Here is a 60,948-nt window from a genome sequence, read left to right as displayed (position 1 = left end):
GACAAGTAGAGGATTGCCATATATCCATGTGTGTTAGCTTCCTTTGGGGGTGCCTTGAGGCAGCAGTAATAGGTGAGCAGTTCTATAACTTGAGATGCAGAGGAACCCTAGCACTAGACTGAACAAATCAAATGCAGGATGCCAATAGCTTGATTCATTTCAACACTAGCAATACTTGGAAACAGATTTCTCAAGCCACTAACCAAAAAAAAAAATTTAGAATTGCACTCAAGAGAGAAGTCATTTTCCTCCTCCCAATCTGTCTGTATCAGCAAATCCCTTCAATTTCATCAATGTTCTCGCTATAACAAAACAAAAACACAAATGGCAGTGATAATCACATCAGAGATTCTATTTGCGAGAACTTCATTTGCAAATTATTGCAAAAGGTATGTTCTTGGCAACCGTAGATAAAAGATGCATATGTGCACATGTAGGCTGCTGCTTGGAACAATCTCAAAGGAGCCTTTGAGATAACATCTAATGATATATATAACTATAGCCAAGCTCAGAAGGATCCTAAAACAACTTTAACAGCATTACCAACTCTACAAGGCTTTCAGCACAACACATCCTCACATGTCTGCACAATTTAGATATCTCTTAATTTCTACAAGTTAAATATGTACGCAAAATAGAGCTTGACAGGTGGATTTTCAGCCATGTGAACCCAAGTCGACAATCGTCAAGGCCTTCGAAACCTATTGCCGATATCTGAAGGTATCTTGTTGCTCATGCTGGTCTGATAGCCGGACAAATTGGTTACATGTTGCACTAAAGGTGTCCTTTGAATGGAATGATCAAATCCAGCAGCTGATCTCGTATGAACTGGTGCAGTGGGATTGTGGTTGAGGGGAGAAGAACCTTGTCTTCCATGCAGGTAACCACGAGGAAGACTGTGGATTCCTGTGGGGCATGAAGATGTTGAGAGCGGAGAGATGAAGGAACGCCGCCTTGCAAATTCCAAGTCCCAATTATGCACAGGGGATGACAGATTGACAGCAGTGGTTGCTTGGGTTCGGTCAACATGTTCTAGATCTGGGGGACACCACTCAGGCATATCATCATCATCATCATCATCCCAGCAATACTTTCTTAGAGAACTGCTACTATATCTTGGGTCAATTGAACCCTGATCAGCATCTAAAGATGGTTGATCACATGACAGTGAAGTCCTGACTACAACCTTGTTATCTACAATGGGCTTCTGAAATTTTGTTCGTTTGGGATTCTCTTGATAGTAGTTTGTTGCCTCTCCCGGAAAATATGAAAACTGATGTCTTTGACTAGCTTCTATAGGCTGCATAGTAGTTGATCCATGAGTTGTTAAATTATGGCCCATATCACTTGGGAGTTGCTTATTGAATGGATGAACTTCTGAGATAGGATAACTGGACCAAGGATATTTGTTTCCTGGGGATTCTATAAATTTGGACGTTGAACTGAAGTCGAATTCTGGTAAATCATCCACATCGACAGGGCTTGGACAGACACTCAAAGATTGTGGCAGCGACAAAGGTGGTCCAGGAAGAACAGGACTTGGCCCAATAACCATGGAAAATTTCTTTGGTTCAGAAACATGCCCAACAGGGATTTCAACCATGACAACACCTTTATTAGTTTCCTGCAAAAGAGAGTTAAGGAGAGCTAAGGAGAAGCTCAAGTGTGTACTTTTAGATGTACACAATCCATGAATAAAAGAGAGGCTGGATGCGAGGCAGCAATCCAAGAATAAAAGAGAGTTAAGGAAAAAGCTTAAGTGTGTACTTTTAGATGTACTAACCTTAGCCACAGCAGCTGCTCTAGCTTGAATGATTCGCTTGAGAACTTCTGGTGGCAAAGGAGGTGGTCCAGGAAGAGTGGTTTGGCTTGGTTCAGAACTTGTTGCAGGAGCTTCTGATTTTTTGAAGTGCATTATATAATTTCCATCCTTTGAAACACTTGATGTAGGGTCCTCTTGAGAACTTGAGAAAGGTTTTTGTGTTGTTTGTAGTCGAACAGGAATAGAACCAGACGGCATTGAAGGAGCTGACTGCATAAGAGTATCAGGATAACTACTAGGATAAGTTGAACTTTCACTGCATGTAATGTTCCTCCGATGACTTTCTGGGAGCATATGAGATGATTGCAAGAGAAGTGATCTTGCTGGTTCTGAACCAAGGACAGTTTGTCTTCCTTCGACAGCACACAATAGAGGATTCTTTAAGCATTCCTTCGACCTCAATTCCTGCTTTTGTGGAGGAGAAATTTGAACTGGAGCAATAGGAGAGTTATAAGGTAGTGAAGAGGCAACATGCAGAACACTAACTGATTTTGAACTACAATCAACAGATGAACTTTCTCTTGACTTGATTTCAGTTCTCATATGACTTGCATTGTCAGCATTATTGGACCTAGTTTCATGTAAGTGTTGGCACTGCATACCATCATGTTGTCTTGTGCCTAGGAGAGTTTGTTTACTATGCTCATCCTGCTTTTTTAGTACTGGAGAATTTGTTTCTAGAATCTCCTCAGATGAGCTAAGTGCCTTCTCTACTAAAGAATTTATTTTATTATCTGATGCTTTTGAAGCAGAATCCAAAGACTGACAGCCTCTACGCCATACAACGCAACCAATTAGAGAATTCTGATCTTCTTCAACTGCTGCCATGCCCTTGAAGAACCCAAATTTTGCAAGTATTGTTATTATGGTCTCACTTCGAGGGCAGACATAAAGATCAATGCCAGGACAGATCTGTGCAAACCCTACCCTCTCACTCTCTTGGTAAACTTTAGCAACCTGTAATCAGATAAAATTTTGCAGTACCAACATTTTAATATGGTCAAAATTGCTAGTGAAAAACTAAATTCCTGACAAAGGTTTTTGGCATTACCTCCTTCATACCTGTCAGGCCAGATATGGATGACCCAGCTTTCCAACATAGGGAAATCACCTGAAGCACATGACATATTGAAGAATGCAGACTGATATCAGCATTCACCAGATAGAATAATTAATTAGAGCAATTTAAAAATTCTTGATTAGACACAAAATCATCATCGCTGACAAGACTTTTAAGTTTTCACTGGCTTATTCTTTCCAAGCATGGCTTGATGGTGGTAATATCGTAACCTTGAGAATCAAATAGCAAATAGGTCTTAGAAATATGCAAATTAGATAATTGATCTATAAATTTTCAACACACACTTACAAATACAATAGTATGTTTAAGGAACTTTATGTTTAAGGAACTTGATTTTCTTGATCAATCACTTAAATGAAAGATTTCTTTACCAGGCATACTCATTTTAAATCCCATGCATTAGCTACATGATCTATAAATCAGACTATTCACAAAACCAAGAAACTCCTACATAAATGCATGTATATACAATGCATGAATATAGTCATTATGGAGCTTATAACAAAATGTTTCTTATTTCCAAATTAGTAACTTGCGCAAAATTTATCACAGGCACACTAAATTTAGCAAATTAGGTAGATTCTACAGATCATTTTGCAAGCCAGCTCTTGTCATTTACTGATTATTCAAAAAAAATCCCACCATTAAAGCACGTGTTCGAGAGCGAGGAAGCTCCTGAATAAATTTTTCAAATGCCTGCAGTCTCACTTTTCCTTTAACTTCCAAAAGGTCGCACCATCTTATATCTTGAGCCTTCTCACCACTACAAAAAAGGAGCAGTGAGAAGAAATAACATGGAAAAGTACATGGAACACTTTTCTTCACAAAATATTCAAGGTGAAAAAAGTGGACTGAATGCTCCACTGAGATTTTCACTGAATTTGTGCAATACTGAGCATGAAGAGGACAACAAAGATCAACTGTTACAATCCAATAACGGTCAGTGGTCCTTGGCCAGCATGGCATATGCTGTTATGCAGCACATGTACACTCCGCACAGCCTCCATGCCATGCACTTGCAGAGGCATTAGTCTTATAAAGTAAACCACCTTGACATACTCTTTTCACATTTAATTTATATGGAGATATAACTTCTTTGAAAGTTCTTCATACTGATTAGTTCGGTGTGTAAAGGAAGTTCTTGAATAATTTTCTGAGTTTTAGTTTTCGAGCTTAAGAGTACCCTGAAAAGCTTGTGAGTGACTAAAGATCAAAACATGAGGATAACAGTGATTAACAACTCAATTGATTCGACTTTTATATACCTTTCTATACATGTTACTAGACTTCTGGGTCTCAACCATATTTTGTATTTACCTATCACAAAAATTGCACATAGCATGGTTTAGTACCAAGAAGCATATAAAACTTCTGAGAAGCTAATAGCTAATATCTACAACCAATTATGATCATCACAACTATTGCAAGGATTTTGCCTTTAAGGTTCTTTGGGTGTAACACTGATGCAACTTGCGTTCCTAGGTCCGATAAATAGTCAATTTTGATCAAATTAGTAGCTTATCATGTTCTTGTATAACCATTTTCGGTTGATATTATTTATTTGCTAGATAACGACTTACAGATGCTTTGTGCATTGCATATTTGACAAATAATGAACAGAACTTTCAGCACAATTTTTTTTTTAATCAACCACAAAGGTTCAATCATGCAAGATAGCATAGGAGAACCAGCAACTAGTGGCTACAGAGGAGGTAGCCAGGTGGTAATTGTTGAGGTCGAGGAGGACGGACAGCATTGCTGAAGATGGTGCATGCATGTGAGGTGGGAAAGCAATGGAAATGAAGTTGAAGTGATACTGATAATGAAGCAAGTCACATGAGGCAGCAATGGAAACAATGGAGGAAGAGGAGATGGAAGAAATGAAGATGATTAGAATATTATAATTAACTGTCATAAATTTTAAAAAGATATAACAGAAGCAAATAACTATTCACAAAATTTTGACAGTTTCTCGTTGAAGGTAGCGGATTAACAGTAGCAGATTGCAATTGCAATTGCAAAGTCTTTTTCTAGATTTCATGAGAAATCAATGTTTCAAATTGCAAATAAAGCAAAGGAAAGAGATTTTTATAATCAAAGAGAGAAAAATAGGGATTATATGTAAAAGGTCATTAATTTGAAAAAAAACTCAAAGCAAAAAGGAACTTAAGATTCTTCTAGGGACAATTAGGGAATGATTTCAGCCGCCATGTAAAAGTTCTGTTTTGTGGATATCTTTTTCTCCATCTAAAATTGTCTGGTATAACAAAGGCCTCTCTCTTGCACTATCCTGTGTGAACACACATTTTGGTTACAATTCACTGATCATAATTCCTTTTAGTTGCTGCATAGAACTCTGAAATAAGTTAAAATTTAATGCCCGCCAATGACAATGATCCACTCCATCTTCAAACTATTTGCATTGGTGACTTTAAGATTCACATGGCTTACTCTTATGGATTTAGAAAAGTAATATACTAGATGAAAGATAACATATATCCCAAAAAGCTTAAAAGTAACCTGCATGGACCATCGAGAAGTAGGCACCAAGAACAACTTGATTCCAATAGAATTTGTTGACTCTTGACAGTACCTTTATGGGGTTAAATGAAGGGAGATGATTGGTGATTTATACCACATAACTATAGTTCGAAAAACACACTGAGTTGCTCTTCTCCTTTTTTTTTAGAACATGCATATGAACAATACATTTAAAGGAGCACATACTTCTCGATGTTTATAATATGCCTGTAACTGTCTCTTTGAGGCAAATATACTATCATGGGGCATTAAAGTTGATAATTTCTCTTTGTATATATTCATAGATTTTTTTAAAAAAATAAAATGGTTCTCAGATTTCTGACTTATCTAATTAATTGGCATGGCCCTTGATATCATGTTTCAATGTTAAGCAAAAATTGATTTTCATGGTGGTATTTCTGATCCTTTAAGGGAGCCTGAAGGCTGCATAAAGCATTAAGATCTATAAGATTTTCATTACTCATAAGTTAGCTCATTTGGTTTTCACAAAGAGTGAGACTAGTTGACTTTAGTGCAGTTACAACTGCAGAATAACAGCTCATCATAAATGTTGGGCGTGAGTGAAATTATTTTTGAAAAATTGATATCAATCTGCAAAACCTATCAATTTTTATTTCTTAATCATCTTTGATTTAAATATTTGTTAACCCTTCAATATGGCAAAAGTGAAGTTCAAAATTTAAGTTGCACATGTTCACCAAATATTGACAGAGTTACTTGACCCATAATATCCAGCAACCTTTAAAAGACAAGAAGTAATCAATCAGGTAAATAATGTAATGGTTGTTTTTTTACCAATTTGATCAGATCTCCAGTTCCTATGAAAGGAATCAAAGGTAATTGCATGATGTTGAATTTTAATGACTCTAGAGAATTGAAGAAGAATTTAAATTGACAGATTTTTTTGATAAACTTGCAAAACTTGGGCAGATCTTTGGAGCAATGCTCAAGTAACTCAGATGATTCAAAGAATTTTTTGATCAGTTTGTTTCTGGCCAACTTCTTAAGTAGTAATTTTAACTAAAGGTTGGGAACGTTCAAGTATGAATGCCGGGATGCAGATATGTAAACTTTCATATTTAAAAAATTAAATGTACGAGAATCTTTGAATTAATTCCTTTAATAATTGAGAGGGCCTAAATATCAAGTTTATCATTCCAACACAATTCTGTGTTACAATGGCCCTTTAAATAATTTCCAAGTGGCAAGTTAACAAATTGCCCTGGCCAACCAGCAGACTGTGTAGAATACAAGGGATCTAACATAAGGAACAAAATAAATTGTAAAAGTATCATAATTAAAAGTATCATATTGGTTATTTTGTGGAACCTAATGTAAAGTTCTAATTTCTAACTAGATTAACTTGGACCAAAGCAGCTGATAAATAAACCCACTTCTTCCTATATTGCTTGAGAGGAGTGTCATGCCAAAACGTAATGATCTAAAATGGTCATTAGGCACCATGACAATTTGTGTCATGGATGCCAACAAATGGTAGACTAACTTTTAGCTTGTACTGACCGGTACAAGGGTGTGTTGATTGAAGATATGAAATTGTACCATGCCAAAGAAGTATTAGCACGCTCCCATGCCATTATATAGCAATCCTTAATTCAAACCAATTCCTGAGCACCTAAACTTAGGCACAATAATCCAATTAAATGTTGTGTATAAAACTATGATGTTTACACAACCTCCAGAACAAATTTGATTAACTTTTGAGTGCATTAAGTTTGTTATTAAACTTGAAATTTTTAATTTGATGGTTGACGGCTATTGATCTCAAATTAGTCTTCAGATCTTATACTTTTCAGTTTCTTGAACCTTTGGAGAGATTCTATCCTATTTCCAGAGTGGATTTAAGCAACTGGAACTAATTTAAAATGAAGAAAAATTGTTTTAAAGCATTGAATTCTATTGAAAATATGATCTATAAACAATTTGCCTCTGGTAGCAACTAGTTCTTTATAACACGAGCAGTTAAGTAACCAGTCCTTAAAGCTAAAACTACATTGTTTGTATAACTCAGCCAAACTATTTTAAATATTCTGCTCCAAATAAAGATGTCTAAATATCCTGAAAAATAAACCTTATTTTGTTATTCAAATTGGATTAAATATATAAATGACTCATCAGAATTCCCATAAAAAAAATTTTAAAAATGTTTCATTTTTCATTGAATTTAATCTTCATTGGACCTTTCTAGATCTTCTAAAACTGATTTGATTGATTGAATTTGAATATGAGGCAACACAATCACCCATATGTTTGTATACTCAGAGCTATTAAAAAATTAAAATGTTTTCTAAAATTTTGAACTTAGTCAGTTGGCACGTTAATTGATTAAAGATTTAGAATCATAAGGTTGTGCTGATTAGATGAACTGCCTAAAGAACAAAGAGCTATCATTTCAATAAGCTGGTAGAATACTAGATTTCCCTAGGCCTACCAACTGTTGGTAAGTCGAGAGCCTGAAGATAATGCAGAATCTTTCAGTTCATTCCATGATAAGTAATTTGATAAAAGTAGACAATAGCATCTTATTACTTCAAATTTTAGTCATTTCAAATTATTCTAATGGTGGAACCATGCCTTCAAATATGCTCTGACTTCACCAGAACTCATTATTTGGAAGTCAAACCTATGTTATCTTAAGTCTAACATACAAATCCAATTAATTTGTAAGGTGAGTTCTTGAACCTTAATCTTATATAAAATATGTTTAAATCCTTCAAAAATATAGGCCACAAGATACTGAATCTCCAAACACATTTGAACACGACCAGCAATTATGAAACTATAGTCAGAGACTCTATCAGTCCCAAATATACCTCCACCAAAGAGCAAATTTTGTAAAACAAATAAAAAATAATACACAATGATCTAAAAATCACTGCATATTTAAACTACTAAGACCACAATCACTTATTAATTTAACTCTTGTTTTGATGTGCCTTTACTTTAAACTCTCCTAATTTTGGTAGGCTCTGATTTATACATGAAAAACCAAGTCTCTGAAGTCGGTTCGGATTAATCATTGGTAGCGAAACATATACGCAAAGTCGTAAACCTACACAGTTAACTGCCACATTCCCTTCTTAAGTTCATTATTGAAGAGTGTACTACAGAAATTTTAACAGGGATTTCAAAACATGATAATTTAATCTTTGAAATTGGCAATGATGCTGTAAAACAACTGAATTCTTTGAGTCCTGGCTTTACCAAAGTTTGAATGACTTTGTTTTCAAAGCAACTTAGTTTTATTCGTAGTTGAAATGAAGCAAGGCTACTCTCCAAACTAGAGTAAAAAGAGTCAGAGGAAGAAGTTATGTTATTCAATTTGAATATTTGAGAACAATTAACCTTCATAATTCATCTCACTGATAGCATTCATGTTACTCAATGGTTTGCTTTCCTGAATTGTGCTTGTTTTAATAACTAAGATTGCCTTCAGCAATGATTATAATTAAACCTATATGATACTTTGAGAGCCACACCCACATTCACCTTTCTTAATTGTTCTTGGACATGCATATGGCTTAAGGGAATCTAATCACTTAAGAGCTACAAGCCTCCACGGATATCTTTTAGTTCCATGATTCCATCAATCAACTTTGTGCAAATAAGAGCATAAAAGAAACTCTACTGAGACAAGTTAGTAAATCAATAAAATATTTGAGGTCTAGATAGTAAACCAACATAAAAAACAAATTCCATGTTAAGTTTTATCATAAAGTACCTATAATATGACCTCTTCTAACACAAGCCTTCACTCCCTTAAGACCTGAATTCAGTATACATCTGATTGCAGAATGAAAGATAGTGTACGTGATGAATTATAGTTTTACTCCTGTTAGATGGGAGTGCTTATCTCTGAGGTTCGAGGTCTTTATTTAATATGGTGAATCGAAACTTATTTCTACTTTATTACTTAACCATCAAGTTACTGATATGAATGGTCACTAAAGTTTAATGTTCCTCTTCCTTTAGCAGAACTGGAACACTTTTATGGCAGCAGACTGCCAGCAACCATTGTGCATATTAAGATGATCGTGAGGTCAACATTAACAATGCTACTCTTCATGTACCTGCAGATTCTTGTGCTGCTTCCTTGGTTATTCATTAGTTCTGTTTTTGTGGCCTGATGTGGTGTCAGAAGCATAACTTAGGTTTTTTTTTTTTTTTTCTTTATTAGACACCATTATCATATATTTGAAAGTTTAGTGGTTATGGAACATATGAGGCTGCAAACCTTCATATCCTTCTTAGTTAACCTTTCTTTGCCTATTAAAGGTATCAATGCAACAAACTTCCATGCGCAATATAATAGGCAATTTTTTTCATTTGTTTAGGCTGTGTACAATCCAAGACATCAGATTGGTTGCCGCTACATGGTTACAGCAATCTAGAGATTAGCCAATTTACCTCCCCTCATCATTCACAACAAGGTTTTTTTACTAATCTTTTGTTGAACTTTGAGCAGACTTTCTATTGACTACTTGTATACTAGAATTACATGGTATGTATGACATCCTTTGTAGATGACTACATATAAACTTTTTTCTTCTTGTGGTGCTTGGATAATTAGCATTCACATGAATTTGTCTCCTCAAAATAAGATTGTCATTTCCTACTGCACTCTTCCCGGATTCTGGTAATTCTATATGATTTTTTCCTTTGTTGCATTATATTTTATTGTAACCAACATGATGAAATCCTTCAAGCCATCAACTAGTATTTTGGGTTCCCATGCAGATCTCTCACCAGCTTAGGCTTCTCTTCCTAGTGTTATAGGACCAATTTCATAGGTAGCCATCTGATAGCCATCAATGTATTTTGACAAATCCTCCCAAAAGCGATCTTGATTAGCAGAATTGCTCCATAGCCAACCCATGGAATGCATGTGTTTGGCCATTGCAATTCATGCTATCCAGCACATTCCTTACTGACATGGTACCAAAATGAACTCAGACTAACATAGGGCCAGCATGGCTCATAGTCCATACCAGCTCAAATGCAACTCTTGCGGACCCATGCCAATCATAAATATTTCATCTCTTCCATAAGATGAAACTAAAACCCTCAGCCAACTCCGAACTGACAAAGAAATGTCCTGAGTGGTGATATGGGTCACATGTAGTGTTTTCAAAAGGCACTCGGGCGAGGCAAGGTCCAAGCAATTTGCAAAACCTCCAGGCGAGGCATTTCAATGGTGTTTCTTGGGCACTCACTTAAGCCTAGGCATTGGGCGACTCGGGCGAGCACCCAAGTGACGTTGAGTCTGGGTTCAAGCTTGGCTTGATTGAAAGAACAAGTTAGTTCAATTGAACAAACTAATGTATCACAACACAAAACCCACGTCCGACCTAGTGAGACAAACCCGAAGTGAAACCATATGTCCGTCATCGGTGCGTCGCTACATTCATCCACAACTTCATCCGCAGCCCTCTCCTTCCCCCATCTTCCTCCACAACCACCGGATGCTCCTCTTCTCAGTTCCCTCTTTAGAACAGTTTAGCATTGGTTAGAACTGTTAAGCACCATATTGATCCACTCTTTAGAATTGTTTAGCACCGATTAGAACCGTTAACATTGGCTAGAAACCTGTTTAGCCGTATATATCACATTGATATGAAAACATTACATAGATGTGTCATTGTTTATATGATTTCAATTTGATATGTCAATTTTCTTTTTATGATAATATTTATCAATCATAATATATATTATTTAAAATTTAATATTCCGGTGTGTCTCGCTTTACTCGAGTGGGTGCCTAGCGTCTCAAACATTTCAGGACCTTAGCGCCTGGCGCTTTTAAAAACACTAGTCGCAAGAGCCTATAAACTAACATCATAACAACTAGTGCATACCCTCTCTGATGACTCTTTGCATTTCAAGTGAGTATATCACTCCAAAATTTACCACATCAACCAAAACTAGTTGTTAAACTCAGTACAAACTCTACGAAAAACTTCGGTCTCTAGAGAAAGACTATGCTAGCATAAACAAATGAGTTGAATAGACATGACAATCCATGGAAGAGAATCAAATCGTTGAACGTATATGTAAATATATTCATATGCCACAGTAAGATAAGATTCAAGTAAATTAAGGAACCTCTTAAAGAAGGCAACTGTAGACACAGTTGTGGAAGTGTTTAGCTGAAGTGACCCATCCCACAGCTTTTCAGTATGAACTGAAGAATTCTTTTCAGCAACAGACTTGATCTGTTCATCTGAATTATGAGAAGGCAGATCATCAGAAAACTCAACTACTGAAATTTGGCTCTCTAGGGAATAATTTTTATTCTTGCGTTTTGAATCATCAGTATCTTTCAAAACTATTGTTTCAGAAACTATTAGAAATAATTGTTTCAAAACTGAACCATTAGAACTATTGTTTCAAAACTATTCATAAACCACAGAAATATGTTTTTAATCACCATCTTATAAATGTTTTTTTTTTCACGATTCGAAGAATCTACAGGAACAGATGTGTGATTCATGACTTTCTGGGTCTGCTCTTTATTGCTAAAATTTAGGTGGTTAAGATGATTACTTTGTGTTATGTAGGTCCTAGGATTCTGGTGAGAACCACGATCCTCTTTTCCCTTGTTGACTGAATATGATTCTGCAGAATTTGGAGTGTCTTTTGTGGTGCTACTATCATCAGCAATATCTGTATACTGACAACAGCAGTTTGTTCTAGTTATTTCACTTTCTTTGAAATCCTTAACAAGGCTTTCCCCATCCAAGTCAGAACACTTATTAAACAGCTTCATTTTGGATGGTTCAACAGATTGTAAACATGGAGAAGGCATAGAGCATGAAAGTGGTTTACTTGTAAAATCACGGTTCTCATATCCTAAGTTCATGCCAGTATATGATCCCTGAGCAGTCAGATATGCCTCCGTGCAACTTATGTTTTGATTAATATGGCCCAGATTCATCCCAACGTATGACTGCAGATTACTTAATTCTGCTTGCCTGCCAATACCATCAGTGGAACTTCTTGCATCAGTTGAAACAGAAACTTGTGGAGCAGTTACATTTGCCATAACAAATTGTTCATTTTGTTGGAGTGCAAAGGAATCAGAACTATTATTTGCAGATTCCATAAAAGTTGCGCCTTTCATATATATGCTTCCTAATGTACTAGTCATACTACAAACTGGGTGGTCACCAAAGTGAGATTGTGCATTGGTAGGTCTTGAAGAAATAAACTCATTCTCATAAGGAAATCCTTGAGTTCTGGACTGAGAAGCCCCTAATGAAGGTGCAAGTCCAGGAAGTGGCAATGTTGAATCTGTAGGTGGCAGGTGCTCTATGTGCCGACTCAGATTTCCTGGATGGAACACGATATTGCATATCTCATTATCAGGAAGTGAATCCATATCTTTTCTTTTTCTAGATACTTCAGACATGAATTGTAGTTCTGAATCATTTCTGGAAGCCAATAGTATCAACTTCCTGAGAGGGACATCAGGACCAAGATGATTGTTGTTCATGCTTTTAACCAGAAAATATCAAATCCTGTTTTGTGAACTCTTATATACAGGATCATTCACCAGCAAAGAAGTCCATCCTACTGTATGCTACCAAACTAAAATAAACCTTGCAACTGTTCCTGCATTCACAAAAATTAAAAGAAACCAAAATTAAGTCACTTCAAGAAATTAATTAGTAACAATAACTCCACAATAGAAACTAATATTCATGCAGCTCTACAATGTTAATGAAATGGTGGAAGTGTTGTTAACAGGACAAAGAAACTGTCAAAGGAGCATTGCATCAGCTTCCTTAAAGAAGTGAGATCCCAATAATGAGCACAATAACCTTTGTTCTAGCATTATATTCTTAAAAATACTACAAAGTTTATAATCTCCCTACTGGTTTTGATCTCATTTCCTTTAAAAAAGAGATTAAAAGAGGTCTATGCCTTTGTTTCATTAACCAAAGAAACTAATGCCATCATATGGAAATGATGGGATCTCAACTGGGTAAAAAGTAGCAATATATCCTCCATCTTAAATTCAGTCAAAAAATTTGAAGTATAACGGATGCACTTAGGAGTTAGGTCTATTTGATTTACAGAACTTGGCAGCACCTTCATAGTGGGTAAAGGAGAAAATTGACTCTTTGAATCTTAGGAAAGCTGGCACAGACTTTTTTGGGCATTGCTAACAAGAGGTTCTTCTATCATTAGAACAATATAGTGGTTACGTTTATTACTAAAATTGTTAAATAAATGATAAATAAAACCAACGTTGATTATTTTTATCAATGGTTGAATCAATCAACCGACAAATAGTTACACTTGAAAAGAAGTTTGTACAGAAACCTACTTCTCAAGTGTCCACTATGAAAGAAAGTTAATAATGAAAAAAGATGAAAACATATGATTGTACTAAAAGGCTAGATGTTGTTATGCTGCTTCAATTGACAAATTAGAGAGACTGCAAATGTAAATTGGAAAGGGCTAATGACAGTCAAACAAGCTCTTTTGACTACAGCTTCCAATTTGAGATTTTTTTTAGACTACTAAATGACAGGAATTTCCCGGAGGTAAATTAGAAAAAGTTCTACGAAAGTTGTCAGTAGCCTAACACAAACCTCACCCTTTATTCAGGCATAGAACCTGTTATTCAGAATCACATGCAAAGTTGTATACAGCACCGTAAAGGATTTAAGATGGAATTTTACCAGAGAAAAAAGGCATAATCATTTTTAGGCCAATTGGCAGTTCTATCCTTTAACTACATCTCTAATCTGTATGTGACTCATGGTATCAACCTTCACTTAATATCTTGCTTTCCTCCCTAAAATAACTATCAGCTATATGCAGAATTTCACATCTTTATCATCTGCCATTCTGGAATCACAGAAATGGAAAACATAGAGAGATTTCATCACAATGCTTCGTCTTTCAACCTACAAGATCTTGATCTGCATAACTTGGTAATTAGAAAAGCATATTCAGTTCACTATGAAGTTCCTCTTCCTCTTGAAACAAATATATCAGTCGTTTGTCCATTATAAACGTGTTCTGAATCTAGATTCTACATCTGAACATACAAGCAACGGTTGATGCAATATACGACCTAGTAAAGAGCGAGAGGCACCTAGAGTTGTTCTAGTTCAGTTTTAGACATCTTCGTTGCACTTCTGGACTCACTAGTTGGGTAAGGATGGAAAAACCCTAACCAAGGCTCGCAAAACACCACAACTTGGGCCAAATTCTGGGTTACATTACAAAAAATCGGTCAATCCCGATCGGGATCCACCGTATCCAGCCAATTTTCAGAAATCCATCCCCGTAACGAAGAATAGGAGGATGAACAAGAAGTAGAACAGCAAGAACCCGAAAGAAAAGAGACAGAGAAGGAGATGTAGGCAAGGTCAGTAGCAATCACGACTGTCACGGACGATAGCTGCCACTGTAAGCCGCTATGGTAGGTGGAGAAGGAGAAGAGGAGGAGAAGACATACCGCCAGTTTCGCCGCAGCGAGGTGCCACCTCGAGACGCAAGAGTGGGAGAAGCGACGAACTCCGTCCGCTAGGGCAAAGTAATCGAAGGCAAAAAAAAACATGATTTAATGGTTACTCAATTGGCTTTTTTTATTTTTTATAAATAAGTTTTTATAGGTCAAATTTGACTTAATTTCATCTCGATTGTATTTCAACTCAATTTTTTATAATTCAACAAAAAGAATAATATAATTATTCAATTAAACTATATTTAAATCCAAATTAACATAAGATGAATCAAATCAGTTCATCTTAACTTTTAAACTATGAGTTCTGTCAAGCGATTTAGGGGATAAAGTATCCCTTTATTATTTTTGTTTTAGTTTGTTGTACGTCATATAAAAAATTAGATTTCTATATCATATCTTCCTGTTCTCGTTATTTGGGTTTTCCCTTTACCTTTGTGTTATTTGTCATTTCAAAGCTTAGAAATAATATAGTAATATGATATTTACAACAGGACAACATATCATTCTCCGAAATGATGTTTCATATTTAATAGATCTCACGTTTGAGTTTGAGATCATTTCCGTCCAAATATTATTATTATTATTTTTCAGTTAGATAAACTAAAGTCAACTAATACTGACTATGATTATCGATCGTTATTTTAAAAAATAAAACTAAAGCTGATATGTATAAGAGATGGTTGAAGGGATGATTTAAATGCTCATTATGGGTTAATAAATTTGGGTGGGCACTCTAGGCTTGGATTAGGTGACTTGTTCTATAACATGATTAGCTCTACATCGAAAGTGGATAAGATTAAGATTGACTTATAAGGATTTGATGAGTGTATTACTATCAATTTCAGGTTAAAGCATTTTGATCATTGGTTTAAACCAAATGAAGTGGATAGACCAGTTAACCCATCAGACTCAAGTCATGACATCCTCGACTTGATCTCTCTAATACTTAAATTAATTTTAATTCAGATAAAATAAAATAAATAAAAATAGTTAACTTTGGTTAATACTAAGGATATATATAGTTTTGCTCGGATCAGATAGATTGCTCATAAATTCAATAAAACTGATATTGAATCTAAATAAATAAATAATATACATAAAATAATATAAAAAATATATATTGTTTTGTCTGGCTAAGTAAATCATGCATGCTTTAATGTAATTTTATATCTTGATTACGTTTTAAATTGAATTAGAAAACAGTTAATCATGATTACAAAATTTGGTTAATTGGTATTTGATTTGCCAACCCGGTCCAAACGAACCCAGCCCAATTCGGCCCGATTGAAATCCAAAGGGGGTTCAAGTTCAAACCAAGTACAAGTTGCAGGCCTCGGACAACGAAGGCTGACCCAACTCCACCACCCGTCTCGGCTGCCGTTTCCCCGGGTCGGCCAAACCCAACCTACTCGCGGTCTCGTCTCAGTTCTCTGCAGGCGAACGATGGAGACTGGCGATCGCCTCCCGATCCGTGGCGGAGAGACGCTGGCGAGCGCCATGAAGCAGGAGCGGCGTTGGAGATCGCACCACCCCAAATCCTCCTCGTCTTCATCCGCTTCGCAATCGAGCAGAGCCCCCCTCGTCATGGGCTTCTTGTCTTGCCTCGCCTGGCTCTACGTCGCCGGCCGGTCCGTTCTTGTCTTCTCCGCAGCAGCTATTCGGCTTCCTTTTTCTTCGATCCAGTTGATCCGACGTGTTTTGGATTTCTTCTTCTTCTTCGTTTGAATTCAGATTGTGGCAAGACGCGGAGAACCGGTTGCTGTTGTCAGATCTGCTTCAGAAGAATTCCGGCCATGTATGCGTCGGTTGGTTTTCCGTCCTTGAGATCTGAGTAATTATGAACATAGAACAGAGATTTGATCTTCATCTTGATCTAAATATATTCCAGCTGCCGAAGGTCCTTACCGTCGAAGATAAACTGCTGAATCTTGGATGCAAGTAATTGATTCACCGATTTGATCTTTCAGTATTCTTCGTTTTCTTCTTCTTTTGAATGACTCTATTGTTGTGAAGCTAAATTTTTGAAATGTTCTGTCAATGTACAGAGAAATTGGGCGGAAGACAGTGGAGGCCGAGATGGACTTGACGTTGGCGAAGAGTCAGGGATATTTGAGGGGGAATGTGACTTCTTCCGAGAAGAAGCTTCTCGCAGTTGTTGGAGTTTATACAGGATTTGGGAGCCGCATCAAAAGGAACATATTCCGGGGTTCTTGGATGCCTAGAGGTTTGTTGTTGGAGTATTTCCATGAACTATTAGTATAGTTTTGCTTTTCTTCGATGTAATCGACAACTAAATCATTAGTGCCTTAAAGCCTTTTTAATGGATGGTTTCAATTGGATGCACTAACTGACAGGTTATTTAGTGTCTTTTACAACGTCGCGAAGCTTGTGACTGCTACTAGCATAAATAAGATAAAAAGCTATACATTCCATCATGGCTTGACATCCATATGCACTATTTATTTAATGAGCTCCACGTATCATGGTTTTAGGCGTTAAAGTTCCAATTGTTTTTTGGTGAAAGTATCTTTAAGGGTTGAAGCTTACTTTTCAATGCATACTATCTTGTAAGGACATGGATCTTGATGCTCACACAGCAGTGGCTAATATGAATTTTACAATTTAGTTTTCCGGTGTATATTTTAGTGAAGTACTATTTCATGCCTTTGCAGGCGATGCCTTGAGGAAGCTTGAGGAAAAGGGTGTTGTCATCCGATTTGTAATTGGTCGAAGGTCTTTTCCAAAGTTCTTAAGTTATAGATTTCCTTGATATGTTGATTGTTCTTCTGATTCTGATTTACAACCTTATGATTTTCTCTGGCAAGATGCTTAGGCTGTGAGTGATACTCGAGGTGCTCCTGTGTGTGTGTAGTCATGTTGTTCTGAAGATTTTGCTATATATCTTATTTTGCAACACAAACTTTCTATTTGCAGTGCTAATCGAGGTGATAGCTTAGACCGTAATATTGATGATGAAAATCGCCAGACAAAGGATTTCTTGATTCTTGTAAGTTATGATCTTTTGTTATGCTCATGAATGGATAATTTTGTAAAGGATACTTATGCAGGTTGATGTCGGAAACTGAAGTTCTTTCTTTTTGATAACGCTAATGCTCATGAATGAAGTATTTGAATATCTTCTCTAATTTAACAAATAACCTGTCTTCAGTTTCCATATATTCCTCTGTGTTATACTACCTTATATTCTTAACAACTCTTGACTAGAAAAGATTCTGTCATTATCACCTTTTGCTTTTTTATTAAGTTTGGCATGCATAATAATCTGTGTTTGAGAACAAAAAATTCAAAAATAACTTTTGTTGGTTTGGTGGTCAGTTATCAATCCGAATTATGGAACAATCTCACCTGGACCGCCTTGAATTATCCTGCACTTTGAGAATCGATTTGGTGGCAGGAATCTCGAGGGTCAGGTTCTTGCGCCTTTCCTGCAAATGGTTTGAGGTGGAACCTTAAGGGGTAGGAGAAGAAGAAGAAGAATATTATCTGTGGAACCTCTCTGTACCTTGTGGAACCCCTGTTTATAGATTGGGAAACATTATCTTAGTCATCCTTGATTCATAGAATATTTTTTGTTCTAATTTTTGGTGATGTGGCGAGATTGGCTGGATTGTTTTATCATTTTCTGACAGCTTGGTGCCTATGCGTCAACTCTCACCCAACAATTGGGTGGTGAACATTGATCATATCAACTTCAGTGACATATCTATGTGCTCTTATGCTTAATGTTGCAAAATGGTTTTGCTAAGATCATTTGTAGACTTGAGTAGTTACTATTACTAAAAATAAATTCATCTGCAGATTGGTTAACATAAACTTGAGTTTCTTATAAACTGGTTTATGCTTATCACAATAGTTGTTGTCTGACACGCATCAGTAACATTTGTAGCATAAATGGAATCGTTTTTTTTTTCAAAGGAATCTGGTTTGTGAATTATCCTACCAGATCTTTCTTTTCTGCTTCATAGACTACTATATTCACAACTAAATTACCGATGAATATAGAAAATCTACTATGTGAACTTCTGATAATTTATATATGGTAGTAATCTGACTACATTTTAGTGCATTACTCTCATTTTAGTTTTCTTAATTTACAATTGTCATTACTCTTATATCCATAAGGATATTTCATTTGTCTTTTAGGAAAGTCATGAGGAAGCTGCAGAAGAGTTGCCTAGAAAAGCTAAATTCTTCTTCAGCTCAGCAGTTGAATCATGGGATGCCGAGTTCTATGTTAAGGTTGATGATAATATTAATCTTGATCTAGGTAAGATATTATACTCCAATTTTATTTGATGATTAAAAATTCATATTTTTTTGCAATTAGTTTAAATGAACATTTTAATATTTGCTCCTGTTTGTGTCTATCAGATGGATTAATAGAGATTCTTGAAAAACGTCGTGGAGGCCATGGCTTGTACATGGGCTGCATGAAGTCTGGTGGTGTCATAAGTGAAGAGTATATTCTTCAACTTTTGAACAATATTATTGATGATATCTGTAAACTCTTCATATACTGCAAAAATTATGCTCCCCTTCAGTTTTAATGGACAATAACATATTTTGATGGCATTGTTAAATTGTTAACCTTATTGGTTTACTTTAGTGATCCAATATTTATTTTCTTTTATGATATTCCAGAATCCAGAAGACTGTAGCTTTATAGCTTCTTCTAATTACTAGAAAATTGGTTTTGGAAAGGCGTTGTGTGCATCAAGGACAGATAATTAATTATTAATAATATCTATAACACCATTGACACGGTTTTTTCAATCTGTAATATTTCCCTAATGACTTTTTTTTCTTTAGTTTGTAACCTAAGTAATTATTTTAATGCGAGAACAAGTGTATTACACAGACTGCTTGTTTAAAATTTTGTTTAATTTCATTAGGTGGTGAAACTCAACAAATCAATGTCCTTTTCAGTGATGACAACTCAGACTGAGAATATACATAAAAGATTAGATGTAATTCAAATTCCTTGAAATTTGTGTCAGGTACTATGTACCTACACTACTTCTTTGATTCATGCCAGATATCAAATATTTTTAGGACAACTCATGGACACTGTTTGGGAGCAGTTTATTTTTTTCATGAATGTTGATTTTTTTAGATACAATGAGGTGAATCTATAATTATACATTGTTTCGTGTTGTTGGTATTAAGCATCAGATCATGAGTTATGATCTTAGTTCATTCGTTATTATTAATTTTTATCTTCTGTACATTCTTGAAGTACTTCATAGCTTTAATTGTTTTATGTGCAAAGTACATGTAGTCAAAATGTATACCAAGGAAAAGAACTACAGAAATAAAGTTGTGTATATTGACTCAATCTCTATATGTCATGTCAATATCCAGTATCTGTATGCATTTTTCATAGCCTTAATCATTTGAGTTGCAAATTACATGTAGTCAGAGTGTTTAACAAGGAAAATAATTTAAAAAAAGTTATACATATCAGCATATTCCGTATGTGCTATTATTAATGTATCATTATTTTTATCCATGCTTTATAGCTTTAATTGTCTAATTTGTCAAGTACATGTGGTTAAAACTTGGCAAGGGTATGATCATGCTGTAATTGGTCTTGTTTCTGCCTAAGAATATATTAACTATTTTCAGTTGATGCTTAAAAATTTGTGTTCAATGTTTACTACAATCTTCATTTCAAAGGGAATTGAAATATGAAGCATGATCAATTCAAAATCAGAAACCCGTTGATCTGCAAGGCTACCTAAATCGCCTACTTCTTGTGTTCTAGTCAAAATCAGAATTCAGTTTTATGTTCATAATTGCAAAATAATAGTTCATCATTCAGATAAAAATCCTAGCAAGGCGAGCACTTGTAATCATAATTCAGAGTTGCAAAACCTTATGGACAGGGTACATTATTTGAATTAGCAAATTGACATGATTTACATTTGAGGATGTGTGATAAAATCCTCATTCATAATTTCGTAGTTGTAATTAGTAGTACATTTTCTCATGGTGACCTCATAATAACAAGGATTATGTAAATTCAAAAATTCAAGAGTAAAAGCTCTTATAATATGTTTGTATTTTGTAATGTAACTATATCTGTAGAACATGAGGTACCAGGGAATAATTGATGCTGTTAACATGATTGACCTATAGAATTGCATTTTTGGAAAGTGTTCAGGGACACTAGACTGGAGGAGAGGGAAAAGGATAAAGAGAGAATTAATAAATCTCAGTGGCAGAAAGAGGAAATCTTTAAAAAGAAAATGACAAAAGAAAGCATCTATCAATATGTTACTTATTTTGTGATAAATTCTGAAATTCTCCAATACTGTAATGCTATCAGTGCACTTGCTCTCATTTGACATTATCTTCCAGAATAACCACTAGCGAATATGTCAGTTGTTTAATTGAATTCATTATATATGAACATTTTTCCAACTCAATCATGCTAGAAGTTGAGTATTTGCAATATTGATTAACTTGTGCACATTGGCTTTTGTGCCATTGCATTCTTCTTAGTTTAGTTTTCATGTGCAATTCTCATGACAACTTGTGGATCATTCTTTACAAATCTCACTTCCTAAAGACTGTTAATGCAACAAATTTAGGCTACGTATATCTTTTTTTACTCACAAGCCTCTGTTAGAGTATGTCCGATAGAACTAAATTTGCATTTATTAGGGTAAATCAATCTCATCTTGAGCATGTAAAATTTCAATATATTTTTAACATTTGTCCATCTTTCTATATTCAGGGGAAGACAGTGGTATGAACCTGAGTGGTGGAAATTTGGAGAAGCAAAGTCGTAAGTGCATTTGTTATATCATTCTATTGCTATTTCAGCAAAACTTGGTTACATTCAAAGTTATTGCCTTTGTACTAAAAAATAATGTTTCAAAGTAATGATTTAATTATTGTTTTGATACTAGACTAGTATGATATTAATATTCTGGATGGCATGTTGGCTTATGTTGCCCAGTATCATTGGGGAAAAATAATTAAAAATAAATATCAATTTGGTAGTTTTTTATCAGCCCTTGATTGAAACAGTAAACATGGTTGATACGAATAGGAGTGACTGATATTGAAGCCTTGCTTTGAAGCGGGGAATCCAATTTCACTTTGACTGGTCCTTGTCGACTCATATACTGGTTCGAGCATGAACCTAGACCTTAGACCACCCATTTCCAGCATTTTGTTTCCTTTTTCTTAAAACAGCAGGGTTGTGTTTTTTAAAGACAGCAGGTGTTTTGTCTTAGTCCTCATGACTCACCATGAGCCTGTGTCGTCTTCATGCCATCGCCCTACCTCTGCTCAACTTGATGCGTGTCCGTGCATCACCTGCAGCCCACTACACCTTCATCTTCAGTAATTATCCTTCTCCTCTTTTATTTCTCTTCTTCCTTCCTCTTTATTCTTCTTCTTTCTTTCTTCCCCCTGCATTTTCCCTCCTCTAGCGGAATGGCACTGTGGTCCAATATGTTTCGGTATGCCTGCGTGTTTTGGACCTGTTCTGTCCAGATAATCGACCGATACACATTTGGTATCCAAAATTTCATTTTTTGCTTTGAAGTACTAAAATTTATAGCACATCCTATCTGTTCTGTCCAGATAATCGACTGATACACATTTGGTATCCAAAATTTCATTTTTTGCTTTGAAGTACTAAAATTTATAGTACATCCTATCCATTTGTATATATGAAATTTGAATTTATCAATGGATTTATGTTGAAGATGAAAGAAAGGTCTGGTTACCAAACTAAAGAAATTGAATTATTGTAGTTGGTTCGCAGAAAACATGGACATGCTCTTGCCATGGACATCATAATACAAGCTTTAGTCATAAACAACACCTTGTCATCAAATTGCAAATATTATTTGAAGCTTCAATCAGGTAAAAGGGTATATCTATATCTAGTGCATGAGGTTCCTGCCAATTGGAGAAAGAAGAAAGGGGGGGGGAGTGGGGGGGTGGGGGGGGTGTGTGGGTGGGAGGGGAGAGAGGGGTTGGTGTTTGTGGTTTAAGGCTAGCAAAATATCTGGTTAAACTAGCAAATTGTGGAATTTGTTTGCAGTGACATTCAAGGCCCTCTCTTCAGAATGTGGCTAATATAATATGATTACCTCAAGTCCTATACAGGCCTGAAAGCTTTTCGTTGAGGATTGGAACGATTAAAATAATATTTTTAATGAAGCCATGTGCTTAAACAACATAATAATTATTAAGTGTGTATTTTTCTCAGCAAGCACTCCTTGGTCTTTATGCTGTCTTCTCCTTTTTTCCATTCTACCCGTACACTCTTCCTTTTTTCTTTTCGAACTTTTGTGGGTGTTAGATGGGTCCAAATTAGCCAAGTTCAGTTGAGTTTGATTGATTTTAAGTTGATCCTCACTGATTTCTGTCTATAAGACGCAGAAATTCGGCAAATACCGGATTGGTCAGTGATGATACTGATATAGATCAAAGTATTGTTCAAGAGTCTAATTTCTGTAAAAAATCCAACAGGAAGTCAAGTCAAATTAGATAATCTATGAACTTCAAATAAATTGGTTGTACAATTTCCTCTTCGACGAAGAATCAGTTTTGTCCTTATCTTGGAACAAAAAAGTAACACAGTCTGTTTTCTTCTTCATTTCAACTTTCAAGTACTTCCTATCCTAATAGCTGAGTACCTTTATACTGTTTGCATTTTTTGCTTTTAACTCTTTGTTTATGCTATTGCTAATATATGCCAAATTTCTACCTGAAATAGTGAATAACTACTAATTCATTGAGTCAAATATTGTGGATAAGTCAACCACAGAACGTAAATATACAATTATGGCCTTTGCATGCTATTTCTTTTAGATTCACTAGGCAAAAAATTGAAGTTGTATTTTATGCAGCAATACAATTTCTTATCATAGTGCTTCTTTTATGGTATTAGCTTTCTATATGAATGCTTTTTGCTGCTCAGGTATTTCCGTCATGCTGCTGGTTCTCTTATTATATTATCAAATAATTTAGCTCGTTACATCAACATAAACAGGTGAGTTCATGGAATCAGTGACCTTTTCTTTTTCACTAGCTTAAATATTATTATTTTGTTCACTTGATATTACTTGGTGGACATCCTAGTTTCTTTGAAGCAATTCCTTTTATCTATAAGAACTTAAATTTCTAATTAAGGGAAAAATAGAGAATTGTACTTTTTATACTTGTATTGGCATATCTTCAGTTGCAGGAAGTTGTCTTATTATGTTCTTCTGTATGTTGAAAGCCTATATCTGCTTATTTAAGTGATCACAAGATTCATGTTGCAAGTGGAGAAGCTGCAGATTTAACAATGTATGTAAATTTGTTCACTAAAACTGATCATGTGTGGATCCCTAAATTTTGTTGGTATTTTATTGAAATTGTTGCTATGATTGTGCAAACTAGAAGTCATCATGCTTCATATTTTATCCATGTGTCATCATAAGCTGATCTTCAATTTATCGGTCGTGAGCTGGTTTAGAATGTTTCATTATTCAATGAATTATGTCAGTTGTATAAGACTTGGAGATAAGGTCGGCTGCCTTCTGGCTTCTGCTTTTCTGCTTGCACAATCACAATCAGAAGCTACCTCCATGTTGACGTTAGTCAGACTTTGATATTCTTGGTTTGTTCTTTGCATTAATTCTTACTCAGATTTGTTCTTTACATTGATCCTCCCTAGACTTGCATTGGCAGGAGCCTTGTGCATTGGTTGCGTCATTTTTCATTTTTGTTCTTTACATTTGTTGAAGTATGGATCTTATATAGGCAGTCACAAGTAGAATGAACTATAGGTCCACAATAGTGGAAGGACAAATGCTAATTTCTGCGAGTGTTTCATAATCCATGCAGACATCCCACATTGAACCTGTCCTGAAGTAGGATAAAAGCATTTATTTGAATGTAAAGTTGACTTTTAATCTCACCATCTTGCAGTGCATCTCTCCAGACATATGCTCATGATGATACATCAGTAGGTTCCTGGATAATTGGTCTTGACGCAACATATGTGGACGATGATCATCTTTGTAGTAGGATAAAAGCATTTATTTGAATGTAAAGTTGACTTTTAATCTCACCATCTTGCAGTGCATCTCTCCAGACATATGCTCATGATGATACATCAGTAGGTTCCTGGATAATTGGTCTTGACGCAACATATGTGGACGATGATCATCTTTGTTGTAGCAGTTCTAGACAAGGTAACTAATCTCAAGTCACATTTCAGCCCATTGTCTACAAAATGCTTAATGTTCTTAAGCTTGTTTGTTCATCATCTTGAACTCTTTACCAGAAAAAGTATGTTCCATGGCTTGAGGAGCAATGGAATCTCAGGTGTTGCAACCCAGCTTCGTGACTCTATACTTTCCTGGTTGTTTGTCGTGACACTATAGGAAGATCATTTTGACAATGGACTTTCTTAAAGCTCTCCCAATTCAGAAAGACTCGACATCGAGAAGCCCCGATTAAAGTGACCAATTGTCCCATCTTACAATGTACCACGACATCCATCACAAACTTTTCCTTTCACAGAAGCCTATCTATCCAAAGTTTCAGGAGCAGATGCAAGCTAAGGATCGAGCGAACTAATGCTTGTGATAGTTGCTGGTCTATTACATATGCTTCTTTACATGATTAGGCATTCCTAATTTTTGCTGTAGAGATTCGAGTGATATCATTGTTTGGTACTCTGTTATTGAATGATAAGAAAAAACATATGAAGTCTTGTGCCGTTCTTTTGTTTTGATTGGTGCACTTTATAGAAATAAAAGTATAAATTACTTGTAGACTGAGTGGACCTGAATGAAGTTTGATCCTTTCAATGTTGCTTGCTTCTCAACACTTTTGTCGAGCACATTTGTCAACATAACATGCATGATTAAGCTTCACATTTGTCAACATAACATGTACGATTAAGTTTCTTTCAGCTGGTCTTTGTAGAGCACAGGGGTCAGGATTAACTTCATCCTGTAAAGGTCAAACTATTAATTTATTGTTTCTTCATAGTGAAGAAGAAGACAGCATCAAGTCAAAGGCAGGATGGTGGATTTTGATAGTATCTTGTGTTTGATGGCATTTCAAATACTCAAAAGTATTACAACAACGAAATACCAGTAGAGGATCATATTGACAAGTGCCAAATAATATTTAATTTATCATTGTATTGAATTTCTTGGTGACATTTGGTCAGTATTAAATCCTCCCTTATCAAACAAAGGATAATGTTAATAATTATGTGAGTTGCCAAACAAGAAACTAATCTTCCTGTATCGAAACATCTGTGCCCATCACACAGGCAATTGGATTACAACAAGATGGAATTTACGTTTCTCTTCCATCTTTGCCGAAGAAGGCTCCAGGAAAGTGCTTGCGAACAAGCTGGGTTGGATCACAAAACCTCACTAAGACATCTGAACTTTGGTTGATGCAATCATCCGAAGGCATGATTTCCAACAGCAATCTCATTGACTAAAAGACTTATCAACAATTACTGTCATCAACAGAAATTTGCACATAAAATTGCCAGCAAAATATCCATGCCAATTTTATGTGCAATGAGTCCAACTCATTACATAATTGACAGCAGTCTGACGACATTAACAAATTTATGTGCAATGAGTTAAGGAACTAAGAAAAATAACAAATTTATGTGCAAATCATATATTCTATTTAAGGAAATCTAAGGAACATCAAAAGGGATCAAGAAATCTAGTCTCCTCGATTCCGATGACAACCTTACACATTATCGACATGACACAATATGCAACACACACACGAGAGGAAGGAATCGTGTCTATCCAAATATTTCTTCCCCATTAATAAAGTCAGTCGCTCTGACCACTGCATCCCCCTTGTGTTCACGGGTCTGCTTTTAACCAAATAGTTGTGACAAGGAGCAGTGCCTTCTGCAGTGCAGCCAGCATGATAAGAGCCCCATGATGCCTGTTGAGCTAGGCTCGCGAATATCAGTTTCTCGTCGTTGCACGGCTCTTAAGAACTCCTCCGAGCTTAAGCTCCCATCGCGATTTGTGTCAAAGATGTGGAAGATGATCTCAACCACGTTTTCAGTCAAAGAGACACCACAAACCTATCACCACGCAGGCAGCTGCTTTAATTTCATATTTGACAAGTCTCATCCAATATAAAGAAAAAAATATCCAATTGATACCATATTCTAAATGAGCTCATTCATCAGCACTCAGGAAAACCAGAAGCATATATCGTAACAACCAAAAACTTATTGCTGGTCATATGTAATGAGTCCAAGAAAAGATATAGATAGTTCAGGCAAACAGTCAAAAAAATAAATGGAGGAATGGATTGTTGATAGACTAAGAATTAGTTAAATAGACTAATATCCATATCCCAACTTTATCAACAAGTGGACACAAAAGGGAATCCTGATATTACAAATAGCAAGATTTGCTCTGAACAAAAGGCCATGTTTCAGTTGCACAAGACTTTGTTTAAAGACAGCAAGCATATCTACAAGTAATATCCATGTATTCTTATTTTGTATAACATATAGATAAATCATATCATCAGATATGCATAGTGAATACACAGATGATTCACAATAAAAATGCAAATCGTAATAGTTCCGGTAATACATTTAAAGATTAGACTAAAATAGAAATACAAAAGTTATGTCAGATGAACAAAATTCACATAGAAGGGCACCAACATTTTGAAAGCCACCAGTGTCATATACATTACCTGTACAATGATCCAATGTATTTTGTTTTTACCCGAAACATAATTCATATAGAATGGCATCACATTTACCACAAGGCTCACACTTTTCCTACCGGCTGAAAAACCAGCTAATAATCTTCAACAATTAGAAACTAAAAGAAGTACACAAAGATAAAAGAGTTGATCTTACATGGGATGCTGCTCGTATAAAGTCCTGCTTTGTCAACAAGCCATTCACTTCCCCGTAACTAAAGATAGCTAGAGTCAAGGGTTTCAATCTTTTACGTAGTTCTGCAAAAGCCTTGAATTCCTGGACATTGAGAAATTTTGAGGTTAACAAGAAGATCAAGAGGCTAAGATCTGAAGGAGTACAAGAATAGTCTTACCTCAAAGGTAATACGAATATCTCTCACAGAAGGGTTATTATCCAATTCATCCACTTGATCTAGTAACTTGTTTATATGGTTCATGTCTGCTGAAGCAACCATTGATAGTGCAAAATCCTTAGCTGAAATAGTTCCCCTTGACTTGAAGTCATAATGTGCAAATTCCAAATGCACAATCTGAACAGCGTAAATTTTATAAGAAGCAAAAGGCAGTAGCCGACAATTATAATTAATCTTTATAAATTTGTAAAGTGAATGATAAATGATATTCAAGTTCAGAAACCAGTTAACCATTTACAAAAGAAAGTAAAATGTTTGTGATATGTATCCAAATGCTATGTACAGGCAACTTTTTTTGGAAGTATCATTAAAGCCCTTCATGAGCCATGTAGATGAATCCAAACCTAGAATATTGATAAAATCATTATGTACCAATGGTTGTGATGATACTTCAAGCTACAATACTAAAATATTAGACCAAAAACTAAAAAAACTAACAGTGAGTACATAATAAATATGCAAGCAGATGTAACAACGAGCCTGGACACGTATCTTAATAACTGACATCAAAATTTCTAGAATTAACAATATTGAATTTAAATAATTTTATACTCTTCAAGATTTAGATTCTAAAATTTTAAACTAATATAACGACCTAAACAGGTTATGGCTCTTCATAAAACATAGCCAAAACACTTTCAGTATTAAAAATCCTGGTAACAAAAGAAAAGTGAGAATGAGACTAGACCTTCAAACTTCCAAACCCATCCACACCTCTTTCTATCCTAGGCAAATCTTGGAAGACTAGTCCATCACTAAAACGAGACAACAAGGCTCAGGACCTAGAATATCTCAGAAACCAACAGTTTAATCATTTATTATGTTGCACACATATTGAATACTTTAACAAGAACTAGTGATAGCAAAACACAGAAGCTAAGAAAATATTATGAATATGGATTTATAAAAGATGTAAATCTTGATTTATTAATTCCAAAAAGTGCTGGTATACTGAAACCCTCAAGAGATCAAAGATCAGGTAGAATCTGTGGAACAAGCCGGGGGAAGGGGGTGAACGACTTCAATTGTAATCAGACAGGAATCTGTTCAGGCCTTGATCCAGATATCCAGCATAATTCCAATCCCAAATTCTGATTCCAAGCCTAAACCCATGATAAGTTTTGAATCGTAATCGATAGCAGTAACTTTTAGGAGTTGGCTTTTGCAAATTAATCCAAGTAATATGTTCAAAATAAGTATCCAAAAGATCCAATTCTTTATGAATTGCCTTGTCACACATGCCAATCTGCAATGACAAGCACTTGCATGCCTGAAGGCACGAACATAAGGCTTGAGTTGAATGAAGTCTCCATAGTCCATACTATACCATCCGAGTTGAATAGGAGACTACATGACATTGGATCACATTGCAAGAAGCAGTAAGTAGAAAGAAGCCATATTGAATAGAGAAGACGGTTCCTTCTGTTAGAAGCTCAAGCAAAAATTCTTGTGAATCTGTCGTAGAATGATCATTATGAGAAATGTCTTAACTTCTATGAAACTGTCTCCTGATTTAGATTCTTGACTTAAGTTCTCAATATGACCCTTTGGTGCAAAAAGTTCTGGTTGGACCGTTCTAGAAGGCTCAGCCAAAGGGTGAGATTGTCCAAGGCGAGTTTCTCCTGACTCGGACACTGATGCAAAATCCTGATTAGTAATGACATTATGCAGCCAGCTGTCTAAACTAGATCTACTACCACTCTAAATGTGAGATTAAATGGTTGAATTAATTTCATAAGAAAGCAGTTAATCCAATCAATCTTGCTTTCACTTCCTACTTTTAGCCATACAAGAAACAACAGCCACAAAAATAACCTAAGACAGAGTTTGAAATTAATATTCTACTATGATGGTTCTCTCTTTGTTGCTACCCCATTAACCTCCACACTCATTCGGCTAATGAGCTTATCTACTAACATTTTATGCATTAAAAGCATCTGGTCAAATGATAGCTTGAGATAATAGGACAACCATTTACTAAAATATAAGGATTAGTATTACAATTTTAGGTAGCTATATGTATAAGACACTCAAATGGAAGAGAAAACCACAGAAAGGTCATAATTATGAATTCAGATCAATGAGTGGCATGAAGTACCTCATCATGTAAGTCCCTAAGAAATTGAACAAATGTATCATGTTGGAGGCAGCCTGTCCCATCCTTGCCAAAGAAAGATTGCAGCAGACCACCATTCTCAATAAAGCCACCAACTTTTAGACCAAAGCGAAGGCCATTACTATGAGAAACCCCTTGTCTATTATAAGAATGCATAAATCCTATCACTTTCATAAACTCTTCTCTTTTTATCTCTCTGGAAAAAAAGATATAAAAAGCCATTAGCATCCATGTACAAGCACCAAGAAACTTAATTAAATTGTTCATACCCTTCTTGTAACAACAACTAGATCATTAGCAGCAATTGCACAGCTCAGAAAGAGCAGCGTTATTTGGATGCAAATGAATTTAAACACATGCAATTGATCCAAATATAAACATGGTAATAAAAAATATATAGATAAATAATACAGCAAAAGAATTGCAAATGGAGTACTATCAAATGTGATTAAATAATAAGACTCAGTATCAGAATAAGAAAATAATATGAATCCAGATAGAAAGATGATAATGTTTCCATAAGTTAAGACTGTTTGCAAGCTAAAACAATTTATCTGACCGATGAAGATATTTTTCCCTTGAGAATAACAAGAAACAGTCACAAAATCATTATAACAGAGAATGTGGCATAGTGTATGAGGCTCTTGCCAGTGAGGATAAGGGATGGTCAACATAAGAAGCATTAACTCCCCAAGTAGGTCTTAACTCTATGGGTTAGGGAGACTTTGGTGACTCAACCCCTAGTCACACGTGGCAAAGCGCAATCTAAACAATATTATCAAGCCATGTACCCTACAACGATCACCTAAAATTGATATGAAGGATTTTTTATCAGAAATTTTAAAAAGTAGGACAAGCTACTAAATTGCCAACTAATGAAATACTTCAGATCTATCTTTGTTTCATCATTTAACCACAAGGAAATGCTGAGGTTGCAGAATTTTCTACTGACCATTCAATTCAGATTGGCCAGTGAAGTCAGAATAAGGCTTCCTCTCAGTATGAAGCAAAGCTTAAAAGTGTACAAAAACTTCGAAGTAGTCAATGGATTACCTTAATTTTTATGTAGTCAACGTTTCAAAGGCTTAAAAACAGGCCCTTTCCTGCTATAAAAAAAATAACAATAGCTTTCTGAATCTGATGTGAATTACAGTTATTGTAAAATTTTTTAAAATTACCTAGTAAATCAAGCACATAAAAGGTTACAGCTATATATGAAACTTTACTCTTTTCTAAATTGAGAATACATTCCAAAACATCGGTTTCTACCATGGTTTTTAATACTGTACCATACGGCTCGGTATGGGTGGTATATACTGGTCCGATAAAGGATTGGTATGGGTGGTACATCAATACACCTTAGTGTCCCGTGTGTCGATACACTCGGTATAACTCGGTACATATCGTACCGACAGCTGATCGGTACATTGGTATAGTATGGTATTCAGAACTTTGGTTTCTATGCCATATGCCAACAACGGACTCGCTCTAGGATGGCAAGGACACATCACAACACTTTTAGCTCTAAACACAAAGATCATAGTCAGGCAAATATATATATATATATATATATATATATATATATATATATATATATATATATCAAGGTTCACAATTTCGTATCATACCAACATATCAAGTTTTGCTCGGTACAGTACGATATGAGCGTATCGAGCAGTACGCTAGGTTGTACAGCTTGGTACGTGTATATATATAATATAAAAAATATAAAAATCAATATATAAAAAATAAAAAAATAAAAAAGGAGGCGTATGTTGCCTCGACGACGTCACCTCCTTTTCTTCTCGTCGCATCAGACAAGGAGAAGAACATGACCTTCTCCTCATATGCGGCATTCGGCGAAGACGTCGAAGGCTGCAGACATCTCCGACCTTTGGCGAAGAATGCGACGAAGAAGCCGAGTCGTCGCCTCTCCGTTACCTCCTGGATCTGGATCATCGAGGGAGGGCGGCACCGGATCAGGAAGCGTCAAGGTTCTCCCGATTCTCCCTCTTCTTCTCCCTCTTCTCCCTCAAGGTTTCTTCTTCCCTTGTCGCAACCAGGTAGATACCGCTCGGTAGTGCGTGGCAACGGTCGAAATCAATCGTTATCGACCTATTTCAGGCGGTAATGATGGAATGAAACCAAAATCCTTTATCGGGGATTACCACCCGATACAGCCCCATATCGTTCGATACAAGGATAGATCAACGATACTGCCCGGTACGGGTGGTTTCATTCGAAACTAAAATCCTTTATCGGGGATTTTGACTCCCTCAAGGTTTCTTCTTCCCTTGTCGCAACCAGGTAGATACCGCTCGGTAGTCCGTGGCAACGGTCGAAATCAATCGTTATCGACCTATTTCAGGCGGTAACGATAGAATGAAACCAAAATCCTTTATCGGGGATTACCACCCGATACAGCCCCATATCGTTCGATACAAGGATAGATCAACGATACTGCCCGGTACGGGTGGTTTCATTCGAAACTAAAATCCTTTATCGGGGATTTTGACTCCCTCAAGGTTTCTTCTTCCCTTGTCGCAACCAGGTAGATACCGCTCGGTAGTGCGTGGCAACGGTCGAAATCAATCGTTATCGACCTATTTCAGGCGGTAACGATAGAATGAAACCAAAATCCTTTATCGGGGATTACCACCCGATACAGCCCCATATCGTTCGATACAAGGATAGATCAACGATACTGCCCGGTACGGGTGGTTTCATTCGAAACTAAAATCCTTTATCGGGGATTTTGACATATGTGTGTGTGTGTGTGTGTGTGTGTGACCTCATTAAATGCTGGCTCAATGGCAGGGTCATTCGTCGAAGATAAGAGTACATCAAACCCATATGAATTCTTACCATGAGCATATTCTATCCATTGGGCAAATATAGGATATAAGTTTGATCAAGATTTTTTCTCTACAGTACCAAAAGCAAGCATGGCATTGTTATGAATATAAAGGCCCAAGGTATATATTCAGCACAACATGTTCCAGCTTGGCTATGCTTGTTTCAAAGTCTTTGTTTTTCTTGAGGAACCACAGGAAAGAGTTTCATTAATGATGCAAATAAAATGGTTAACAAGCAAGGGGGAACAATTTCTGCAAAAGAAAGGAACAAAACTTCATGCACGAGGAACAAAACCTACCCATTATTGTCAAGATCAAACATTTTGAAAGCCACACTGAAGCTTGATTCAGGAATGCTAAGCAAGGTCACAAAGAATATGTACCTGGTAACAAGGCAAAATGTAGGTTGAGAAACAACAAAACTGCCCTGTGCTAAAAACGAGCTTGAAGAAATAAATGGATAAAAAGGAAAAAAAAAAAAAACACAGACGTCTTTGACTTACTCTGGGAAGGATATTAGTCCATCACTATCAGTATCAAAAAGCATAAAAAAGGAAGATGGCGCGCAATGCAATTCCCCAGGAACACGCTCCCCTCTCAAATATCCTTCTCTAACAATATTGGATTCTGATGGAGGAAAAACAGTAACAACTGCTCGCATAAAATCTGCAGGTGTCATACATATTTCTCCTTTTGTGTTCTTAGATGTTGCAAAATATTTGAAAATCTATAAAGAAAACATGGAAAACAAGTCAAGTTTAAAACATACTACTGAATTGTATTACATTATAATACCATATAAAAACAGTAAGGCAAAACCAAATATAGAATAGAAGAAAATAAGGACTAAATAGAGAAATTTGGATTCTGGTAATTTGTACATATCTACGTATCAACAAGCACTAAGTTTGGAAATGAATGTACATGAAGACTAACATCAGATGCTAACAAATATACATGTGTACTTCTAAGAAGTAAACCTATTGTGTTATGGAGCTACTGCATAGCAGGAACAAAATTTTCTCCACTGAAAATTGTTTCCTTTTGCCTAGATGATGCAACAAAAGACATTTAATCCATAAAGGAGTTTATCTTCACTGACTTTGTGTTGGAGAAAAACATTAATTTTGAGTTTTTACAGAGAAAAAAATCATCCAGTGATTGCTTAAAAGTCATACAACGAAAACACTCCTACCATTTTGGAGTACAGTACTCTGAAGTTGTTCCAGAAACAATAACAAAATTCAACTTTTATGTGTACACTGTACAATATATACATGATTGATTACTGGTATTTGTGATGAAATAGTGATTTTTATGGGAAAAATATGAGCGAACTACATACCTGAGAACATTGAGGGTTTCGGTCAGTTGCTTAACTGATTTGAACTAGTTATGGATGAGTAATTGGTAATATAGCAATCATTAGATGGTGTATTAAGAAAATCTGTTATGTCGAGTACTTGATAATTCTTCATATCTTAGTCGAGTCAATCACATGGGTATCTACACCAACCGCAGCTGAAATAGTATAAACACTAAACTTCAAGTTGCATCCCTATTGGGATATTAGCTGATCAAAACCCCTCACTTCTCTGTTTCATTTCCTTCAGAAAAAGCCTAATTGACTTGATGCTAATGATGATCTGCCGGGGAATGGAGCTCAACTCCAAATCCCAACAGTTAACTTTGCATACCAATAAGAATATTATCTTTTTGACACACCTCAACTTTAGGATTTCTATTGCACTGTTAACAGATGCAACAACTGGATTGCTGGTTCAAAGGTACATTACCTGTTTAGAACACTAAACTTTTGCATTTCAATTGCACTGTTAACAGATGCAACAGCTTGTTTGCTGGTTTTCCAGGTTCCTCTAGTTTGGATGGGGGTTAGAAGTGCTAGCATCTACAAGCTTTGGCCCAACTTAGATGTACCATTATGTTCCAGCTGGACTACCATGTTTTTAGGCCCTCGATAGCTGGTGATCAGTTCTTGAAAAATAATGTAATGGCCACCTAAGTTCTATTATGGGCCTAACCAGACCATATAAAAGAAGAAAAGAATGCTGATCCTTTACTTGCAACAAATAAAGTATATTTGACACTACATGAATCCCAGTAGAGAGTAACAAGCGGAGTGTTATCTATGGAAACCTAAATTGGATGTTTCAACCACACACGCCTGTCTGATAAACATCAGATGACACTGCAGTTTGAGAAGAATAATTTCTAACCAGAAAGATCATTTCACCATGTCAAGAAGGATACATTGAAATGGCTATTAGTTATACTTAACAAAGACGTGAATCTATAATAAGGAAAAGGACAAATCTTGCAAAATAGTTGAGCAAAATATGGATATTTCTCGACAGAATACCTTTTCAGGAGAACTTCGCAATCTTATCCGTTTCTCATAGTTGAAGAACACCCTTCTACGATATGAATCTGCACAAAATAAACAGACAAACACTAAGTCTAATATAAATATCAACAAAAATTATGCATAAAAGGTTTCCTATATCCGAAGTCATTTTGTGGATGAGGCAGCAAGCAAGAGTGATACTAATTCGTTTATATTTCCGATATTGCAATCGCAGCACATTAGTGATCCAAGCAATACTAATAATAGTGCAGAGCGAATCATCTGATTTAGTATGCATCTCATCTGAGTTCATTCGCATACTTGGCGGATCCGATTCAGGTACGATACGCACCCGATCTGGACCGGTATCATCCAAGCTGATCAGAGTAATTGGGATCGTTTAACGTACACAAACAGTCAAAGACTGACCTGGTAACAGAAACTTGGGCTTCTTTTCTATCTTCGCATCATTTGACACGATCCGAAGGTCGGGCTCCTTCTGCGCCAAATCGGAGTCGGCGAAGTAAAGGGAAGAACCGGGGAAATATGAGGATGAAGAAACCAACCAGAGTCCAAGCCCCGATGCACCGACGGCCAATACCCCCACGACCGCGCTCCCGATTGCCCCGAGATCACGATCGGACGGTCCGCGCCCCTTCTCAGCCGCTGCGAAGCTGCCGAACCGCGCGTACGTGCTCCGACTTCGGATCGCCGATCTACGCAGGGTCGAAACAAGGAGAAGCCACATCGACGTTCTCTACGAAGGACGAGGACGACAGAGAGCGAGAGCGACCGACCGAGAGAACAAGACGAGCGAGAGAGAGAGAGAGAGAAGCGGCGAGGTGTCGCAGAATCGAGGAAGTGGTTTATTTATATTTTAGTTGTATTTATTTATTTAGATAATCAGCCTAAAAAGGCCTTTACTAATTAGTTTTTATCATTTTTATCATATGTATTTACGTTTTTTTTTTATAAATATCAGTTTTATCCTTAAATTCCTTTTTTGTTTCTCGAGTCAGCCCCTTCTTCTCCCCCTCGCTTCGTCACTTTCTTTTGAACCTCCGGATTAATTATAAACTATCTTTAATATTTTAATTTTTATATTTTAAAAAATTATATTAATATTCTTATAGTTATGAAAGAAAAATATATATATTCATTTACCTAACATCATCGATTTTATCAGTTTTACCCTCAAATTCCTTTTCTGTTTCTCAAGTCAGCCCCTCCTTCTCCCCTTTCCTCCATCACTTTCTCTTTGAACCTCCAGATTAATTATAAACTATCTTTAATACTTTAATTTTTATATTTTAAAAAATTATATTAATATTCTTATAGTTATGAAAGAAAAATATATATATCCATTTACCCTAACATCATCGATTTTATTAGTTTTACCCTCAAATTCCTTTTTTGTTTCTCAAGTCAGCCCCTCCTTCTCCCCCTCCCTTCGTCACTTTCTCTTTGAACCTCCGGATTAATTATAAACTATCTTTAATATTTTAATTTCTATATTTTAAAAAATTATATTAATATTCTTATAGTCATGAAAGAAAAATATATATCCATTTACCATAACATTATCGATTTTATCAATTTTACCCTCAAATTCCTTTTCTGTTTCTCAAGTCAGCCCCTTCTTCTCCCCCTCCCTTCGTCACTTTCTCTTTGAACCTCCGGATTAATTATAAACTATCTTTAATATTTTAATTTTTATATTTTAAAAAATTATATTAATATTCTTATAGTTATGAAAGAAAAATATATATATATCCATTTACCCTAACATCATCGATTTTATTAGTTTTACCCTCAAATTCCTTTTTTGTTTCTCAAGTCAGCCCCTCCTTCTCCCCCTCCCTTCGTCACTTTCTCTTTGAACCTCCGGATTAATTATAAACTATCTTTAATATTTTAATTTCTATATTTTAAAAAATTATATTAATATTCTTATAGTCATGAAAGAAAAATATATATCCATTTACCATAACATTATCGATTTTATCAATTTTATCCTCAAATTCCTTTTTTGTTTCTCGAGTCAGCCCCTTCTTCTCCCCCTCGCTTCGTCACTTTCTTTTGAACCTCCGGATTAATTATAAACTATCTTTAATATTTTAATTTTTATATTTTAAAAAATTATATTAATATTCTTATAGTTATGAAAGAAAAATATATATATTCATTTACCTAACATCATCGATTTTATCAGTTTTACCCTCAAATTCCTTTTCTGTTTCTCAAGTCAGCCCCTCCTTCTCCCCTTTCCTCCATCACTTTCTCTTTGAACCTCCAGATTAATTATAAACTATCTTTAATACTTTAATTTTTATATTTTAAAAAATTATATTAATATTCTTATAGTTATGAAAGAAAAATATATATATCCATTTACCCTAACATCATCGATTTTATTAGTTTTACCCTCAAATTCCTTTTTTGTTTCTCAAGTCAGCCCCTCCTTCTCCCCCTCCCTTCGTCACTTTCTCTTTGAACCTCCGGATTAATTATAAACTATCTTTAATATTTTAATTTCTATATTTTAAAAAATTATATTAATATTCTTATAGTCATGAAAGAAAAATATATATCCATTTACCATAACATTATCGATTTTATCAATTTTACCCTCAAATTCCTTTTCTGTTTCTCAAGTCAGCCCCTTCTTCTCCCCCTCCCTTCGTCACTTTCTCTTTGAACCTCCGGATTAATTATAAACTATCTTTAATATTTTAATTTTTATATTTTAAAAAATTATATTAATATTCTTATAGTTATGAAAGAAAAATATATATATATCCATTTACCCTAACATCATCGATTTTATTAGTTTTACCCTCAAATTCCTTTTTTGTTTCTCAAGTCAGCCCCTCCTTCTCCCCCTCCCTTCGTCACTTTCTCTTTGAACCTCCGGATTAATTATAAACTATCTTTAATATTTTAATTTCTATATTTTAAAAAATTATATTAATATTCTTATAGTCATGAAAGAAAAATATATATCCATTTACCATAACATTATCGATTTTATCAATTTTACCCTCAAATTCCTTTTCTGTTTCTCAAGTCAGCCCCTTCTTCTCCCCCTCCCTTCGTCACTTTCTCTTTGAACCTCCGGATTAATTATAAACTATCTTTAATATTTTAATTTCTATATTTTAAAAAATTATATTAATATTCTTATAGTTATGAAAGAAAAATATATATATCCATTTACCCTAACATGATTTTATTAGTTTTACCCTCAAATTCCTTTTTTGTTTCTCAAGTCATCCCCTCCTTCTCCCCCTCCCTTCGTCACTTTCTCTTTGAACCGCCGGATTAATTATAAACTATCTTTAATATTTTAATTTCTATATTTTAAAAAAAGTATATTAATATTCTTATAGTTATGAAAGAAAAATATATAGATCCATTTACCCTAACATCATCGATTTTATCAGTTTTACCCTCAAATTCCTTTTCTGTTTCTCAAGTCAGCCCCTCCTTCTCCCCCTCCCTTCGTCACTTTCTCTTTGAACCTCCGGATTAATTATAAACTATCTTTAATATTTTAATTTTTATATTTTAAAAAATTACATTAATATTCTTATAGTTATGAAAGAAAAATATATAGATCCATTTACCCTAACATCATCGATTTTATCAGTTTTACCCTCAAATTTCTTTTCTGTTTCTCAAGTCAGCCCCTCCTTCTCCCCCTCCCTTCGTCACTTTCTCTTTGAACCTCCGGATTAATTATAAACTATCTTTAATATTTTAATTTTTATATTTTAAAAAATTATATTAATATTCTTATAGTTATGAAAGAAAAATATATAGATCCATTTATCCTAACATCATCGATTTTATCAGTTTTACCCTCAAATTTCTTTTTTGTTTCTCAAGTCTGCCCCTCCTTCTCCCCCTCCCTTTGTCACTTTCTCTTTGAACCTCCGGATTAATTATAAACTATCTTTAATATTTTAATTTTTATATTTTAAAAAAGTATATTAATATTCTTATAGTTATGAAAGAAAAATATATAGATCCATTTACCCTAACATCATCGATTTTATCAACGAAAATATAATAATAAAATAATAATAAAATAATTTAACATTCTAATTGGTAATGATGGATGACATCAATAGTAACAAATAGTGACATCGTTGAAGGTCATGTGTGGTTGTTGTGCATAAGGAGAGCAATAGTAACGGATGGTGGCATCGTTGAGGGTCATGTGTGGTTGTTGTGGATAAGGAGGGCAGTAGTGAAAGGTAAAGGTCGCTTTGCATCTACATTAATGATCATTTCGTCGCTCGACAATTATGTTGATGCCAACGCAATTGTTATCGAGCGATGCCGCTCTATATTTGCATTCACAATGATGCTAATGTCGAATGACCCTCCTCTCTCACTAATGATTTCCTTATCCACAACAATCACTCACGATCTCTAGCGATACTGTTGTCCACCACCAAATGTTATAATTATATTTTTTTTCTTTTTTTTTTCGTGTTTCTATTAACAAAACTAATGACGTTAGAGTAAATGAACCTAGATGTTTTAGTTTTATAACTATAAGAATACTCATGTAACTTTTTAAGATATAACGATCAGGATAATAAATATAGCTAATTATAAAAGGATAATTTGTTGTTAGCTCTCATCCTCCTCCTTGTCCTCTAAAGATGATGGTGAAGGGAATGACGAAGAGATTCAGGTGAAGCGAGGATGAAGCAAAAAGAATAAGAGAAAATAGAATCATATTGACCCTATATTCGATTTAATATGATTTTACAAAAAAATCATATAAAAAATATGAAAGATCAATAATATTTCTTTGTCAATTAATGATATATTTTTAGTACATTGACCAATATATTTTTATTTATTATTTCTATACTTTGTTTATAATTATTCCAAACAAGATGGACTTACCTACAAAATATCCACTTTATAAGACAAGCGTATCCGTCAAAAATTAGCTTGGGGTATAATCAATTCTAAAAAATCCCGTAAATTGGTGTTTCCTTTGAGTTGAATCTGAATTGGTTTTTTCTTCCGTTGAACTGATGTAATTGTTCGGTTTCTGTTCTATGAACCACCACAATGATTTGGCCCAACCAATCTCCCTTCTTCCTTCATTGCCCTAGTTATTTTCATCTTCTCTATTATCCTCATCTACCTTCTATCATGATTGTCTCTCTTTTGCCGCTATTGTTATCTCAATTATGATTTTTTTTTCTTTTGTTATCCCTTATCGCTTCATCTACCTTCCACCATGCTTGCTTATATCTCTCTTCCTCACATTGCTCTCCATCTATGTACTTTGTATTTTCCTCTCATTTTTCTCCGTCTTCAACCATTTATCCTTCTCCTTCTTCCTCTATTGAGGCTAATTATATATTACCCTACGAAGTTAGTTACATTTAGTCTTTCGATCCTTACACTTTAAAAAGCTAAATTGACATCTTTATAGTTACTAAAGTGAAATATCTAAATTCATTTATCCTAATACCATCAGTTTTATTAATTCATTTATCTAAATTATGAAACAAAAAATAAAAAAATAATTTTAATGTTTCAGTTAATGGTAGCGAATAGTATCGGTGGTGCTAGACGATAGTATTGCTAAGGGCCGCAGGTGACTATTATAAATGAAGAGAGTAGTAGTAAGAGGTGAGGGTCATTCTACATCTGTATCAATGTCGACACAATTGCCGAGCAACTTTTTCGTCGCTTTACATCTACATCGACGACCACACAATTGTCGGGCAGCGAAAGGGCCACCGATGCAGATGTCGAGCAACCCTTTTGTTGCTCGGCAATTGCGTCGAAGCGTCACTCAATAATTACATCGATGTTAACATAGATGCAGAGTAGCTCTCACTTCTCACTATCTCTCTCCTCATCCATAACAATTACTTGCGGCCCCCAACGATGATGTCGCTCGCTACTACCGAAGTCATTCACCACCATCAATTAGAACGTTAAAATTATCTTTTTATCCTTTTTTATGTTTTCGTTAGTAAAATTGATAACGTTAGGATAAATGGACTTAGATATTTCACTTTCATAATTATAAAAATACTAATATATATTTTTTTAAATATAGAGATCAAAATACTTAAGATAGCTAATTACGGAGGGTAATATGTAATTAGCCTTCCTCTATTGTCCTCTCCTTCCCTTTCAACGTTGATGTTGACTCTTCCTTGGGGATGGCCATGTTGTCTTTGTTAGCAATTAGTTTATCATAAGCATCGAGAGCAAGCATCATATTGTCTATTGCATCTTTAAGTCTATCTACCTCCACTATCAATCACCACTTCGACCTCTTCTAGTGCTTGAAGCTTGCAATTTAGTATGATAGTTTGAATCATATATCGAGAATGTATTGGGCTGGCAGCCCACAAATTCAGCTCATAGTGGGCTTGGGCAGCCCACAGCTCACCCCCTCTTAACCTAACCCAAATTAACATTAGGGGGGTGTGGTGGCTGCGTTTTGGAGGCAGAAAAAGGTATAAATAGGGCAGCAACGTGAGAGAAGAAAATAGCTACGAGATTCCAAAGAAAAGGAGGAAAACAAGATAGAAAATGAAGAGAAAGAAAGGGAAGAAGACAAGGACAACGTAGAGAGGCTGTTCTCAATCATCTAGCAGTGTTCTCATTTCAGGTTAGATCAAATCTACAGTAGACTCTTGCTGTGATTACTTGGGGAGGTTTTAGATATTGTAGGCAGTGACGTGATTATTGTATCCCAGTTATTCTCTTGTGATTGTTGCTAGGGTTTAGGGCAAGAGATTGAGATTTGTATATTCATTATTCTCATAGTGGATTATCTCTAGTTTGTCCCGTGGTTTTTACCCTTCACATTGAAGGGGTTTTCCACGTATATCTTGGTGTTCTATTTGATTGTGGTTCCATTTAATTCTGTTGCGTATTATGGTCTTCTAGTATTTGTTCATATACAAAGGTTATTCCTGTTTATATCCTCATCAACTAATATCAGAGCAAAGGGTTTTGGTGATTTAAATTTTATATTTGAACATGGAGGCTAGTAATGTTTCTCGCATGATTAGTTTAAATGGAAACAATTGGATGATATGAAAACCAAGAATGGAAGATCTCTTGTATTACAAAGATTTGTATGGACCTTTGTAGGGGGATAGTGCAAAACCCATAACTATGACAAATGATGAGTGGAAGAGGTTAGATCGAAAAACAATTGGATTTATTCGATAGTGACTTGATGATAGTGTCTTTCACCATGTTTCTACTGAAATTTCTGCATATTCTCTTTGGAAAAAGTTGAAAAGTCTCTATGAAAGAAAAACAGCTGGCAACAAAGCTTTTTTTATCAGAAAAGTTGTGAATCTAAAATATAGAGTGGGTGCTTCTATTGCTAAACATTTGAATGAAATACAAAGTATTATTAACCAGTTATTCTCTATGAAAATGTCTCTTGATGATGAGTTGTATGCATTGTTACTTCTCAGTTCATTATTAGAAAGTTGGGAGACACTGGTGGTTTCCCTTAGTAATTCTGCGCTAGATGGTGTTGTCACTATGAGTCAAGTAACAAGCAATTTGTTGAATGATGAGTTGAGAAGAAAGAGTTCGGCAACATCTCAGAATGATTCATAGGCACTTATCTCAGAGAACAGAGGAAGGTCAAAGTCTAAAAGCAGTTCACGCATGGGTAAAAGCAAGTCAAGATCAAGAAAAGATATTGTTTGCTATAATTGTAGTGAGAAAAGACATTACAAGAACTAATGTAAGTGTTGGGAAATCTTAGGGGCGACATCATATGCGCAGCAAAAGAATAGGAAAACAAAATCCCTGATTCCCAAAGAGATGTTCGTCATCGTACGAAGATTGGTACGCAAAATCCGCGAAACTTAAAACTGCGTATAGAGTAGATTGTGTTACCTAGGGAGATCATATATCCCTGTTTCCTTGCAGATCCTTAGAAGAGGGTGAAGGAGGTCAAGCGTCATCCTCTCTAGCGGTGATCCACACAGCAGGATTGCGACGACGCTCCTCAAAACTCCAGGCCTGCTCCGAGGTGGAGAGGGAGAGGAGAATAGGAAAGGCAAGCAAAGGCTCTGAATCCCTCCTATTTATAGAGGTCCCGTGTCAAACCCTAATGGGTCCTCCCCTAGTGGGTATTGGATCTGCATCCAATAAGATAAGGGCTCCGTCGGATATCTCATATCCGAACCTCTACTCATCGTAATGCCTACCATATGTGTGTGACCCTCTAGGCCCAATATCGAGCTGGCCGTGAGTCATACCTGTCAGAACTCCTTCTAACTCAGTGAATTATTATCTTTGTAATAATTCACTCGACTCATCGACTACGGACGTACTAGATCACTACGCCGTAGTCCCCAGACGATACAGGGGAATCCAATCCATTGGACCTGTCTGTCCTCAGTTACCGTGTACATATAGTCCCTCATCCATCTAATATCCCAGAGACCATATATCGAGCATGGTGCTGTCAGACCCATACAGTTTCTACTCGAGTCTCGCTCTAATCGGATTCTTCCGGAGAACTCTTTCTCTCTCAACTCGAATGACCCTGGCCAGGGATTTGTCTAAGCGAGAACACATGAGATATTCCTCTCATGATGCCGAGAGTGGATGATCCTCTATCGACACTCAATAGCCCTCGTAAGGTTAACTACCACTCCCAATGACTAGCTGTACTAGATCTGGGACAACCAAACCTATAAGTCTGGTATCAAAGAGTGGAGCACTCATACAGGACATCCTTGGTGTCTCAAGTCTAAGGACCAGATGCACCACTAGGACTACGGAATCGCTATCTGACAATAAGGCATCATCAACCATCCAGCATTTCGTAAGCGGATCAATCAGTGAACTCATCCTCCAATGAGCACCTATACTATATCCCTAGTGTCCCTACATGAGCAACTATGAGACCAGTTGCATCCATCATATGGACGGGTATACAGCACACCAGTCTGTCCGATTATCACGATGTCCCTCTCGAGTAACCTATGACCGGGATTATTTAGGATATGTGTTTAAAGGTGAATCGATCTCATTATCATAATCTCATCACGATCCGATTCTCATTGCACAAATCCAAAGACATCACAAAATATATATGCACATATGCAATAGTTATAAAGTGATATACACCAAAATATAATAAGCATAAAGTGATTCTATATCAAGTCACACGTGCCATCATTCACGTGATTGGCTTGCTGGGCACCTGTGACTAGCAATCTCCCACTTGAACTAAAGCCAATCACCTATGTGTCGGATCCCCATCAGACCCCTGTGACGCTCATAGACAAAATGAGACAACGGCTTTGTCAGTGGATCTACAATGTTATCTTCGAATGGAACTCTTTCCAATGCTACATCTCCTCGGGTTACGATCTCTCTGATAAGCTGGAACCTCCTCAGAACACTTTTGATGAGACCTGGGTTCCCTTATTTGAGTAATCGCCCCATAGTTGTCGCAATATAAGGAAGTCGACTTTTCGCTATCCGGAACGACTCCCAAATCTGTGATGAACTTCTTCACTCAGACTCTCTCCTTTGCTGCATCTAATGCAGCAATGTACTCCGCCTCTATGGTCGAGTCAGCAGTAGTATCTTGCTTGGAACTCTTCCAGCACACTGCTCCTCCATTCAAGGTGTACACATACCCTGAATTCGCCTTGCTATCATCGACATCAGACTAAAAACTTAAGTCTGTGTAGCATTTAACATTAAGGCTACTACCTCCATATACTAGTAAAAGATCCTTAGTCCTTCTCAAGTACTTAAGGATACATTTTACTGCTTTCTAGTGCTCCAAGCTTGGATCTGCTTGAAACCTGCTCGTGACACTCAGAGCATGCGCTATATTAGGCCTAATACATAGCATGACATACATGATAGACCCTATTGCTGAGGCATAAGGTATCATATCCATGTTCGCCCTTTCTTCTGGAGTCTTTGGGGACATACTCGTAGAAAGCGATATCCCATGTCTCATCGGTATGAGACCTCTCTTGGAATTTTTCATGCCAAACCATTTAATAATGGTTTCTATGTACCTGTACTGGGACAAGCCAAGCATCCTCTTGGATCTCTCTCTATAGATTATAATCCTCAAGATATAGGATGCTTCCCCTAAGTCCTTCATGGAGAAGTGTCTATAACCAAGCCTTTACTGTGGATAGCATTCCTACATCATTCCCAATGATCAGGATGTCATCTACATATAACACCAAAAAGGTGATAGCGCTCCCACTTACCTTCCTATACACATAAGGCTCATCTTCGTTCTTAAAGAAATCATAAGATCTGATTGCCTCATCAAATCTTATGTTCCAACTTCGGGAAGCTTGCTTTAGTCCATAAATGGATCTAAGCAATCTACACACCTTATTTGGGTAGTTTTTGGACATGAATCCCTCAAGTTGCATCATATACACCTCCTCCTCGAAGTTCCCATTGAGAAATGCGATTTTCACATCCATCTGCTAGATCTCATAATCATAGTGTGTTGCAATAGCCAATAGAATTATGATGGAATTTAGCATTGCTACGGGTGAGAAGGTTTCGTCGTAGTCAACACCTTGTCTTTGACGATACCCTTTAGCCACTAGCCTTGCTTTATAGGTCTCTACCTTTCCATCTACTCCGATCTTTTTCTTAAAGATATATTTGCAACTGATGGGTACAATACCTTCGAGCACATCAACTAGGTTCCAAACCTTGTTGGAGTACATAGAATCCATCTCAGAATTCATGGCTTCTTGCCACTTCCCGGAGTCTATACTCATAATAGCCTCCTCGTAAGTCTGATGATCAATATCTTCAACATCCTCTCCTCTAATATGTCTCACATATCTCTTAAGAGGATGAGATACTCTATCAGACCTACGTAAAGTTGAAACTTGTGTCTTAGGTACATGAACAGACTCGGGTTGTAGAGTGGTGCTTGAGCTTGGTTCTCCAACCTTGCTCAACTCTATCATTCTCCCACTATCTCCGCCAAGAATGTGTTCCTTCTCAAGGAACACTGCTCTCTTAGCTACAAAGACCTTTTGGTCCTCGAGATGATAAAAATAATACCCACAAGTTTCCTTGGGGTATCCCACAAATTTGCATCACTCTGCCCTTGATTCTAACTTATCGGGGTTGTGTTTTTTAACGTGGGCAGGGCAACCCCAAATCTTAACAACCTTAAGATCAGGCTTCTTCCCTTTTCATATCTCATATGGTGTAGACACTACCGACTTAGTTGGAACTCTGTTCAGAAGGTAAGCTGCGGTCTCTAGGGCATATCCCTATAATAAGATGGGTAGGTCAGCGAAACTCATCTTGGACTGTACCATATCTAATAGCGTACGATTCCTCCTTCCAGAGACACCATTGAGCTGAGGTGTATAAGGAGGTGTCCATTGGGATAATATCGCATAGTCCTTGAGGAACTGAGTAAACTCTGTACTTAAGTACTCACCTCCTCGATCTGATCGAAGAGTTTTGATACTCTTTCCAGTCTGGTTCTCCACCTCATTCTTATACTCTCTAAATTTCTCAAAGGCCTCGGACTTATACTTCATTAAGTACACATATCCATACCTTAAGAAATCATCAGTAAATGTAATGAAGTAGGAGTAACCACCAATGGCATGAGTTGACATGGGTCCACATACATCACTATGTATGAGTTCTAACAACTCAGTGGCTCTCTCTCCAGTTCTACTAAATGGAGAGTTGGTCAATTTTCCACGAATGCAAGGCTCACAAGTTGCATATGACACATAGTCAAATGGATCTAGATATCTATCATTTAGCAACTTTTGAATCATTCTTTCATGGATGTGACCTAGCCTATAATGTCATAGGTATGCACTGTTCATCTCATCTCGTTTCCTCTTAGACACTTACATTCATGATATGTGGAGTAGTGTCTAGCATAAACAAACCTTTATGCAATATTCCTCTCGCCAATCTCCCCTCGGCTTTGCTAGAATTTATAATAAATTGTAGATGTGATAAGCAATACTAGTATCTAATACCAATGCACTATCACAAAAATCTGATAATTGGAGATTAATCATGAATGTACCTGAAGCTTCTCCAAGCTTCTATTTCGCCCTTTTTGCAAGGTACTCTTTGCAGTTCCTCTTCCAATGCTCATCTTTACCACAATGGAAGCACTGGCCTTTGTCCTTTGCTGGGTCTTTCTTAACAACCTTTGCTTTACCTGGTTTGCCTTTGCCCTTTCCCTTCTTCAAGGACCTTTCTGCTTTCCTTTTCTTTCTGGACTCACCAGTGTAGAGAACTGGCTTCTCTTTCTTAATAGTACTCTCTGCCTCCCTTAACATATTGAGGAGCTCTGGGAGAGTCACCTCAAGCTTGTTCATATTAAAATTCATTATGAACTGTGAAAAGGAATCTGGTAGGGACTGAAGCACAATGTCTACACACAAGTTATCCTCTAGGACCATTCCTAGACCTGTGAGTTTCTCTATCCACTCAATCATCTTTAGGACATGGTTATGAATCGGTGTCCCCTCAGTCATCCTAGCGCGGAAGAGGCTCTTGGATATCTCATATCGCTGAGTCCTTCCCTGTTCCTCAAACAATTTACGGACATATAAGAGAATGGATCTAGCATCCATTTTTTCATGTTATCTCTATAACTCAGGAGTCATAGAGCCCAACATATAGCATTGAGCAAGAGTGGAGTCATCAATGTACTTCACGTAGCGAGCGATCTCATCCTCGCTTGCCCCTTCTTCGGGCGTAGGCATCACTATATTAAGGACGTACACGATTTTCTTCGCCGTGAGAACAATTCTCAAGTTACGAAGCTAATCCGTATAATTTGGACCAGTGAGGCGGTTGACATCAAGTATGCCACGTAAGGGATTTGAAAGCGATATTTTCTAAAAATAAAGATGCAGCAGAAATGAATAACATGCAGATTTTGTAAGAAATAAACTATCAAGATATGAACTTCTATCTTAATATGCTCCCACCATTTTACTAACGAGTCACGCGACACCCTCAACACATGAAACGGAAGTCTCCGGCAGATTTCTAGTGGGGATCAGGATCCAATCAGCGTCTTAGTGTAACCTCGAGGGACTCGACTAATCACACTAAGCCTAAAAGGTAGGCAACTCTTGCCGATCACAACTTATTATGATTCTCGTCCTGTTCGGCCTCCGAATCACCATGGCCTCGAGGGACTCGACCAACCATGATGCTCGGTTAAGTCAACACCTTCGTTACAAGATGAGCCTGATTTGATGATATACCCTCGAGGGACTCGACCAAGCATACTATGCCCTCAGGTCACCGGTGATATCTCTATATCGTAAGCAAGATAGCGAATCGCGATATAGGTGAGTCTCGAGGGACTCGACCAACTCAACCTACACCGGGAATTGGTCCCTACTTATAACGATGGAATGCCACATGGGTCAATCTAATTGCCTCACGTTTACAGACTTAATATTATCAAGAGAGATGTTTCTATGATTTGGTCTCCTAATATGACATGTCACACATATACATATTTAATATATATCTATATCGCATTCAAATATATATACATATCTAGTATGTGTATAAGCAATCACACTAGATGATCATGGACCACAACCTAATGTGATTAGGCCCAAGCCAGTAGGCCTAATCACTCATATCAAGATCTATGTGTGCAACGGTGCATCTTCATGCCCTGTGATCGTCCATCTCGTCCTCGTCGTTTCCGTCGACATCTTGATGCATCGCGATCATCCATCTCGTGGGTCCCGCTATCGCATCCACACTCTCGCTGCGCCTCCTCATGTGATTACAACTTAATCATAGGCACGCAGGCCCGACAATAAATGAGAAATATAATGAAGGCTCGCAGACCATAATAATAATAATCACAAGTACACACATCACACGGTTCATGATCATCCGTCGTATATCATACATCACATGTATAATTAATTATCATCATGTAGGACTACTAGATAATAATAAAAAAATAATAATAAACTAAACCTTTTAATTAATTAGTATTTTATGAAATCAGGGACATAGGGAATTTTGGTATTTATAGGGGTATTTTCGTAATTTGGATAAAAGACAGAAACTGGAATTTTTTAAATTCACATGGGCAAAACTATCTTTTTGCATAGAACCCTAATTCCCTATGCTCCTTTTCCCTTGCTGCTGCGGCCGCCGCCGCCGCCACCCTAACGGCAGTAGGCTGTGCGGCGGAGGGCGGGGCACTGCCCTCGCCTGCGGGCGGCACGCCCGCTGGCGGCGCTGCTGCTGCGGGTGGGCGCCCCCGCGGGCGGTTCTGCCGGCGGGGCAACGCCCGCAGGCGGTGCTGTGATAAGACCCTAAAGTCTTATCGTAGGCTCTGATACCAAATGATAAGACCCTAAGATCTTATCGTGAAAGAAAGGGGAGAAAATGGAATGATAATGATCGCTTCGAGGGGATCGGCCTCCTTGATCGCTTCGAGGGGATCGACCCTCCTTGATCGCTTCGAGGGGATCAGCCCTCCTTGATCACTTCGAGGGGATCGGCCTCCTAAGGTTTGTCCAAAGACAGAATAATATTTTTCATAGATTATCGAAAAGAAGTAGTTACATCCCTATTTATAGAGTTCCACCCAGAGTCCATCAGGACTTGAACTCTAATAATAAATAAATATTGAATAAACCTCTACTTGATTCTAACTGAACCAAACCGACTCAATAAACAACTGGACTAAACAAACTCAATAAACATTATTCAAAAGCTCAGAAAAAGGGTCCTAACAGTTCCTCCCTCTTCAAATCAGTCTTGTCCTCAAGGCTGAGCAGCATCAATCTCGGGGAGCTTCTCTTTCAGCACTAGCCATAGACTATCTGCAACGCATCACAACCCGTTGATCAAGTAAGTATGATCTCCACTTTTTGACAGTGTAAGCAATAGGTCGATCTTTCAGTGTAGTAATCGTTGTAAGAAATTCTTGGCCTTTGCCATCATAAGTTAAGATCCGTCCATCAGCTTCGAATATATCACAGCCTTCAATGTGGTGGGCTAATTGGGCTGCAACTTTCCTGTCCATAAAATTATTAGTGCTATCTGTATCAATCAAAATAGTGACAGGTTGATGCTTCAAAGTTCCTCCGATTTTTATAGTTTGTGGGTTAGCATAGCCAGCCAATGCATGCACTGTATGTGTGATGGCTTCAATATCTTCATCAGTTTCCATACCTTCATAATCGAAGTCCAACTCTTCTGCTTTCGGTTCCTCTCTAATTGGCTCAATTATCAGATGTTGCCCTTGTTTACATTGGTGCTCCATACTCCATTTTTCATCATAGTACAAACCTCTTACTGATCTTTCCTTGCTAATTTTTTTCTCATGTAGATTTGCAAATGATATCGCAGCTATCATAGTACGGGGTTGACGAGCCTTAACTTCACATCGGATCTCTGGAATAAGCCCTTCAATAAATGTATCCAGAAGTTGTCGGTCTGACCAATCTCTAGCTTGATTTGATAATCTTTCAATCCTACTCTGATATTCTAACACTGTAGAAGTCTGACGAATTTTGGCGAGCTGACAATCAACATTCTCATATTCAGATGGGCCAAAGCGAACAAGAAGCCCTCTTTTGAACTGCTCCCACGAAGGAACTCCGTGGAAAGTTTCATACCAATCGTACCACTGGAGTGCATATCCCTCGAGTTGGATTGAGGCCACTTCTACCTTGGATTCTTCTGGGGTTCTGTAAAGATGAAAAAACTTTTCTGCCTTAGAGATCCAATTGGTCGGATCTCTATCTTTCCATCTCGGAAATTTCATCTTCATGTGTGAGTAATTTGTGTCATAATCTTGGGGCCATTTTCTTGTATTTTCATATCTGTGCAACATAGTACTTGAGCTCCCCACCCTGTTGAAATTTACTAAGGCTCCCCAGTAAGTCCTTTTTGAAATCATTAAGTACTTCTTGTAATCGGTTCTCAATTCTAATTTCCAATGCTTCCATTTGTGCTTTCACTGAGTTATCGGTGGCCATTGCGTAAGACTGCAAATCTGTAATCTCAACTCCTGTTTTTAGTGTCGAACAAGAGCATCAACACTGTAGATGCGAAGTTACCGAGGAGGTGGACGCCAAGGGTAGTGCTGCGGTCGCTGTGTTGGAGGAAGAGTAGCTGCCCTGTTTCTATCACTGTGTGGGGTGAGAGCGCCCGGGTTGGAAGGCAACTGCGTTGATGTGGCTGCAGCTGGGGTTGAGGCAAGGCAGAGTACTTGTTTTTGTGGCACCACCGAAGGAGTTGGCCGGAAGGATCACGTGCGGTTGAGGAGAAGTGAGGAGAAGGCTGCGGTGGCTGGCAGCAGCGGTGGTCGCTGGCCGGAGCGCAGCGTTGGCGGTGGAGAAAAAGGCAGCGAGCGTCGTCGCTGGCCGGGAAGTTGCGATGCTGGAGATGGGAAACAGGGTGCTCTATTTCTATCGCACCACAGCCGGAGCCGCTGGCGATGCTGGCAACGGCGGTGCGGCGGTGATCGTGCGGCAGAGAAGCAGCGGCAGCGGTGGAGAAGGAGGAGTCGGCGGTGTCACGGTTGGGAACAAGGGCAACCGGTGAGTTGCCCTGTTTCTGGCACTAAGGACGCAGAGCAAGGAGGATCGGCTGCTGGGAGGCGTGCGGCGGTCGTCGCACGGCGGCCCGCAGCGGTGATGAGTCGGCTGGGCGGCGACGGCGCTGGAGGGAAAGAGGAGTGCTGGAGGCGGCGCAGCTGGTGGAGGCGCGGCTGCGATCGACGAGGGGCTGCGGCAACAGAGGAACTCTGTTTCTGCAACCGTTGCAACGAGGGGCTGCGACCCAAGGGGGGGCACGGCTAGGGTTGCGGCTGGGAGGCGGCGGTGGTGGCGCGGCTGGGAGCAGCGTCACCAACGATCGCCGAGGAGGAGAGGTCGAGCGGCTGCGCTGCGACGCAAGGGGAATCGGGCGGCGGCAGTAGGGCTGGGATGGACGCTGGTAACGTCGTCTCCTGGCCGGGGAACAGCGGCGGCGGTGGTCGCCAGCCGGGAAGCGGGGCGATGGTGGGCGCTGGCCGGAGAACAGCAGCGGCGGGTGGACTGGCCGGAAGCAGGGAACGGGGTGGCTGCGGTTTCTTCTTCCTCTCGTGTTTCTTCTTTTTTTTTTTTTTTTTTTTTTTTTGATCGAGATGCGGCAGCGAGGAGGTCGCTGGCCGGGGAGAAGCAGCGACAACGGTGAAGAAAGAGTTGCCTTGTAGTGGTGGTGGGGAAGAAGGGAAGCAAGGCTGCGGCGGTAGTAGGGCTGGGAGCAGCGCCAAGGATCGTGGCTCTGATACCAAATGATAAGACCCTAAAGTCTTATCGTAGGCTCTGATACCAATTGATAAGACCCTAAAGTCTTATCGTGGAAGAAAGGGAAAAAATGGGGATGATAATGATCGCTTCGAGGGGATCAGCCTCCTCGATCCCCTCGAAGAGATCAAGGAGGGCCGATCCCCTCGAAGTGATCAAGGAGGGCCGATCCCCTCGAAGCGATCAAGGAGGCTGATCCCCTCGAAGCGATCATTATCATCCCCATTTTTTCCCTTTCTTCCACGATAAGACTTTAGGGTCTTATCAATTGGTATCAGAGCCTACGATAAGACTTTAGGGTCTTATCATGCTGCCCCTGCAGGTTGGCGCCCATGCGGGCGCCGCCGCCTCCCCGGGCGGTTCTGCCCGCGGGGCAACGCCCGCAGGCGGTGCTGTCCCACCGGGCGGCCGCCAATCATTCGCACGAACAACCTGGCTCTGATATCATTGTTGGAAAATCTTGGGGCGACATCATATGCGCAGCGGAAGAACAAGAAAACAAAATCCTCGATTCCCAAAGAGATGTTCGTCGTCGTGCGAAGATTGGTGCGCAAAATCCGCGAAACTTAAAACTGCGTATAGAGTAGATTGTGTTACCTAGGGAGATCGTATATCCTTGTTTCCTTACAGATCCTTAGGAGAGGGTGAAGGAGGTCAAGCGTTCTCCTCTCTAGTAGTGATCCACACAGCAGGGTTGCGACGACGCTTCTCAAAACTCTAGGCCTGCTCTGAGGTGAAGAGGGAGAGGAGAATAAGAAATGCAAGTAAAGGCTCTAGCCTATGAGGCTCTGAATCCCTCCTATTTATAGAGGTCCCATGTCAAACCATAATGGGTCCTCCCCTAGTGGGTATTGGATCTGCATCCAATAAGACAAGGGCTCCGTCAGATATCTAATATCCGAACCTCTACTCATCGCAATGCCTACCAAATGTGTGTGACCCTCTAGGCTCAATATCGAGCTAGTCGTGAGTCATACATGTCAGAACTCCTTCTAACTCAGTGAATTATTATCTCTGTAATAATTCACTCGACTCATCGACTACGGACGTACTAGGCTACTAAGCCGTAGTCCCTAGATGATACAGGGGAATCCAATCCATTGGACCTGTCTGTCCTCAGTTACCGTGTACCTATAGTCCCTCATCCATCTAATATCCTAGAGACCGTATATCGAGCATGGTGCTGTCAGACCCATACGGTTTCTACTCGAGTCTCGCTCTAATCGGATTCTTCCGGAGAACTCTTTCTCTCTCAACTCGAATGACCCTGGCCAGGGATTTGTTTGAGCGAGAACACATGGGATATTCCTCTCATGATGCCGAGAGTGGATGATCCTCTATCGACACTCAATAGCCCACGTAAGGTTGACTACCACTCCTAATGACCAGTTGTACTAGATCTGAGACAGCCAAACCTATAAGTCTGGTATCAAAGAGTGGAGCACTCATACAGGACATCCTTTGTGTCTCAAGTCTAAGGACCAGATACACCACTAGGACTACGAAATCGCTGTCTGACAATAAGGCATCATCAACCATCCAGCATTCCGTAAGCGGATCAATTAGTGAACTCATTCTCCAATGAGCACTTGTACTGTATCCTTAGTGTCCCTACACGAGCAGCTATGAGACTAGCTACATCCATCATATGGACGGGTATACAGCACACCAGTCTGTCCGGTTATCACGATGTCCCTCTCGAGTAACATATGACTGGGATTATTTAGGATATGTGTTTAAAGGTGAATCGATCTCATTATCGTGATCTCATCACGATCCGATTCCCATTGTACAAATCCAAGGACATCACAAAATATATATGCACATATGTAATAGTTATAAAGTGATATACGTCAAAATATAATAGGCAAAAAGATTCTATATCAAGTCACTCGTGCCATCACTCACGTGATTGGCTTGCTAGGCACCTATGACTAGCAGTAAGCAACCTAATAAGAGTAAGAAAAAGGGAAAAGAAGTGGAGTATATAGAGTCAAAAGATAATATCACAACTACAATGCAGGGTGGTGATTATTTGATTTTGTCTCCTTCTAATGATATTTTTTCTTGTGTGTGTCAGGATCTTGAGTGGGTGATTGACACAGGTGCTTCTTATCATGCTACACCACAGAGGGAGTTCTTTGCTACATACAGGTCTGGAGATTTTGGTGTTGTCAAGATAGGCAACTATGACACAGCAGACATCATAGGCATGGGTGATATCCATTTAAAGACCAACCTTGGCTGCAAGTTGGTGCTTAAGGATGTGAGGCATGTGGTTGACTTAAGACTGAATCTAATTTCAGTTGGAAGGCTAGATGATGAAGACTATGATAGCAGATTTCACAAAGGGCAATGGAAGCTCAGTAAGGGTTCTCTTGTTATAGCTAATGGAAAGAAATGTCATACTTTGTACAGGTTGCAAGCTAAAGCTTATGGTAAGCAGTTAAATGCTACAGAAAAAGACTTCAGCATTGAGTTGTTGCTAGTCATAGGTGCCCAGCAAGCTAATTACGTGAGTGATGGCACGTGTGACTTGATACAGAATCTTTTTGCTTATTATATTTTGGCGTATATCACTTTATAACTATTGCATATATATATATATATATATATATATATATATATATATATATATATATATATATATATATATATATATATATATATATATATATATATATAGTGATGTCCTTGGATTTGTGCAATGGGAATCGGATCGTAATGAGATCACGATAATGAGATCGATTCACCTTTAAACACATATCATAAATAATCCCGATCATAGGTTACTCGAGATGGACATCGTGATAACCGGACAGACTGGTGTGCTGTATACCCGTCCATATGATCGATGCAGCTGGTCTCATAGCTGCTCGTGTAGGGACACAAGGGATACAGTACAGGTGCTCATTGGAGAATGAGTTCACTAATTGATCCGCTTACGGAATGCTGGATGGTTGATGATGCCTTATTGTCAGACAGCGATTCCGTAGTCCTAGTGGTGTATCTGGTCCTTAGACTTGAGACACCAAGGATGTCCTATATGATTGCTCCACTCTTTGATACCAGACTTATAGGTTTGGTTGTCCCAGATTTAGTATAACCGGTCATTGGGAGTGGTAGTCGACCTTACGAGGGCTATTGAGTATCAATAGAGGATCATCTACTCTCGGCGTCATGAGAGGAATATCCCATGTGTTCTTGCTCAAACAAATCCTTAGCCAGGGTCATTCGGGTTGAGAGATAAAGAGTTCTCCGGGAGAATCCGATTAGAGCGAGACTCGAGTATAAACCGTATGGGTCTGACAACACCATGCTCGATATACGGTCTCTGGGATATTAGATGGATGAGGGACTATAGATACACGGTAACTGAGGACAGATAGGTCCAATGGATTGGATTCCCCTGTATCGTTTGGGGACTACGGCGTAGTGGCTTAGTACGTCCGTAGTCGATGAGTCAAGTGAATTATTATAGAGATAATAATTCACTGAGTTAGAAGGAGTTCTGACAGGTATGACTCACGGCCAGCTCGATATTGGGCCTAGAGGGTCACACACATATGGTAGGCATTGCGATGAGTAGAGGTTCGGATATGAGATATCTAACGGAGCCCTTGTCTTATTGGATGCAGATCCAATACCCACTATGAGAGGACCCATTAGGGTTTGACAGGGGACCTCTATAAATAGGAGGGATTCAGAGCCTAATAGGCTCCTCCCCCTCTCCACCTCAGAGTAGGCCTAGAGTTTTGAGGAGCGTCGTCGCAGTCCTGCTGTATGGATCATCACGGCTAGAGAAGAGGACACTTGATCTCCTTCATACTCTCCTAAAGATCTACAAGGAAACAGGGATATACGATCTCCCTAGGTAACACAATCTACTCTATACGCAGTTTTAAGTTTCGCGGATTTTGCGCACCAATCTTCGTACGACGACGAACATCTCTTTGGGAATCAGGGATTTTGTTTTCTTGATCTTCAGCTGCGCATGTGATGTCGCCCTCAAGATTTTCCAACAATGGTATCAGAGCCAAGTTGTTAATGCGAATGATTGGTTTTGAACTGCGTGTGTTGTGTTTAGGAAGAATTTTGATGTTAAAATTGTTGACGCAAAAACAGGGTAGCAACAATTGCTGCTCTCGATCTACGTGCGTGCAGCGCAGCCGAAGGCAGGCAGCACAGGGGCTGCTTCTGCAGCAGCCGGCCGACGGGGCTGGCAGCCCGCGGGCAGAGGCGCCTGCGGCCGCTGCTCCCGCGGGCGAAACCCCCCCACAGGCGCGGCCGCCCGGCGGGAAAGCACCGCCCGCGGGCGTTGCCCCGCGGAGGCGGCGGCGCCCGTAGGGGCGCCAACCTGCAAGGGCAGCACCGCCTGCGGGCGTTGCCCCGCCGGCAGAACCGCCCGCGGGGGCGCCCACCCGCAGCGGTAGCGCTGCCAGCGGGCGTGCCGCCTGCAGGCGAGGGCAGTGCCCCGCCCTCCACCGCACAGCCTACTACCGTTAGGGTGGCGGCGGCGGCGGCCGCAGCAGCAAGGGAAAAGGAGCATAGGGAATTAGGGTTCTATGCAAAAAGATAGTTTTGCCCATGTGAATTTGAAAAATTCCAGTTTCTATCTTTTGTCCAAATTACGAAAATACCCCTATAAATACCAAAATTCCCTATATGTCCCTGATTTCATAAAATACTAATTAATTAAAAGGTTTAGTTTATTATTATTATTTTTTTATTATTTAATAATCCTACATGATGATGATTATTTATACATGTGAAGTATGATGTGTGGACAGATGATCATTGATCGTGTGATATATGTACTTGTGATTATTATTATTGAGGTCTGCAAGCCTCCGTTATATTTCACGTTTATTGTCAGGCCTGCGTGCCTATGATTAAGTTGTAATCACATGAGGAGGCGCAGCGGGAGCGCGGAGATGCACGATTATTAGGACCCACGAGATGGACGATCGCGATGCATGAAGATGCATCAAGATGTCGACGGAACCAACGAGGACGAGATGGACGATCATAGGGCATGGAGATGCACCGTTGCACACATAGATCTTGATGTGAGTGATTAGGCCTACTGGCTTGGGCCTAATCATATTAGGTTATGGTCCATGATCATCTGGTGTGATTGCTTATACACATACTAGATATGTATATATATTTGCATACGATGTAGATATATATTAAATATGTATATGCGTGACATATCATATTAGGATATCAAATCATAGAAACATCTCTCTCGATAATATTAAGTCGGTAAACGTGAGGCAATTAGATTGACCCACGTGACCTTCCATCGTTTTAAGTAGGAATCGATTCTCGGTGTAGGTTGAGTTGGTTGAGTCCCTCGAGACTCACTTATATCGCGATTCGCTATCTTGCTTACGACATAGAGATGCCACCGGCGACCTGAGGGCATGATATGCTTCGTCGAGTCCCTCGAGGGTATATCATCAAATCAGACTCATCTTGTAATGAAGGTGTTGACTTAACCGAGCATCATGGTTGGTCGAGTCCCTCGAGACCATGGTGATTCGGAGGCCGAATATGATAGGAATCATAAGGAGTTGTGATTGGCAAGAGTTGCCTACCTTTTAGGTTTAGTGTGATTGGTCGAGTCCCTCGAGGTTACACTAAGACGATGATTGATCCTGATCCCCACGAGAAGTCTGCCGGAGACTTCCATTTCACATGCTGAGGGTGTCGCGTGACTCGTTAGTAAAATAGTGGGAGCATATTAAGATAGAAGTCCATATCTTGATAGTTTACTTCGTGCAAAATCTGCATGTTATTCATTTCTGTTGCATCTTTATTTTTAGAAAATATCGCTTTCAAATCCCTTATGTGGCATACTTGATGTCAACAGCCTCACTGGTCCAAATTATACGGATTGGCTTTGTAACTTGAGAATTGTTCTTATGGCGGAGAAAATCGTGTACGTCCTTGATAAAGTGATGCCTACGCCCGAAGAAGGGGCAAGTGAGGATGAGATCGCTCGCTACGTGAAGTACATTGATGACTCCACTCTTGCTCAATGTTATATGTTGGGCTCTATGACTCCTGAGTTACAAAGACAACATGAAAAGATGGATGCCAGATCCATTCTCCTACATGTCCGCAAATTGTTTGAGGAACAGGGAAGGACTCAGCGATAAGAGATATCCAAGAGCCTCTTCCACGCTAGGATGACTGAGGGGGGACCAGTTCAGAACCATGTCCTAAAGATGTTTGAGTGGATAGAGAAACTCACAGGTCTATGAATGATCCTAGAGGATAACTTGTGTGTGGACATTGTGCTTCAGTCCCTACCAGATTCCTTTTCACAGTTCATAATGAATTTTAATACGAACAAGCTTGAGGTGACTCTCCCAGAGCTCCTCAATATGTTGAGGGAGGCAGATAGTACTATTAAGAAAGAGAAGCCAGTTCTCTACACTGGTGAGACCAAAAAGAAAAGGAAAGCAGAAAGGTCCCTTGAGAAGGGAAAGGGCAAGGGCAGACTAGGTAAAGCAAAGGTTGCTAAGAAAGACCCAACAAAGGACAAAGGCCAGTGCTTCCACTATGGTAAAGATGGGCACCGGAAGAGGAACTGCAAAGAGTACCTTGCAGAGAGGGCGAAATAGAAGCTTGGAGAAGCTTCAGGTACATTCATGATCAATCTCCAATTGTCAGATTTTTGTGATAGTGCATTGGTATTAGATACCAGTATTGCTTATCACATCTACAATTTATTGTAAATTCTAGCAAACCCGAGGGGAGATTGGCGAGAGGAATATTGCATAAAGGTTTGTTTATGCTAGACACTACTCCACATATCATGAATGTAAATGTATCCAAGAGGAAACGAGATAAGATGAACAGTGCATACTTGTGGCATTGTCGGCTAGGTCACATCCATGAAAGAAGGATTCAAAAGTTGCTAAATGATAGATATCTAGATCCATTCGACTATGTGTCATATGCAACTTGTGAGCTTTGCCTTCGTGGAAAACTGATCAACTCTCCATTTAGTGGAATTGGAGAGAGAGCCACTGAGCTGTTGGGACTCATATATAGTGATGTATATGGACCCATGTCAACTCATGCCATTGGTGGTTACTCCTACTTCATTACCTTTACTAATGATTTCTCAAGGTATGGATATGTGTACTTAATGAAGTACAAGTCCGAGGCTTTTGAGAAATTCAAAGAGTATAAGAATGAGGTGGAGGACCAGACTAGAAAGAGTATCAAAACTCTTCGATCAGATCGAGGAGGTGAGTACTCAAGTACAGAGTTTACTCAGTTCCTCAAGGACCATGGGATATTATCCCAATGGACACCTCCTTATACACCTCAGCTCAATGGTGTCTCTGGAAGGAGGAATCATATGCTATTAGATATGGTACGGTCCATGATGAGTTTCGCTGAACTACCCATTTCATTCTAGGGATATGCCATATAAACCACAGCTTACCTTCTGAACAGAGTTCCAACTAAGTCGGTAGTGTCTACACCATATGAAATATGGAAAGGGAAGAAGCCTGATCTTAAGGTTGTTAAGATTTGGGGCTACCCTGCCCACGTTAAAAGACACAACCCCGATAAGTTAGAATCAAGGACAGAGCGATGTAAATTTATGAGATACCCCAAAGAAACTTGTGGGTATTATTTCTATCATCTTAGGGACCAAAAGGTCTTTGTAGCTAAGAGAGCAGTGTTCCTTGAGAAGGAACACATTCTTGGCGGAGATAGTGGGAGCATGATAGAGTTGAGCGAGGTTGGAGAACAAAGCTCAAGCACTACTCTACAGCCGGAGTCTGTTCAGGTACCTAATACACAAGTTTCAACTTTACAGAGGTCTGATAGAGTATCCCATCCTTTTGAGAGATATGTGGGACATATTAGAGGAGAGGATGTTGAGGATATTGATCCTCAGACCTACGAGGAGACTATTATGAGTATAAACTCCGGGAAGTGGCAAGAAGCCATGAATTCTAAGATGGATTCTATGTACTCCAACAAGGTTTGAAACCTGGTTGATACGCCCAAAGGTATTGTACCTATCGGTTGCAAGTGGATCTTTAAGAAAAAGATCGGAGTAGATGGAAAGGTAGAGACCTATAAAGCAAGGCTAGTGGCTAAAAGG

At 38.2% G+C, this 60,948-nt stretch overlaps 3 protein-coding genes across 4 annotated transcripts; 1 reads left to right on the top strand and 2 right to left on the bottom strand.

Moving 5' to 3' along the window:
• Positions 1 to 331: 331 nt before the first annotated feature.
• Positions 332 to 15,044, bottom strand: LOC103996381 (uncharacterized). Its single transcript, XM_009417304.3, has 7 exons — positions 14,935 to 15,044; positions 12,006 to 13,073; positions 11,565 to 11,682; positions 3,546 to 3,666; positions 2,874 to 2,933; positions 1,784 to 2,779; positions 332 to 1,624 (listed from the first exon to the last, which is right to left on the bottom strand). Exons 2-7 carry the CDS (start codon positions 12,952 to 12,954, stop codon positions 686 to 688), a joined length of 3,183 nt encoding a protein of 1,060 aa, XP_009415579.2. The 5' UTR covers positions 12,955 to 13,073; positions 14,935 to 15,044; the 3' UTR covers positions 332 to 685.
• Positions 15,045 to 16,283: 1,239 nt separating this feature from the next.
• On the top strand, positions 16,284 to 25,754 carry LOC135619808 (hydroxyproline O-galactosyltransferase HPGT2-like). 2 transcript variants are annotated; one of them, XM_065122160.1, is made up of 12 exons: positions 16,284 to 16,571; positions 16,675 to 16,738; positions 16,832 to 16,881; positions 16,989 to 17,167; positions 17,616 to 17,676; positions 17,878 to 17,950; positions 19,108 to 19,231; positions 19,336 to 19,423; positions 21,704 to 21,754; positions 23,909 to 23,980; positions 24,904 to 25,169; positions 25,262 to 25,754. In XM_065122160.1, the coding sequence occupies exons 1-11, from the start codon at positions 16,387 to 16,389 to the stop codon at positions 25,019 to 25,021; spliced, it is 1,065 nt and encodes a 354-aa protein (XP_064978232.1). In that variant the 5' UTR covers positions 16,284 to 16,386; the 3' UTR covers positions 25,022 to 25,169; positions 25,262 to 25,754. The 2 variants fall into 2 exon arrangements, with proteins under 2 accessions (XP_064978232.1, XP_064978233.1); XM_065122161.1 differs by having other exon boundaries at positions 16,511 to 16,571; positions 16,675 to 16,748.
• Positions 25,755 to 26,411: 657 nt separating this feature from the next.
• LOC135619807 (calcium uptake protein, mitochondrial-like) lies at positions 26,412 to 36,288 on the bottom strand. Its single transcript, XM_065122158.1, has 8 exons — positions 35,875 to 36,288; positions 35,461 to 35,528; positions 33,584 to 33,807; positions 33,380 to 33,463; positions 30,208 to 30,421; positions 28,050 to 28,226; positions 27,854 to 27,973; positions 26,412 to 27,055 (listed from the first exon to the last, which is right to left on the bottom strand). The coding sequence occupies exons 1-8, from the start codon at positions 36,191 to 36,193 to the stop codon at positions 26,840 to 26,842; spliced, it is 1,422 nt and encodes a 473-aa protein (XP_064978230.1). The 5' UTR covers positions 36,194 to 36,288; the 3' UTR covers positions 26,412 to 26,839.
• Between the last annotated feature and the right edge of the window lie 24,660 nt (positions 36,289 to 60,948).

Source organism: Musa acuminata, chromosome BXJ2-8, assembly GCF_036884655.1.
Source record: "Musa acuminata AAA Group cultivar baxijiao chromosome BXJ2-8, Cavendish_Baxijiao_AAA, whole genome shotgun sequence".
Lineage (NCBI taxonomy): Eukaryota > Viridiplantae > Streptophyta > Magnoliopsida > Zingiberales > Musaceae > Musa > Musa acuminata.
This window is presented reverse-complemented; position numbering and strand designations above follow the sequence as displayed.

Coding starts and splice junctions, on each gene's coding strand:
- LOC135619807 (XM_065122158.1), bottom strand. CDS start 36,193: ATGTGGCTTCTCCTTGTTTCGACCCTGCGTAGATCGGCGATCCGAAGT. Junction 28,227..30,207: donor TTAGGGACTTACATGATGAG/GTACTTCATGCC, acceptor TACGCTGTTCAG/ATTGTGCATTTGGAATTTGC. Junction 27,974..28,049: donor ATATTCGTATTACCTTTGAG/GTAAGACTATTC, acceptor CTCAATGTCCAG/GAATTCAAGGCTTTTGCAGA.
- LOC103996381 (XM_009417304.3), bottom strand. CDS start 12,954: ATGAACAACAATCATCTTGGTCCTGATGTCCCTCTCAGGAAGTTGATA. Junction 11,683..12,005: donor TAGGACCTACATAACACAAA/GTAATCATCTTA, acceptor CTCATAATTCAG/ATGAACAGATCAAGTCTGTT. Junction 3,667..11,564: donor ACAGTTGCCTTCTTTAAGAG/GTTCCTTAATTT, acceptor CCTTTTTTGTAG/TGGTGAGAAGGCTCAAGATA.
- LOC135619808 (XM_065122160.1), top strand. CDS start 16,387: ATGGAGACTGGCGATCGCCTCCCGATCCGTGGCGGAGAGACGCTGGCG. Junction 19,424..21,703: donor GGTGGTGTCATAAGTGAAGA/GTATATTCTTCA, acceptor TTCTATATTCAG/GGGAAGACAGTGGTATGAAC. Junction 23,981..24,903: donor CGTTACATCAACATAAACAG/GTGAGTTCATGG, acceptor ACCATCTTGCAG/TGCATCTCTCCAGACATATG.